The following is a 71,884-nucleotide window of genomic DNA, read 5'->3' as shown; positions in this document are numbered from 1 at the left end:
ATGACCGAGGCAATTGTGTACTGAATTCCCACATTGGTGAATGGAGAGAAGGACTAGACGTGCTCGTCAAGGCAGAAACAGAAAGACAGAGAAGGCTTGGGCTGAAGCTGCAGCAGGAGACAGCATGGCGGAGGACCGGACCTCTGGTTTGTCGACCCAGCAGTCTCTGGAGCAGCTGATGCAAGTTATTCAGGAAGGCTTTGCTAAGCGGAAAATGGACTGCTTGGACCCGATAAAAGAGTCAATTGAGCGGCTGGAGCTTAGATTGGACGCCCAAGATTGGGCGATCCAGAAGGTAGAGAAGGCACTGGCTGAACAGGAGGAACATCAAACTGCAGTGGAGTTGGAGGTGGGGATGCTGAGAGACCAGCAGAAGCAGCCCCTGGAGAAGGTGGAGGACCAAGAGAATAGGTCTCGCCGGCAGAAATTGAGAATTGTTGGGCTCCCGGAGGGGTCTGAAGGAGTGGTTGCTGGGGCATACATCACGGACGCTGGGGCATACATCGCGGACATGTTTGAGAAGCTGCTGGGGGATGGGACATTCCCCCGACCCTTGGAGGTTTAGCACACTGGGCTAAATCGCTGGCTTTTACAGCAGACCAAGGCAGGCCAGCAGCACGGTTCAATTCCCATACCAGCCTCCCCGAACAGGCACTGGAATGTGGCGACGAGTGGCTTTTCACAGTAACTTCATTTGAAGCCTACTTGTGGCAATAAGCAATTTTCATTTTCAGGTGGACAGGGCTCACAGAGCGCTCGCGAGGAAGTCATGAATGGGAGACCCCCAGAGGGCAATGGTGGTGAGATACCACAGGTGCTTGGATAAGGAGCGCATTCTACAGTGGGCCAAGCAGACACGGAGCTGTAAGTGGGACAACAGTATCCTGCGGATCTATCAGGACCTGAGTGTGGAGGTGGCCAGGAGAAGAGCAGGCTTCAACCAGATCAGCTCGATCCTTTTTAAGAAAAAGGTGAAATTCAAACTGTTGTATCCGGTCCGACTTCGGGTCACGCGTGAGGAGCAGCACTTTTATTTTGAGTGGCCCGAGGACGCGCTGGACTTCGCGAAAAGGAAAGGACTGGTGGTGGACTGAGAACTTTTGAACTTTGCTACAATGTTCATGTTTTTTTTTGGCTTTTCTGTTCTTCTTTTAAAAAAAAGTTTCTTGTTTCTCGTTTTATGGAAGCTGTTTGTAATGCATTTTGCATTGATTTGGGACCAGCGGTAGAGCTGAGTGAGTTAAGGTTTTCATTTGCACTGTTGGGGATGGAGGTATGCTTGTTTAGATTTTGGTGTTTTCTGTCGGGCAATTGTGTGGGGATTGTATGACATTGGAGTTTGTTTGTATGAGCAAGGGGAGGGTGGGGAGGGAACACTAGGTGGGAGACTATCCAGCGCCAGGGATGGGGCCACCAAGCGAGCTGGGTGGGTTTGCTCACGAAAGCGCAGTGGTGGGTGTGCATATGTTCGGTTTATTAAAGAATTTGGGTTACAGAGTGTGGTTACTTGGGGGAGGGAGGGGGTGAATGTTCTGCTGACGAAGGAGGGATTTGGGCTAAGGGACAGAGAGGAGGTTGGGGATGGAGGCTGTCTGGGGGCGGGCTGGTGGAGGCGTGGAGCATGGGCTGCAGATGGGCCCAAAAAAGGGGATGGCTGATCGGTGAAAGGGGGAGGCAATGAGCCCCCCAACTAGGCTGATCACCTGGACTGTTCGAGGGTTATGTGGGCAGGTCAAGAGGGCATGTGTGTCGCACATCTTAGGGGACTGAAGGTGGATGTGGTAATGTTGCGGGAGATGCACCTTAGAGTAACTGATCAGATTTGATTGAGGAAAGGCTGTGTCAACCAGGCCTTCCACTCGGGACTAGACTCAGAGACTGGAGGGGTTGCGATCCTGATCAATAAGCGGTTGGTGTTTGAGGCGGGTAGAATAGTCTCAGATGTGGGAGGTCGGTACATTATGGTCTGTGGGAAACTGGAGGGGGTGCAGGTGGTATTAGTAAATATGTACGTGCCAAATTGGGATGATGTGAAGTTTATAAAGAGGCCGCTGGGGAAGATACGGATGAGGGCAGCACGGTAGCATTGTGGATAGCACAATTGCTTCACAGCTCCAGGGTCCTAGGTTCGATTCCGTCCTGGGTCACTGTCTGTGCGGAGTCTGCACATCCTCCCCGTGTGTGCGTGGGTTTCCTCCGGGTGCTCCGGTTTCCTCCCACAGTCCAAAGATGTGCAGGTTAGGTGGATTGGCTATGATAAATTGCCCTTAGTGTCCAAAATTGTCCTTAGTGTTGGGTGGGGTTACTGGGTTATAGGGATAGGGTGGAGGTGTTGACCTTGGGTAGGGTGCTCTTTCCAAGAGCCGGTGCAGACTCGATGGGCTGAATGGCCTCCTTCTGCACTGTAAATTCTATGATAATCTATGATACCGGACCTGGACTCGCAAAGTTGGTCATGGGAGGGGATTTCAACATAGTTATTGACCCTGGCTTGGACCAGTCAAGCTCGAAAACGGGCAGGGTGCCAGCAATGGCAAAGGAACTAAAGGGTTCATGGAGCAGGTGGAGGGGGGGGGGGGGGATCCATGGAAATTTTGGGCAGCCGAGGGTGAAGGAGTTCTCCTTCTACTCACACGTGCACAGAGTGTACTCCCGGATTGACTTCTTTGTTTTTGAGTAGGTGAGTAGGTCCTTATTAACAGGGGTGGTGGACACAGGGTACTCGGTGATCACAATCTCAGACCATGCTCCACACTGGGTTGACCTGCAGGTTAGTAAAGACAGTAACCAGTGCCCACACTGGAGGTTAGATGTGGGACTTTTGGCCGACGAAGGGGTGTGTGAGCGGCTGAGGAAATGTATTCAGAATTACCTGCAGGTCAATGACATGGGGGAAATTTAAGCAGCAATGGTCTAGGATGCAATGAATGGTCAGAGGGGAGCTGATCTTGTTACGGGCCCAGAGGGAGAAGGTGGACAGAGCAGAGACGGGCCGACTGGTAAAGGAGATCAATATAGGAGGTATGCGGAGACCCCAGAGGCAGGGCTTTTAAGGGAATGGCGGAGGCTACATCGGAGTTCAGCTTGTTAACCACAGAGAGGGCGGTGGAGCAGCTGAGAAAGGCGAGGGGGGCGATCTATGAGTATGGAGAGAAGGCCAGCAGAATGCTTGCACAGCAGCTTAGAAAGAGGGAGGCAGCCAGGGAGATAGGGAAAGTAAATGACGGAGATGGGAACCTGTTTGGAGATTCAGCAGGGGTGAATAAGGCGTTCAGGGATTTCTACAGTAGGCTGTATAGATCGGAACCCCCAGCTGGGACGGAGGGGATGAGGCACTTCTTGGAGGGACTGCATTTCCCAAAGGTGCACGGGGAGCTGGTAGAAAGGCTGGGGGCCCCGATTGGGTTGGAAGAGATAGCGGAGGGTCTGAAGGCCATGCAGTCGGGTAAAGCCCTGGGGCCGGACGGGTACCCAGTGGAGGTTTATAAAAGATTCTCTGGGATATTGGGGCCGGTGTTGTTGAGGATGTTCAATGAGACAAAGGAAAGAGGGGTGCTGCCCCCGACGTTGTCACAGGCCACGATTTCGCTGATCCTTAAGCAGGACAAGAACCCGGAGCTGTGTGGATCCTACAGGCCGATCTCCCTGTTGAATGTGGATGCCAAATTGCTGGCCAAACTTTTGTCCTCCAGGATTGAGGATTGAGTTCCTGATGTTATTGGGGAGGACCAGACGAGGTTTGTTAAGGGTAGGCAGTTGGTGGCCAATGTAAGAAGGTTGTTAAACGTGATCATGATTCCCCCGGAAGGTAGTGAGTTGGAGGTAGTGATCGCAATGGATGCAGAAAAGGCCTTTGATCGTGTAGAATGGGATTATCTGTGGGAGGTACTGGGATGGTTCGGATTTGGGCAGGGTTTTATTGACTGGATCAGGTTGCTGTATAAGGCTCCTGTGGCAAGTGGACCGATGAATAGGACAACATCGGACTATTTTAGACTGCACAGAGGGACGAGACAGAGATGTCCCCTTTCCCCACTGTTGTTTGCGCTGGCGATTGCTCTGAGAGCCTCAAGGGGCTGGTCCGGGGGGGGGGGGGGGGGGGGGGTTGGAGCACAGAGTTGCGCTCCATGCAGATGCTCTGCTTCTGTATGTATCGGACCCAATAGAGGGGATGGAAGAAATTATGAGGATTCATGGGGAATTTGGCCAGTTTTCGGGGTATAAGCTAAATATGGGGAAAAGTGGGATGTTTGTGGCCCAGACGAGAGGTCAGGAGAGGCGATTGGGGGAGCCGCAGTTTAGATTGATAGGGGGAAGCTTTAGGTCCCTAACCATTCAAGTGGCGCAGGAATGGGACCGGATGCATAAATTAAATTTGGCCCGGCGAGTAGACCAAATGAAGGATGATTTCCGAAGGTGGGATGCACTTCCGTTGTCACTGGCTGGGAGGGTGCAGATGGTGAAGATGACAGTCCTCCCAAGATTCGTGTTCGTGTTTCAATGCCTCCCCATCTTTATTCCGCGGTACTTTTTTAAATGGCTCAACAAAGTGATCACTGGCTTTGTTTGGGCGGGCAAGAGCCCACGAGTAAGGAAGGTAATGCTTGAGCGGAGCCGGGGAGAGGGCAGGCTGGCGCTGTCAAATTTTAGTAACTATTACTGGGTGGCGAATATAGCCATGCTCAGGAAGTGGGTGGTGGGGAGGGATCGGCATGGGAGCGAATGGAGATGGCTTCATGCAAGGGCACCAGTCTGGGGGCATTGGTAACTCCGCCTCTGTCATTCCCGCCGGCACGATACTCCACTAGCCCCGTGGTGGTAGCGGCCCTGAGAGTCTGGTGGCAATAGAGGAGACATGTGGGAGCAGAGGGAGCATCGGTCTGGTCCCCAATCTGTAATAATCACCTGTTTGCCCCGGGATGTATGGATGGGGGGTTTCGGATATGGTGGAGAGCAGGGATTGAGAGGATGGGGGATATGTTTATAGAGTGGAGCTTTCCGAGTACGAGGGCACTGGAGGAGAAGTTTGGGTTGGCGAGGGGATACGAATTCAGGTATCTGCAGGTGCGGGACTTCCTACGTAAAGAGGTGTCAACCTTCCTGCTCCTACCGCTAAGGGGAATTCAGGACAGGGTAGTTTCCAGAGGATGGGTAGGTGAAGGGAGCGTCTCTGACATCTACAAGGAACTTATGGGGTCAGAGGAGATGCAGACCAAGGAGCTGAAGTGCAAGTGGGAGAAGGAGCTGGGAGGAAAGATAGAGGATGGTCTATGGGCAGACACGTTGAGTAGAATCAACGCGTCCACAACATGTGCCAGGCTCAGCCTGATACAATTCAAGTTCGTTCAGTCGGGCTCACATGACAGTGGCCCGGATGAGCAGATTTTTTGGGGTGGGAGACAGGTGTGCAAAATGTGCGGGAGGACCAGCGAACCATGTCCACATGTTCTGGACATGTCTGAAGCTTAGGGTATTTTGGCAGGGGTTTGCAGATGTCATATCCACGGTGTTTAAAACGAGGGTGGCATTGAGTCCAGAGGTGGCGATTTTCGGAATGTCAGAAGACCCAGGAATCCAGGAGGAGAAAGAGGCAGACGTTCTGGCCTTTGCTACCCTGGTTGCCCAGAGACGGATATTATTAGCTTGGAGGGACTCAAAGCCCCCGAAGTCAGAGACCTGGCGAGCGGACATGGCTAGCTTCCTCTGTTTGGAGAAAATCAAGTTCGCCCGGAGGTGGCAACCGTTCGTCGACTTCTTCGTGGAAAATTGATCATCAGCAGAAGGGTGACAGTTAGTTTAGCTTAAAGTAGGGGGTTATTAAAGGTGGGACCTGTAAGGGCGGGTGACATCTTTTGCACTATAGAACATACAGTGCAGAAGGAGGCCACCCGGCCCATCGAGTCTGCACCGACCCACATTAATCCCTCACTTCCACCCTATCCCCGCAACCCAACAACCCCCCCCAACCCTTATGGACACTACGGGTAATTTAGCATGGCCAATCCACCTAACCTGCACGTCTTTGGACTGTGGGAGGAAACCGGAGCACCCGGAGGAAACCCACGCGGACACGGGGAGAACGTGCAAACTCCGCACAGACAGTGACCCAGCGGGGAATCGAACCTGGGACCCTGGCGCTGTGAAGCCACAGTGCTAATCACTTGTGCTACCGTGCTGCCCCAAACTATATGTATATAGTTTCATGTACATTGTTTATTTTGTTGTTACAACACCAAGAAATACCTCAATAAAATGTTTAATTTTAAAAAACAGCGGGAAGGAGCTGTATTTGAGTCTCTCCGTGCGTGTTCTCAGCCTTCTGTATCTCCTGCCCGATGGAAGAAGTTGGAAGAGTGAGTAAGCCGGGTGGGAGGGGTCTTTGATTATGCTGCCCACTTTCCCAAGGCCATGAGAGGTGTAGATGGAATCAATAGATGGGAGGCAGGTTTGTGTGATGGACTGAGCTATGTTCACGACTCTCTGAAGTTTCTTGCGATCTTGGGCCGAGCAGTTGCCATACCAGGCTGTGATGCAGCCAGATAGGATGCTTTCTATGGTGCATCTGCAAAGGTTTGCAAGACTAAATGTGGACATGCTGAATTTCCTTAGTTTCCTGAGGAAGTTTAGGCGCTGTTGTGCTTTCTTGGTGGTAGCGTCAACATGGGTTGACCAGGACAGATTTTTTGAGATGTGCACCCATAGGAATTTGAAACTGCTAACCATCTCCACCTCGGCCCCGTTGATGCTGACAGGGGTGTGTACAGTACTTTGCTTCCTGCAGCCAATGACCAGCTCTTTAGTTTTGCTGGCATTGAGGGATAGACTGTTGGTTTTGGAGCTTTGATATGAGCTTGGCTGGGATTATGGTGTTGAAGGCGGATATGTAGTCAATAAATAGGAGACTGATGTCGGAGTCCTTGCTGTCGAGATGCTCGAGGGATGAGTGTAGGGCCAGAGAAATGGCATCTGCTGTGGACCGGTTGTGGCAGTATGCGAATTGCAGTGGATCAAGGCGTTCTGTGAGTATGGAGGTGATGCGCTTCATGACCAACCTATCGAAGTACTTCATTATGACTGAAGTCAGGGCCACCGGTTGGTAGTCATTGAGGCACGCTGCCTGGTTCTTCTTTGGCACCGGTGTATGATGGTGGTCTTCTTGAAGCCAATCTGGACAGACACAAGGACACTGGCACCATGGAGAAACCATGGAAATGTGGGGATTGTGGGAAGAGATTCAGATCCCTGTCTGTGCTGGAAACTCATCAATGGAGTCACACCGGGGGAGGCCATTCATCTGCTCAGCATGTGGTCAAGGATTCACTCAGCTATCCAACTTACATAAACACCAGAGAACTCACACCGGCGAGAAACTGTTCATCTGCTCTATTTGTGAGAAGGGATTGTCAACTAACTGACCTCACTTCAAACCGACTTCTTCACTCTGACTTGAGGCCGTTTAAATGCTCCAGCTGGGAAAAGAGCTTTAAAAGTAACAAGCTTTTGCTGACTCACCGGCGAATTCACAGTGGGGAGAGGCTATTCACCTGCTCCGTGTGCGGGAAGTGATTCACTCATTCAGCCTACTGAAACACCACCAAATTCACACCGGGGAGAGACCATTCACCTGCTCCGTGTCTGGGAAGGGATTCACTCAATCATTCAGCCTGCTGAAACACCAGATTACACCGGGAAGAGACCATTCACTGCTCTGTGTGTGGGGAGAGATTCACTCAGTCATCCATCCTGCTGAATCACCAGTGGGTTCACACTGGGGAGAGACCATTCATTTGCTTCATGTGTGAGAAGCGATTCACTCAGTTATCCCAGTTTCAGAGGCGGTGTATAGGGGAGATGGTGGCGTAGTGGTCTTGTCGCTGGACTAATGATCCAGATACCCAGGATAATGACCTGTGGACCTGGGTTCGAAGATGATTGGGCCTAGGACACTACCCTGAGGAACTCCTGCAGTGATGTCCTGTAGCTGAGATGATTGACCTCCAAACACCACAACCATTTTCCTTTGTGCCAGATATGACTCCAGTAAGTGGAGTGTTTCCCCCCTGATTCCCATTGACTCCAGTTTACCTAGGGCTCCTTGATGCCATACTCTATCAAATGCTGCCTTGATGTCAAGGGCAGTCATTCTCACCTCTCACATTCAGCTCTTGTGTCCATGTTTGAACCAAGGTTGTAATGAGGTTAGGAGCAGATTGACCCTGGCGGAACCCAAACTGAGCATCCAAGAGAAGGGTATTGCTGAGTAAGTGCCACTTGATCGCACTACTGATGACTCCTTCCATCACTTTGCTGATCATGGAGAGTAGATTGACAGTGTGATAATTGGCTGGATTGCATTTGTCATGTTGTATACAGGACACACCTGGGCAATTTTCGACAGTGTAGATGCTAGTGTTCTAGCTGTGCTGGGACAGCTTGGCTAGGGGTGCGGCAAGTTCAGGAGCACAAGTCATCAGTACTATTGTCCCTATATTGTCAGAGCCCATAGCCTTTTCAGTATCCAGTGCCTTCAGCCGTTTCTTCATATCACGTGGAGTGAATTTATCGGCTGAAGACTGACATCTGTGATGCTGGGGCCCTCCGAAGGAGACCGAGATGGATCATCCACTCGGTACTTCTGGCTGATGATTGTTGCAAATGCCTCAGCCTTGCCTTTTGCACATATGTGCTTGGCTCCTCCATCATTGAGGATGGGGGTATTTGTGGAGCCTCCTCCTCCAGTGAATTGTTTAATTGTCCACAACCATACGTGACTGGATGTGGCAGAACTGCAGAGTTTGGATCTGATGTGTTCGTTATGGAACCGTTTAGCTCTGTCTATTACTTGCTGCTTATGCTGTTTGGCACACAAGAAGTCCTGTGTTGTAGCTTCACCAGGTTGACACCTCATTTTTTGGTATGTCTAATGTTGTTCCTGGCATGTTCTCCTGCACTCTTCATAGAACCAGTGTTGATCCCCTGGCTTGGTGGTAATGGTAGAGTGGTGGCCATGAGGGTGGCAGGTTGTGGTTGAATACAATTCTGCTGCTGCTGATGGCCCACATAGCCTCATAGATGCCCAGTTTTGAGTTTCATGATCTCTTTGAAGTCTATCCCATTTAGCACAGTGGTAATGCCACACAACACGATGGAGATAATATCCTCAATGTGAAGACGGGACTTTGTCACCACAAGGACTGTGCGGTGGTCACTTCTACTGATACTGTCATGGACAGATGCATCTGCAGCAGGCAGATTGGTGAGGATGAGGTCAAGTATGCTCTTCCCTCTTGTTGGTCCCCTCACCACCTGCTGCAGTCCCAGTCTAGCGGCTATGTCCTTTAGGGCCCGGCCAGCTCGGTCTGTGGTGGTACTACCAGGACACTCTTAGTGATGGACATTGAAGTACCCCTCCCAGAGCATAATCTGCTCCCTTGCCACCCTCAGTGCTTCCTCCAAGTGGTGTTCAACAGGGAGGCGTACATCATTCATCAGCGGATGGTGGCCGGTACATTGTAATCAGCGGATGGTGGCCGGTACATTGCCCATATTTAACCTGCAGCCGTGGGACTTCATGTTATCTTCCTGTTCTCAACAGAGTCCATGTTGAGGACTCCCAGGGCATCTCCTTCCTGAATGTATACCACTGTGCCGCTGCCTCTGCTGGATCTGTCCTACCGGTGAGACAGGACATACCCAGGAATGGTAACAGTGCTGTCTGGGACATTGTCTGTAAGGTATGATTCTGTGAGTATGACTATGTCAGGTTGTTGCTTAACTAGTCTGTGAGGCAGCTCTGCCAAGTTAAATATAGTGTTAAACTCAAAGTCAAAACGTATCTTGGCAAATATATTCCCAGAGGTTTGGGAAAGTTTTCAGAATAAAAACAGTAGATGAGCAAAAACAGGGAGGACATATACCATGAGGATAAACTAGGAAGTAATATAGAAATGGACAGCAAGAGTTTCCTTAAATTCTTAAAAATGAAGAAAGGCACTGAAGTGGACGTCGGTTCCTGAGAGAATGAGACTGCGGAAAGAATAATGGGGAGTCAGGAAATGGCAGAGGAGTTAAATAAATACTGTGAGTCAGTCTTCACGGTAGGAGACAGTAATAGCATTCCACAAATACTAAATAATCAAAGGCAAAAGGGGAAGGCAATAAACACAATAACTATACCAGAGAAAAAGTATTCTGGAAACGAATGGAGCAAAAGTCTGCCATGTTCCTGGCCTGATGGGTTGCCTCCCAGGATAGTAAAGGAAGTAGCTGCAGAGATAGTGGATGCCCTGGTCAAATTCTTGACAAGTCCCGAAGGATTGGAAAACTGCGAATGCAACATCTTTATTTAATAAAGGAGGGAGACAAAAACCAATAACGATAGGCCAATAAACTTAACATGTCATCGGGAAAATGTTAAGAGTCCATTATAAAGGATGTAATAGCAGAACATTTTGAAAAGCATAATATAATCAAACAGAGTCAGCATGGCTTCATGAAGGGGAAATCATGTTTGAAACATTTTTAGAAATTTTTGAGGTGGTAACAAGCAGGATAGATGACGGGGAGCCAGTTGATCTAATACACTTGGATTTCCAAAAAGTGTTTGATAAGGTACCACACAACCGGCTACATAATAAGATAAGAGCTCATAGTGTTGGGGAACTGACCATGATAATGCACGTTCTCCCCGTGTCTCCGTGGGTTTCCTCCAGGTGCTCCGGTTTCCTCCCACAAGTCCCGAAGACGTGGTTGTTAGGTGAATTGGACATTCTGAATTCTCCCTCAGTGTATCCGAACAGGTATCGGTGTGTGGCGACTAGGGGGTTTTCACAGTAACTTCATTGCAATGTTAATGGAAGCCTACTTGTGACAATAATTATTACTATTATAAAAGACAGAAAATTGGGATAAGGGGGCATTTTCAGAATGGCAACATAACTAGCGGAGTGCCGCTGGGCTCCATACTGGGGCCACAGTTATTTACCATATATATTTATGACTTGGACAAGGGAAGCGAATGCACTTTTGCAAACTTTGTGGATGACACAAAAATAGGTGGGAAGTCTACACGCGGCTATAAACAGGTTAGTTGAGTGGGCAAAAACTTGAGAAATGGAATATAATGTAGGATAACGAAAATGTATGCACTTTGATGGGAAGAATAAAGGAGCTGAATACTACAGAAAACTGCAGCACAGAGGGACCTGGGGGTCCTCGGGCATAAATCACAAAAGCTAGCGTGCAGGTCATTGGGAAGGTAAATGGAAGCTTGGCCTTTATTTCAAAGGGGATGCAGCATAAAAATAGAGAAGTCCAGCTGAAATTATACAAGGCAATAGTTAGACCACACTTGGAATACTGTGAACAACATTAGTCCCCTTTCCTGAGGAAAGATATGCGGGCATTGGAGACAGTCCAGAGAAGGTTCACTAGGTTAGAACATAGAACATAGAAAAATACAGCACAGAACAGGCCCTTCTGCCCACGATATTGTGCCGAACCTTTGTCCTGGATTAATCATAGATTATCATAGAATTTACAGTGCAGAGGGAGGCCACTCGGCCCATCGTGTCTGCACCGGCTCTTGGAAAGAGCACCCTACCCAAGGTCAACACCTCCACCCTATCGCCATAACCCAGTAACCCACCCAACACTACGGGCAATTTTGGACACTAAGGGCAATTTATCATGGCCAATCCACCTAACCTGCACATCTTTGGACTGTGGGAGGAAACCAGAGCACCCGGAGGAAACCCACGCACACACGGGGAGGATGTGCAGACTCCGCACAGACAGTGACCCAAGCCGTAATCGAACCTGGGACCCTGGAGCTGTGAAGCAATTGTGCTATCCACGATGCTTCCGTGCTGCCCTTCAGAACAAATTAATCTACACTATATCATTTTACCATGATCCATGTACCTGTCCAATAGCCGCTTGAAGGTTCCTAATGTTTCCGACTCAACTACTTCCACAGGCAGTGCATTCCATGCCCCCACTACTCTCTGGGTAAAGAACCCAACTCTGACATCCCCCCTATGTCTTCCACCATTCACCTTAAATTTATGTCCCCTTGTAATGGTTTGTTCCACCCGGGGAAAAGGTCTCTGACTGACTACTCTATCTATTCCCCTGATCATTTATAAACCTCTATCAAGTCGCCCCTCATCCTTCTCCGTTCTAATGATTAAATGCCTAGCACCCTCAACCTTTCCTCGTAAGACATACTCTCCATTCCAGGCAACATCCTGGTAAATCTCCTTTGCACCTTTTCCAAAGCTTCCACATCCTTCCTAAAATGAGGTGACCAGAACTGTACACAGTACTCCAAATTTGGCCTCACCAAAGTTTTGTACAGCTGCATCATCACCGCACGGCTCTTAAATTCAATCCCTCTGTTAATGAATGCTAGCACACCATAGGCCTTCTTCACAGCTCTATCCACTTGAGTGGCAACTTTCAAAGATGTATGAACATAGATCCCAAGATTTCTGCTCCCCTACATTGCCAAGAACCCTACCGTTAACCCTGTATTCCGCATTCATATTTGTCCTTCCAAAATGGGCAACCTCACACTTTTCAGGGTTAAACTACATCTGCCATTTCTCAGCCCAGCTCTGCATCCTATCTATGTCTCTTTGCAGCCGACAACAGCCCTCCTCACTATCCACAACTCCACCAATTTTCGTATCGTCTGCAAATTTACTGACCCACCCTTCAACTCCCTCATCCAAGTCATTAATGAAAATCACAAACAGCAGAGGACCCAGAACTGATCCCTGCGGTACGCCACTGGCAACTGGGATGCAGGCTGAATATTTGCCATCCACCACCACTCTCTGACTTCCAGCGGTTAGCCAGTTCGTTATGCAACTGGCCAAATTTCCCGCTATCCCATGCCTCCTTACTTTCTGCATAAGCCGACCATGGGGAACCTTATCAAATGCCTTACTAAAATCCATGTACACTACATCCACTGCTTTACCTTCATCCACATGCTTGGTCACCTCCTCAAAGAATTCAATAAGACTTGTAAGGCAAGACCTACCCCTCACAAATCCGTGCTGACTATCCCTAATCAAGCAGTGTCTTTCCAGATGCTCAGAAATCCTATCCCTCAATACACTTTCCATTACTTTGCCTACCACCGAAGTAAGCCTAACTGGCCTGTAATTGCCAGGGTTATCCCTATTCCCTTTTTTGAACAGGGGCACGGCATTCACCACTCTCTAATCCCCTGGTACCACCCCTGTTGACAGTGAGGACGAAAAGATCATTGCCAACGGCTCTGCAATTTCATCTCTTGCTTCCCATAGAATCCTTGGATATATCCCGTCAGGCCCGGGGGACTTGTTTATCCTCAAGTTTTTCAAAATGCCCAACACATCTTCCTTCCTAACAAGTATTTCCTCGAGCTTACCAGTCTGTTTCACACTGTCCTCTCCAACAATATGGCCCCTCTCATTTGTAAATACTGAAAAAAAGTACTCGTTCAATATCATACATATCATATCAAGGACACGTAGTACCTGTTCCTTGAACAAGTTCCACATTTCACTTCTGTCCTTCCCTGACAGCCTATGTTCCCAACTTATGCACTTCAGTTCTTGTCTGACAACATCGTATTTACCCTTCCCCCAATTGTAAACCTTGCCCTGTTGCACGTACCTATCCCTCTCCATTACTACAGTGAAAGTCACAGAATTGTGGTCATTATTTCCAAAATGCTCCCCCACTAACAAATCTATCACTTGCCCTGGTTCATTACCAAGTACCAAATCCAATATGGCCTCCCCTCTGGTCGGACAATCTACGTACTGTGTTAGAAAAGCTTCCTGGACACACTGCACAAACACCACCCCATCCAAACTATTTGATCTAAAGAGTTTCCACTCAATGTTTGGGAAGTTGAAGTCACCCATGACTACTACCCTGTGACTTCTGCACCTTTCCAAAATCTGTTTCCCAATCTGTTCCTCCACATCTCTGTTACTATTGTGGGGCCTATAGAAAACTCCCAACAAGGTGACTGCTTCTTTCCTATTTCTGACTTCAACCCATACTGCCTCAGTAGGTAGATACTCCTCGAACTGCCTTTCTGCAGCTGTTATACTATCTCTAATTAACAATGCCACCCCCCCCACCTCTTTTACCACCCTCCCGAATGTTATTGAAACATCTATGACCAGGGACCTCCAACAACCATTTCTGCCCCTCTTCTATCCAAGTTTCCGTGATGGCCACCACATCGTAGTCCCAAGTACCGATCCATGCCTGAAGTTCACCCACCTTATTCCTGATGCTTCTTGCGTTGAAGTATACACACTTCAACCCATCTCCGTGCCTGCAAGTACTCTCCTTTGTCAGTGTTCCCTTCCCCACTGCCTCACTACACGCTTTGGCGTCCTGAATATCGGCTAACTTAGTTGCTGGACTACAAATCCGGTTCCCATTCCCCTGCCAAATTAGTTTAAACCCTCCCGAAGAGTACTAGAAAACCTCCCTCCCAGGATATTGGTGCCCCTCTGGTTCAGATGCAACCCGTCCTGCTTGTACAGGTCCCACCTTCCCCAGAATGCGCTCCAATTATCCAAATACCTGAAGCCCTCCCTCTTAGACCATTCCTGCAGCCACGTGTTCAACTGCACTCTCTCTCCCTATTCCTAGCCTCGCTATCACGTGGCACCGGCAACAAACCAGAGATGACAACTCTGTCTGTCCTGGCTTTTGACTTCCAGCCTAACACCCTAAACTTGTTTATTACCTCCTCACCCCTTTTCCTACCTACGTCGTTGGTACCAATGTGCACCACGACTTCTGGCTGCTCCCCCTCCCCCTTCAGGATCCTGAAGACACGATCCGAGACATCCCTGGCCCTGGCAACCAGGAGGCAACATATCTTCCGGGAGTCTCGCTCGCGACCACAGAATCTCCTATCTATTCCCCTAACCATTGAATCTCCTATTACTATTGCTTTTCCATTCTCCTCCCTTCCCTTCTGAGCCCCAGAGTCAGACTCAGTGCCAGAGACCTGGCCGCTAGGACCTTCCCCCAGTAGGTCATCCCCCCCCCCAACAGCATCCAAAACGGTATACTTGTTTTGAAGGGGAACGGCCACGAGGGATCCCTGCACTGTCTGCCTGTTTGTTTCCTTTCCCCTGACTGTAACCCAGCTACTCTTGTCCTGTACCTTGGTGTGGTTACCTCCCTGTAACTCTTCTCTATAACCCCCTCTGCCTCCCGGATGATCCGAAGTTCATCCAGCTCCAGCTCCAGTTCCCTAACACGGTCTCCAAGGAGCTGGAGTTGGGTGCACTTCCCGCAGGTATAGTCAGCGGGGACACTGGTGGTATCCCTCACCACCCACATCCTACAGGAGGAGCATGCAACTGGCCTAGCCTCCATCCCCTCTTACCTTACAGAATATAGCTGCCCTGTGGACCAACTGGACCCCCGCCCTCCGACTCTGCTCCCAGTCAGTTGCACTCACTGTAAACTCCTGGCTCCCTTCTCGCTCTTTGCGGAAATGTAGGAAACAAAATGAAAGGAACACCTTACTCCCTCCTCACCCAACTCCCTCAGTCACCAAACTCTCACTATAGCACTCAAATGCACCAAATTCAGCACTCAGTGCAAACAAAATCTGCACTGTCGGTGGATCACTTTTATACTGTGAATCTAGCCTCTGAAAACTGGCCTAATCCAATTAACGAAAGGTTAGTCCCGGATATGGAGAGATTTTCTGATTAGAAGAGGTTGAGTTGTTTGGGCCTGTACTCATTGGAGTTGAGACGAATGAGAGGTGACCTTTTTGAGACATAAGCATTCTCAGGGGGGTTGACAGGGTAGATGCTGAGAGGATGTTTCCTCTTGTGGGAGAGTCCAGGACCAGAGGGCATAATCTCAAAGTAAGAGGTCTCAGATTTAAGACAGACATGAAGCGACATTTCTTCTCTCAGAGCGCAGTGAATCTGTGGAATTCTTTAGCTGTGCAATCATTCTGTCTCTGGAGTTTAACCATAAAAAGGCAAAGGTGAAGGTGTGTTTACCCGGATGGGCCGCTTGGTGGCGCAGTGGCGCTTTCACTGAGGGGCCTTGAGTTCAGGCACATCCCAGACAGGACTGGTGAGAAAGGGGAGACAACTATAATCGGGGAAATGGAGCGGTGCCGATGGGCCTGAGAGAAAGGAGTTCAGACAAGTCTTATTTTCTTCATTTTTCATTCAATATTTATTAAAATTTCAGAGAAAATATTACACAAAAGTTTATTTTGAAGTTGACGAAAGGGAACATAATGATTGAGGGTCACAGTGAGAACAGAACACATGCCCTCTGAGCTGCCAAATGTATGTACAACTGTAACAGACATCAGAAAGAGAGAACAGGAGCTCAATGTAAAGGGAAGGCCAAAGTTATGAGTAAGGAACGAGATAAGTTACTTTATTTAGACATGATATTGAGGGAAATTATTAGCTACAATTACATTACAGCCAAAATTATCTCGTACATTTCAAACTGGGAAACAGAAATACTGTCCATGATTGTCTCAGTTACAGATGCAGAATAATAAACTGAGAGAATTTTACTGTTAGAGTCACCAAGAGGAGATATTGTATTTGTGTCACACACAGATCATAATAAACAGCTGAGGAAAATCTACAGCGTCCGAACGTCAACCGATCACTTGATCTGTAAAAGAGAGAGAAAATGATGAAGCAGATGTTTATAATCTGGGACATTGATGTTAGAGTTTTTAATCAATCAAACATTTAGAGATTTTTGAAACGGCTTCTGTCAGTTTGAAGTGTGAGTGGATTGAATCTTCTCACCTTCACCAGAGTGACTGCAGCGCTGTAGGAAATGCTCAGGAAGAACAGGGTGATGAATGTGGAAGCGGTTGTCCAGATGTTCCCGTTATCATCCTCATCGTCTTCAGTCCAGGTGTGGTCTGTGGTATCTACGAGGATAGAGCCAAATAAATATAATCAGATTGTTTATTAATCCAGGATTTATTTTTAATATTCTCGTTTCATTTTCTCCCGCTGCTAATTCATTCTTTAATATATTTCCATTGCATATCTACTGTTGCGTTCATGACACTCAGAAATTGATGTCTTTAACTTTTTTTTTCTAATTAAGGGGCAATTTAGCGTGGCCAATCCACCTACCCTGCACATCTTTGGGTTGTCGGGTTGAGACCCCCGGGTCATGGGGAGAATGTGAAAACTCCACTGGGACAGGGACCCAGGAGCGGAATCAACCCCAGGTCCATGGTGGCGTGAGGCAGCAGCGCTAACCACTATGCCACCGTGCCGCCATTGCCTGCCGTTTGTGTTTGTTCCTTAGCTTTTGTGTCTGTGTCGATGCGAAATTCCGTGTTTTGATTTACTCCTCTGTTGTGTGTCCAGATGTCTGTGTAGGTTCACTGTGTGTTAATTGTGTCAATGAGTATTGGTCTGTGTATTTATGTGTCAGCGCCTGTGTGTGAACTTTGTTTGTCTTCTGTCAATGTGTATATATGAGTGATATATTGTATGTGTATGTGTTGAAATCTATGTTTATATATTATTGCCTGTGTTAATATGTGTTTATACTTTCCTGTCTAGTAATATATGTGTTAATGTGTCTTTTTGCGTTCAACATGCATGCCAGTGTCTTAATGTCTGTGCCTGGATAAATGCGTTTGTGTGTGTGTGTGTGTGTGTCAATGCGTGTATTTCATCATAGAATCATCATCATATAATCCCTACAGTGGAGAACGAGGCCATTCGGCCTATTGAGTCTGCACCGACCCTCCGACAGAACACCCTACCGAGGTGCACGGTGCACGCCCTGCCCTATCCCCAGAACCTCGTAACACCACCTAACGTTTTGGGCGCGAAGGGGTGATATAGCGTGGCTAATCCACCTAACCTGCACATCTTTGGACTGTGGGAGGAAACTGGAGCACGCGGAGGAAACACGGACACGGGAGAACGTGGAAACTCAACACGGACAATCACCCGAGGCTGGAATTGAACCCGGGTTTCTGGTGCTGTGAGGCAGCAGTGCTATTTGTGCGTTGATGTTTGTTTATAACTATCTATTGCTGTGTATTGATGCCTCCATGTGTATTCATGTGTGTTTGTATGAGCGTGTGTACGAATCTGTTAATATTTGACTACGTGTGCCCATTAGTGTGTTAATGTGGATTATTGTCTCTGTTTTAATGGAAACATTTCTGTCATTGTGAAATTGTGCGATTGTGGGCGGCACGGTAGCACAGTGGTTAGCACTGTTGCTTCACAGCGCCAGAGTCCCAGGTTCGATTCCTGGCTTGGGTTACTGTCTGTGCGGAGTCTGCATGTTCTCCCTGTGTCCGTGTGGGTTTCGTCCCGGTGCTCCGGTTTCTTCCCACAGGTCCCGAAAGATGTGCTTGTGAGGTAATTTGGACATTCTGAATTCTCCCTCTGTGTACCCGAACAGGCGCCAAGAGTGTGGCGACTAGGGTTTTTTCACAGTAACTTCTTGCAGTGTTAATATAAGCCTACTTGCGACAATAAACATTATTTTTACTATTATGTATATGTAATTGCTTACAGTTGTGTTTCATATTCTTGTGTCAGTCTGCTTGTCTGGTTTTATATGTTTGTGTTTGCATATTTGTGTATCTGTGTGGACATGTGGATGTATGTGCATGTTTGTGCATGCCGGCTTGTGTGTGTGTGTACACAAGTGTCTCTGTGTACATAAACGTGTGCTTTTTTGTGTTTATGTGCATGTTTGTAAATTTTTGTTTGTTTATGTGTATATGTATGCATGTGTTTCTATGTGTACATCTATGTGTATGTTTGTGTCCATGTGTGCTCATGTATATGGTTGTGGGTGTGTGTGTACGTGTGCCTGTATGTTTAGTGTTTGTGTCTTTATCTGTCTGTGTATTTGTATCAGCTGCCTGTAGCTTTGCCAGTTGTGGGTATTATTTGTACCGATGTAGAATATGTTGAACTTTCTGCTTATAAATGTGTTTTGTGTGAGATGCAAGCTGACATAATTGAGCGAATGCAAAAATACAAGGAGGTGCCTCAGGAGAGAACACTGAAAACCCAGGGAGAATTCAATCACCATCTGGATTTGGATTTTGGGAAATCAGTTGTTGCATATGGATAAGAGGAACAAGGGTGCTAAAAAAATATATGTTGCGTGAATAGATAGTTTAAGAACATCTTTAGCATGATGGGCTTTTAAAATCTTCAACCAGTAAGCTACAAGCCGTCTTGTAATGTCAGTAACTGAGTCCTTAGTGTAGAGACACATCCACTCCCAAATTCCCTGCTTGGGGAGTAGGTGGATAGTGATTTAATAGTCTCTCCCTCTCTGGCCAGCTGAACAAATTCTCTTTGGGTTCCCCCTGCTGAAGAGGTGGAGATACAGTGAGTTCACTCATCACCTTCCTCCTCTTTTGGTCGGGAAAGTGGAGGTAAAATGGGTTTATATTGCCCATCCCTCTCTGTTGGGGAAGTGGGCGGACAGTGCATTTATTTAGGTCCTCCCCCTTTCTTTGTTGGAAGCGGCTGTACAGTGAATTAACTAATGCCCCAGCTCTTTGGTGGGAAAGTGGGGGTACAGGGTTAATTAATGCTCCTCCCCCACTATTTGTTGGGGCGTGGTGATACACTGGATTAACTACTGCCCCCCATGCTTTGGTGTGGAAGTGAGGGGTATAGTGGGTTCACTAAGTCCCTTCCTCTTTGTTCGGGAGTTGGGGTGCAGGGCATTAGCTAACGTCCATTCCCCACTCTCTGTTGGAGAAGTGGGGATGCAGTGGATTAACTATAACCCCCCCCCCTCTTTGTTTTGGGAAGTGTGGTTGCAGTGGATTAATTTATGCCCCTTCCTCTCTCTTTTGAGGAAGTGGCAGTAGAGTGCATTAACTAATGCCCCTCCTCCTGTCTCTGTGGGGGAGGTGGGGGGACAGTGGATTACCTAGGGGCTCCTACTGATTTTGTAGGAGAGGTGGAGATATAATGGATTAAACATTTCCCTTTCCCCTCTCCGTGATGGGTGATTGTTGGTCCTTGTTTCTGTTTGATTCTCAATTTAGTTCCCAGTGGGTGTGATGCAGCAATTTTAAGCTGACATCAATTTTAAAGGGATGGGCAATGGGAGCAGCAGGAACACCGTGATCTAAATGTGATGTGTTTGTCTGTCTGAAATGGGAAAGTGTCCGATTTCTCCTCAGCGGGAAGAAAGTCAATGAATATATTTTGTGAATCCTGCAATTAATGAATTTTACTCTGTCTCCAACCCAGGGTGTATCTGAGCTGGGAGCTCTGGTTGTATGAGACCTGGGGCTGAGACCTGTAGAAATCCGGGTCTCATTGAACAGATCTAATATCAGCAAAGTGGAAGCTCCATTAATTAAGCGGCTGTACATTTAAATCACAATTGGAGGAAAAAAACCTTTTTAATTTTTTTATTTAGTTCGAAATGCAACTGATAGATTCTCATTGACATGAATTAACGGTGTCCATCAGAGCGAGGGAAATGTTCACAAAACTGGGTTTACCGCTGGATTTATCAACCGTTCTGTTGATGATCTTCAAGGGGATGGCTTCATGTCCCACCACACAGGAGTAAGAAGCGCCGCTGGCCCACTCCTCCGCTGCAATGGATAACAGGCTGTACATGAAGAAGGAGCTATTGCCGTTCTCCGCCATCACCTCGGTGTTCTTGTAGTTCCCGGGATTCACCGGCTTGTCATTGACGGTCCACTTGACGAAGATCTCTCGGGGGGAGAAACCTCTCACTAAGCAGCTGAGGGAGACGAATCTCTGAGCGGAGACGTCTTCAGCCGAGGGCAGGAGGACAGAGACGGACGGTTCCCGCGGATTGGGATCTGCGGAAAATGTACAATAAATGTCAATAAAATGGGGAATTCTGGAGACAATGGAACCGCGGGTTAGATGTGAGAGAAATGTGTTTTGTGTTGGATTTTAAAGGTTTCCATTTCCCACTTTGGGATCTGTCCGGTTTCCCAGCTCGGAGCTGAGGTGGACACAAGCCTTTACCCTGAGAATTTATGGATGTTGGATTCGAAAGTTTCAGAAAGTGTACAGCAGGGAAACAGGCCATTCGGCCCGCCTGTTCTGTGCTGGTGTATAAACTCCACACCAGGCTCCGCCCACCTTACCCCAAGAGGATTGGAAAACTGCCAATGTAACACCCTTATTCAAAAGGGGAGGGTGTCAAAAACAGGTAACGATAGGCCAGTGACCTTAACATCTGTCAGTGGGAAACGGTTCGAGTCCATTATAACGGATCCAATCGCTGAGCATTTAGAAATACTCAATATAATCAACAGTCAGCGCGGCCTCTTGAAGGGTAAATCATGCCTGACAAATTTATTGCCCTTATTTGAGGTGATAACGAGAAGGCGAGAGGGGAGCCAGTAGATGTAATATACATGAATTTCAAAACTGTGTTTAATAAATGAATGTTCTATTCCCACGTTTGCAGATGACAAAAAATAGGTAGAAAGGCAAGTGGTGAGGATCACAGAAAATACACAGAGGGACAGAGAATGTGAGGTTAGACACTTTGGTAGGAGGAAGTACATAACGGAATATTATTCAGATGGAGTAAGCTGAAGTAACGGGGGAATTGGGGGTCCTCGTGCAAAAACCACACAAAGCAAGTTCTGCAGGTCATATGGAGACAAATTGAATGTTGACATTTATTTCAAAGGGAATAGAATATAATAGAATTAGGGGCAGCACGGTAGCATGGTGGTTAGCACAATTGCTTCACAGCTCCAGGGTCCCAGGTTCGATTCCGGCTTGGGTCACTGTCTGTGCGGAGTCTGCACATCCTCCCCGTGTGTGCGTGGGTTTCCTCCGGGTGCTCCGGTTTCCTCCCACAGTCCAAAGATGTGCAGGTTAGGTGGATTGGCCATGATAAATTGCCCTTAGTGTCCAAAATTGCCCTTAGTGTTGGGTGGGGTTACTGGGTTATGGGGATAGGGTGGAGGTGTTGACCTTGGGTAGGGTGCTCTTTCCAAGAGCCGGTGTGGACTCGATGGGCCGAATGGCCTCCTTCTGCACTGTAAATTCTATGAAACTATAAACATGGGGAAGTCTGGCTAAAACTATACAAGGCATTAGTTAGACTGCACCTGGTATACTTTGAACAGTCTCGGCGCCCTTATCTAAGGAAGACAGATTGGTTTTGAAGGCAGTCCAGAGAAGGTTCACGAGGTTGATCCCGAGTATGGAGGGATTTTCTGATGAGCTGAGGTTAAGTAGGCTGGGCTGTACTTATTGGAGTTTAGAGGAATGAAGGCCACCTAATTGAGACATGAAAGATTCTCAGGGAGCTCCTTAGGATAGATGCTGAGGGGTTGTTTTCCCGTGTGGGAGCGTCTAGGACCAGCGTGCATGATCACAAAGTGAGGGTTCGCCCATTTCAGACAGAGATGAGGTGGAATTTCCTCTCTCAGAGAGTAGGGAAGCTGTGGAATTATTTAACCCGGGGGGCTGTAGATTCTGGGTTGTTCAGTATGTTCAAGGTTGAGGGAGACATACTTTAAATCTGTGAATGCGTCAAGAGATATGGGGATAAGTCGGCAAAGAGGAGTTTAAGATTATCACATCAGATCAGTCATGGCCTCACTGCAGGCTGGACCGGTGTTGATGGGCCCAATGGCCAACGTCTGTTCCTAAGTCTTGTGGTCTATGGTCTCGCTCCATCTAAACCCAATATCACTGTTGGGTTTCATTGTTCATTCATCTGCATATCAATTTCCCCCTTAAACTCTAAACGCCCAGAGTATTTAGTTAGTGGAATTACCAATCAGAATGGACCATAAATACCCTGAATGCTAAATACTGACCGCTGCACTGACACTAGAAATAGACACAATGACTCACTTACTGCTTCAGTCTCACCGCTCACCTATTTTTTTGTGGATTGAAATTCTTAAAGGAGTTGGCAGGTCCTGATGGCTCGCCACACAGTCAAACACAGCCCCACTCAGCCAGGCTTGTGTCGAGATGTTTAATTTGCTGACCACGCTCTCAGTATCTGCCCCAGGCTGCTCGGCAATCTCTGATTTCAGCGGCTTCTTCGCTTCACTCCAGGACACGTTGACTCCATAAGGAGCATTCGAAATGACGCAGGTTAAGGTTACAGTCGCCTCCAGTAAGACCTGTTCTATTTGTGGCGGCAGTATTGTTACTGAGGCATCAGTGCAAAGGGAAGGATCTGCGAATGAAAAAAGTGGAAATCAACCCAAGTTTGATCTTCAGAATCAGGACAGCAGGATTCAGCCTGAACTCTAAATGGGAATGAATCAACTTCGAAACATCAACCTCTAAATAATCAACTTCGAAACATCAACCTCTAAAGACCGCCTTTAATCTTCTATACGCAATGGAAAATCAGTTTGGTTTGTGAAAACTATTCTCATTGTGAAATACAGTCAGCCCCGATATCGTTCTAACGAATCAGTATTTCAGCATTCCCAATATAAGTATTCCATTCCTGATCTCAGGAACGAAGCACTGGAGGCTGATCCATAAATAGATTGGATGAACTTTCCAACGCTTTCCCCCGGAGCTGTTATCAGTTAAGTGTTTGAGACACCCACTGACTCTCAAATATAATCAGCCGTCTCAGGATAAAGCTGGTATCAAGTCCACCAGGGGCTGGTTTAGCGCGGGGCTAAATCGCTGGCTTTTAAAGCAGATCAAGGCAGGCCACCAGCGCGGGTCCAATTCCCATACCAGCCTCCCTGAACAGGCGCCGGAATGTGGCGACCAAGGGCTTTTCACAGTAACTTCATTTGAAGCCTACTTGTGACAATAAGCGATTTTCATTTCATTCATCCACCTCACTCACTAAATTACTTCAAATTATAGGGATACATTTATTTCTATATTCATAAAATCGTGAATGATAAGCAACCCTCATGCAGCTCTTACATCAGAATGAAACACAAACTACATGGCAGTAAATTAGAAGTTATTCTGTGCTTTACACTAACTTCAGTAAATTCCTGATTTGGATTAACATCAGAGTGCAGGATGATTTATTGTTTCCTCTGTTTGTGTCTCTTACCAGACGCAGTGATATTTTGACTTTGTGTGACCTCTTGATGAGTGACCTGGCAGGTATAGACCGCTTTGCTGAACCATTCCCCAGCGGAGACTGTCAGCCGACTGCTCGCCGAGAAGTTCCCGTTCACTTCACAGGGGGGCGAGGTGACAAATCCTGAACCCATGGCTTGTCCATTCTTCAGCCACTTCACCGTCATTGACTTTGGATGGAAATCGTTGATTGAACAGACCATGGTTGCAAATTTCTTGCTTGAGATTTCTTCATTGGAACTCACGGTGAGGAGAACATTTGGAGTGTTGACTCCGCCTTCAAGAAACACAAGTTAGACATTTCTTGAAGAAGATGTAATCAATAAAATTACTAATTGTATTTTAACAGTTTCTCTGTGGTCACTATTTCTCGCAGGAATCAGAACTATGCAGAGAACCATAAATGTGTTATGACCAAAGATGTATATAAAGTAATCAAAGCGTCTGTTTCTCACAGATTCCACAACACTTACATTCCATTCCAATGCTCTTGTCTGAGCCGCTGTGTCGAACCTCACAGCTGATTTCGCTGCATCCCCCCTCTGACTCGGTGATGGTTAGCTGACTGCTCAGGGTGTAGGTTCCCTTCTTGTTTCTCACTGACGGGTATTTCTTAACTCCAGTGGTGATCAGCTGCCCATCTTTCTTCCAGGTAAGGCTGGTGATTTCTGGGGAGTAGTCCATCGCCAAACAGCCGAAGGTCATGGAGCCGTCGCTGTTGTGTGGCTGACAGGAGACCAGGCTGTAGAGAATGGGCGGAGACGGTGTCGCTGGGGGAGAATGTTCCATTCAACAAGTTAGACTCTGTTATTTGTGATTTATAAGTTAACAAGCACTTCAAAATGTGACCATGCATTTATCCGAATATTTTCTCATTAAACGTTACATCCACATTTCAGCGTCTATCATTTGGGGATCACCATCTCTATGGCCCCTCATTAGAAACTCACATCTCTCTCTCCATCTCTATCACATGACAAAAAATAGCATTTTGATGCCACCTGAATGATGTAACTTTCATTGAATTGAATGAGAGGAGCAGAGGGTTTTCCCCATTATTTCAGCCATCATGTAAAATAAAATGTAAATGTCGCCATAATCACAGAGACTGCTCTCCTTTTCAGAGCTGACTTGTGGTGATTTGACCTGAGGGTCAGCACATCTCAGATGAGGGGCAAGTTTGAGAATGGTGGTCTTCATGAGGACCTCAGCCGATACAGCAATTGAACCCGCGCTGTTGGGGTCGCTTTCCATCACGAACCAGCCGCCCAGCTAACTGAGCTGTGTACGTCACAATCCAGCTAACTGAGCCGTGTACGTCACAATCCAGCTAGCTGAGCTGTGTACGTCACAATCCAGCTAACTGAGCTGTGTACCTCACAATTCAGCGAACTGAGCTGTGTACGTCACAATCCAGCTCACTGAGCTGTGTACGTCACAATCCAGCTAACTGAGCTGTGTACGTCACAATCCAGCTAACTGGGCTGTGTATGTCACAATCCAGCTAACTGAGCTGTGTACCTCACAATTCAGCGAACTGAGCTGTGTACGTCACAATCCAGCTAACTGAGCTGTGTACGTCACAATCCAGCTAACTGGGCTGTGGACATCACAATCCAGCTAACTGAGCTGTGTACCTCACAATTCAGCAAACTGAGCTGTGTACCTCACAATTCAGCGAACTGAGCTGTGTACGTCACAATCCAGCTAACTGAGCTGTGTACGTCACAATGCAGCTCACTGAGCTGTGTACGTCACAATCCAGCTAACTGAGCTGTGTACGTCACAATCCAGCTAACTGGGCTGTGTATGTCACAATCCAGCTAACTGAGCTGTGTACCTCACAATTCAGCGAACTGAGCTGTGTACGTCACAATCCAGCTAACTGAGCTGTGTACGTCACAATCCAGGGAACTGAGCTGTGTACGTCACAATCCAACTAACTGAGCTGTGTACGTCACAATCCAGCTAACTGAGCAGTGTACGTCACAATCCAGCTAACTGGGCTGTGGACATCAGAATCCAGCTAACTGAGCTGTGTACCTCACAATTCAGCAAACTGAGCTGTGTACGTCACAATGCAGCTCACCGAGCTGTGGACATCACAATCCAGCTAGCTGAGCTGTGTACGTCACACTCCAGCTAACTGAGCTGTGTACGTCACAATCCAGCTAACTGAGCTGTGGACATCACAATCCAGCTAGCTGAGCTGTGTACGTCACAATCCAGCTAACTGAGCTGTGGACATCACAATCCAGCTAATTGAGCTGTGTACGTCACAATTCAGCTAACTGAGCTGTGTACGTCACAATCCAGCTAACTGAGCTGTGTACGTCACAATCCAGCTAACTGAGCTGTGTTCGTCACAATCTAGCTCACTGAGCTGTGTACATCACAATCCAGCTCACTGAGCTGTGTACATCACAATCCAGCTCACTGAGCTGTGTACGTCACAATCCAGCTAACTGAGCTGTGTTCGTCACAATCTAGCTCACTGAGCTGTGTACATCACAATCCAGCTCACTGAGCTGTGTACGTCACAATTCAGCTAACTGAGCTGTGTACGTCACAATCCAGCTAACTGAGCTGTGTACGTCACAATCCAGCCAACTGAGCTGTGTACGTCACAATCTAGCTAACTGAACTGTGTACGTCACAGTCCAGCTCACTGAGTTGTGTACGTCACAATCCAGCTATCTGAGCTGAGTACATCACAATCCAGCTAACTGAGCTGTGTACGTCTCAATCCAGCGAACTGAGATGTGTACGTCACAATCCAGCTAACTGAGCTGTGTACGTCACAATCCAGCTAACTGAGCTGTGTACGTCACAATCCAGTGAGAGGGTGTGTGAGTGAGGGTCAGTGAATGAGCTGTGTGAGTGAGGGTGTGTGAGTGAGGGTGTGTTTGTGAGGGTGTGTGAGTGAGGGTGTGTGAGTGAGCTGTGTGAGTGAGGGTGTGTGAGTGAGGGTGTGTGAGTGAGGGTGTGTGAGTGAGGGTGTGTGAGTGAGCTGTGTGAGTGAGGGTGTGTGAGTGAGGGTGTGTTTGTGAGGGTGTGTGAGTGAGGGTGTGTGAGTGAGCTGTGTGAGTGAGGGTGTGTGAGTGAGGGTGTGTTTGTGAGGGTGTGTGAGTGAGGGTGTGTGAGTGAGCTGTGTGAGTGAGGGTGTGTGAGTGAGGGTGTGTGAGTGAGGGTGTGTGAGTGAGGGTGTGTGAGTGAGGGTGTGTGAGTGAGGGTGTGTGAGTGAGGGTGTGTGAGTGAGGGTGTGTGAGTGAGGGTATGTGTGAGAGGGTGTGTGAGTGAGTGTGTGTGAGTGAGGGTGTGTGAGTGAGGGCATGTGTGAGAGGGTGTGTGACTGAGGGTATGTGTGAGAGGGTGTGTGAGTGAGGGTGTGTGAGTGAGAGTGTGTGAGTGAGTGAGGGTGTGTGAGTGAGTGTGTGAGCGAGGGTGTGTGAGTGAGGGTGTGTGAGTGAGAGTGTGCGAGTGAGAGTGTGTGAGTGAGGGTGTGTGTGTGAGTGTGTGTGTGTGAGTGTGTGTGAGTGAGGGTGTGTGAGTGGAGGTGTGTGAGTGAGGGTGTGTGAGTGATGGTGTGTGAGTGAGGGTGTGTGAGTGAGGGTGTGTGAGTGAGGGTGTGTGAGTGAGGGTGTGTGAGTGAGGGTGTGTGAATGAGGGTGTGTGAATGAGGGTGTGTGAATGAGGGTGTGTGAGTGAGGGTGTGTGAGTGAGGGTGTGTGAGTGAGGGTGTGTGAGTGAGGGTGTGTGAGTGAGGGTGTGTGAGTGAGGGTGTGTGAGTGATGGTGTGTGAGTGAGGGTGTGTGAGTGATGGTGTGTGAGTGATGGTGTGTGAGTGAGGGTGTGTGAGTGAGGGTGTGTGTGTGAGGGTGTGTGAGTGAGTGAGTGTGAGTGATGGTGTGTGAGTGAGGGTGTGTGACTGAGGGGGCGTGTGAGTGAGGGCGTGTGAGTGAGGGTGTGTGAGTGAGGGTGTGTGAGTGAGGGTGTGTGAGTGAGGTTGTGTGAGTGAGGGTGTGCGTGTGAGGGTGTGTGAGTGAGGGTGTGTGAGTGAGGGTGTGTCAGTGAGGGTGTGTGAGTGAGGGTGTGTGAGTGAGGTTGTGTGAGTGAGGGTGTGTGAGTGAGGGTGTGTGAGTGAGGGTGTGTGAGTGAGGGTGTGTGAGTGAGGGTGTGTGAGTGAGGGTGTGTGAGTGAGGGTGTGTGAGTGAGGGTGTGTGAGTGAGGATGTGTGAGGGAGGGTGTGTGAGCGAGGGTGTGTGAGTGAGGGTGTGAGAGTGAGGGTGTGTGAGTGAGAGTGTGAGTGAGGGTGTGTGTGAGAGGGTGTGTGAGTGAGGGTGTGTGTGAGTGAGGCTGTGTGAGTGAGGGTGTGTGAGTGAGGCTGTGTGAGTGAGGCTGTGTGAGTGAGGGTGTGTGAGTGAGGGTGTGTGAGTGAGGGTGTGTGAGTGAGGGTGTGTGAGTGAGGGTGTGTGAGTGAGGGTGTGTGAGTGAGGGTGAGTGAGTGAGGGTGAGGGAGTGATGATGTGTAAGTGAGTGTGTGTGAGTGAGGGTGTGTGAGTGAGGGTGTGTGAGTGAGGGTGTGTGAGTGAGGGTGTGTGAGTGAGGGTGTGTGAGTGAGGGTGAGTGAGTGAGGGTGTGTGAGTGAGGGTGTGTGAGTGAGGGTGTGTGAGTGAGGGTGTGTGAGTGAGGGTGTGTGAGTGAGGGTGTGTGAGTGAGGGTGTCAGAGTGAGGGTGTGAGAGTGAGGGTGTGAGAGTGAGGGTGAGTGAGTGAGGGTGTGTGAGTGAGGGTGTGTGAGTGAGGGTGTGTGAGTGAGGGTGTGTGAGTGAGGGTGTGTGAGTGAGGGTATGTGAGTGAGGGTATGTGAGTGAGGGTGTGTGAGTGAGGGTGTGTGAGTGAGTTGTGTGAGTGAGGGAGTGTGAGTGAGGGTGTGTGAGTGAGCTGTGTGAGTGAGGGTGTGTGAGTGAGGGTGTGTGAGTGAGGGTGTGTGAGTGAGGGTGTGTGAGTGAGGGTGTGTGAGTGAGGGTATGTGTGAGAGGGTGTGTGAGTGAGTGTGTGTGAGTGAGGGTGTGTGAGTGAGGGTATGTGTGAGAGGGTGTTTGAGTGAGGGTATGTGTGAGAGGGTGTGTGAGTGAGGGTGTGTGAGTGAGGGTATGTGTGAGTAATGGTGTGTGAGTGAGCGTGTGTGAGTGAGGGTGTGTGAGTGAGAGTGTGTGAGTGAGTGAGGGTGTGTGAGTGAGTGTGTGAGTGAGGCTGTGTGAATGAGGGAGTGCGTGTGAGTGTGTGTGAGTGAGGGTATGTGAGTGAGGGTGTGTGAGTGAGGGTGGGTTAGTGAGGGTGTGTGAGTGAGGGTGTGTGTGTGAGGGTGTGTGAGTGAGGGTGTATGAGTGAGGGTGTGTGAGTGAGGGTGTGTGAGTGAGGGTGTGTGAGTGAGGGTGTGTGAGTGAGGGTGTGTGAGTGAGCTGTGTGAGTGAGGGTGTGTGAGTGAGGGTGTGTGAGTGAGGGTGTGTGAGTGAGGGTGTGTGAGTGAGCTGTGTGAGTGAGGGTGTGTGAGTGAGGGTGTGTTTGTGAGGGTGTGTGAGTGAGGGTGTGTGAGTGAGCTGTGTGAGTGAGGGTGTGTGAGTGAGGGTGTGTTTGTGAGGGTGTGTGAGTGAGGGTGTGTGAGTGAGCTGTGTGAGTGAGGGTGTGTGAGTGAGGGTGTGTGAGTGAGGGTGTGTGAGTGAGGGTGTGTGAGTGAGGGTGTGTGAGTGAGGGTGTGTGAGTGAGGGTATGTGTAAGAGGGTGTGTGAGTGAGTGTGTGTGAGTGAGGGTGTGTGAGTGAGGGCATGTGTGAGAGGGTGTGTGAGTGAGGGTATGTGTGAGAGGGTGTGTGAGTGAGGGTGTGTGAGTGAGAGTGTGTGAGTGAGTGAGGGTGTGTGAGTGAGTGTGTGAGCGAGGGTGTGTGAGTGAGGGTGTGTGAGTGAGAGTGTGCGAGTGAGAGTGTGTGAGTGAGGGTGTGTGTGTGAGTGTGTGTGAGTGAGGGTGTGTGAGTGGAGGTGTGTGAGTGATGGTGTGTGAGTGAGGGTGTGTGAGTGAGGGTGTGTGAGTGAGGGTGTGTGAGTGAGGGTGTGTGAGTGAGGGTGTGTGAATGAGGGTGTGTGAGTGAGGGTGTGTGAGTGAGGGCGTGTGAGTGAGGGCGTGTGAGTGAGGGTGTGTGAGTGAGGGTGTGTGAGTGAGGGTGTGTGAGTGAGGGTGTGTGAGTGAGGGTGTGTGAGTGAGGGTGTGTGAGTGATGGTGTGTGAGTGATGGTGTGTGAGTGAGGGTGTGTGAGTGAGGGTGTGTGTGTGAGGGTGTGTGTGTGAGGGTGTGTGAGTGAGTGAGTGTGAGTGATGGTGTGTGAGTGAGGGTGTGTGAGTGAGGGGGCGTGTGAGTGAGGGCGTGTGAGTGAGGGTGTGTGAGTGAGGGTGTGTGAGTGAGGTTGTGTGAGTGAGGGTGTGCGTGTGAGGGTGTGCGAGTGAGGGTGTGTGAGTGAGGGTGTGTCAGTGAGGGTGTGTGAGTGAGGGTGTGTGAGTGAGGTTGTGTGAGTGAGGGTGTGTGAGTGAGGGTGTGTGAGTGAGGGTGTGTGAGTGAGGGTGTGTGAGTGAGGGTGTGTGAGTGAGGGTGTGTGAGTGAGGGTGTGTGAGGGTGTGTGAGTGAGGATGTGTGAGGGAGGGTGTGTGAGCGAGGGTGTGTGAGTGAGGGTGTGAGAGTGAGGGTGTGTGAGTGAGAGTGTGAGTGAGGGTGTGTGTGAGAGGGTGTGTGAGTGAGGGTGTGTGTGAGTGAGGCTGTGTGAGTGAGGCTGTGTGAGTGAGGCTGTGTGAGTGAGGGTGTGTGAGTGAGGGTGTGTGAGTGAGGGTGTGTGAGTGAGGGTGTGTGAGTGAGGGTGTGTGAGTGAGGGTGTGTGAGTGAGGGTGTGTGAGTGAGGGTGTGTGAGTGAGGGTGAGGGAGTGATGATGTGTAAGTGAGTGTGTGTGAGTGAGGGTGTGTGAGTGAGGGTGTGTGAGTGAGGGTGTGTGAGTGAGGGTGTGTGAGTGAGGGTGTGTGAGTGAGGGTGAGTGAGTGAGGGTGTGTGAGTGAGGGTGTGTGAGTGAGGGTGTGTGAGTGAGGGTGTGTGAGTGAGGGTGTGTGAGTGAGGGTGTGTGAGTGAGGGTGTCAGAGTGAGGGTGTGAGAGTGAGGGTGAGTGAGTGAGGGTGTGTGAGTGAGGGTGTGTGAGTGAGGGTGTGTGAGTGAGGGTGTGTGAGTGAGGGTATGTGAGTGAGGGTATGTGAGTGAGGGTGTGTGAGTGAGGGTGTGTGAGTGAGTTGTGTGAGTGAGGGAGTGTGAGTGAGGGTGTGTGAGTGACTGTGTGTGAGTGAGGGTGTGTGAGCGAGGGTGTGTGAGTGAGCTGTGTGAGTGAGGGTGTGTGAGTGAGGGTGTGTGAGTGAGGGTGTGTGAGTGAGGGTGTGTGAGTGAGGGTATGTGTGAGAGGGTGTGTGAGTGAGTGTGTGTGAGTGAGGGTGTGTGAGTGAGGGTATGTGTGAGAGGGTGTTTGAGTGAGGGTATGTGTGAGAGGGTGTGTGAGTGAGGGTGTGTGAGTGAGGGTATGTGTGAGTGATGGTGTGTGAGTGAGCGTGTGTGAGTGAGGGTGTGTGAGTGAGAGTGTGTGAGTGAGTGAGGGTGTGTGAGTGAGTGTGTGAGTGAGGCTGTGTGAATGAGGGAGTGCGTGTGAGTGTGTGTGAGTGAGGGTATGTGAGTGAGGGTGTGTGAGTGAGGGTGGGTTAGTGAGGGTGTGTGAGTGAGGGTGTGTGAGTGAGGGTGTGTGAGTGAGGGTGTGTGAGTGAGAGTGTGTGAGTGAGGGTGTGAGAGTGAGGGTGTGTGAGAGAGGGTGTGTGAGTGAGGGTGTGTGTGAGTGAGGGTGTGTGAGTGAGGGTGTGTGAGTGAGGGTGTGTGAGTGAGGGTGTGTGAGTGAGAGTGTGTGAGTGAGGGTGTGTGTGAGTGAGGGTGTGTGAGTGAGGGTGTGTGAGTGAGGGTGTGTGTGAGTGAGGGTGTGTGAGTGAGGGTGTGTGAGTGAGGGTGAGTGAGTGAGGGTGTGTGAGTGAGGGTGTGTGAGTGAGGGTGTGTGAGTGAGGGTGTGTGAGTGAGGGTGTGTGAGTGAGGGTGTGTGTGAGTGAGGGTGTGTGTGAGTGAGGGTGTGTGAGTGAGGGTGTGTGAGTGAGGGTGTGTGAGTGAGGGTGTGTGAGTGAGGGTGTGTGAGCGAGGGTGTGTGAGCGAGGGTGTGTGAGGGTGTGTGAGTGAGGGTGTGTGAGTGAGGGTGAGTGAGTGAGGGTGTGTGAGTGAGGGTGTGTGAGTGAGAGTGTGTGAGTGAGGGTGTGTTAGTGAGGATGTGTGAGTGAGGGTGTGTGAGTGAGGGTGTGTGAGTGAGGGTGTGTGAGTGAGGGTGTGTGAGTGAGGGTGTGTGTGAGTGAGGGTGTGTGTGAGTGAGGGTGTCTGAGTGAGGGTGTGTGAGTGAGGGTGTGTGAGTGAGGGTGTGTGAGTGTGGGTGTGTAAATGAGGGTGTGTGAGTGAGGTTATTTGAGTGAGGGTGTGTGAGTGAGGGTGTGTGAGTGAGGGTGTGTGAGTGAGGGTGTGTGAGTGAGGGTGTGTGAGTGAGAGTGTGTGTGAGTGAGGGTGAGTGAGTGAGGGTGAGTGAGTGAGGGTGTGTGAGTGAGGCTGTGTGAGTGAGGGTGTGTGAGTGAGGGTGTGAGTGAGGGTGTGAGTGAGGGTGTGTGAGTGAGGGTGCGTGAGAGTGAATGAGGCTGTGTGTGAGTGAGTGAGGGTGTGTGAGTGAGTGAGGATGTGTGAGTGAGTGAGGATGTATCTGTGTGTGAATGAGGGTATGTGTCAGTGAGGGTGTGTCTGATTGAGGGTGTGTGAGTGAGTGAGGGTGTGTGAGAGTGAGGGTGTGTGAGTGAGTGAGGCTGTGTGAGTGAGTGAGGGTGTGTGAGTGAGTGAGGGTGTGTGAGAGTGAATGAGGGTGTGTGTGTGAGGGTGTGTGAGTGAGGGTGTGTGAGTGAGGCTGTGTGAGTTAGCGTGTGTGTGTGAGGGTGTGTGAGTGAGGGTGAGTGAGTGAGGGTGTGTGAGTGAGGGTGTGTGAGTGAGGGTGTGTGAGTGAGGGTGTGTGAGTGAGGGTGTGTGAGTGAGGGTGTGTGAGTGAGGGTGTGTGAGTGAGGGTGTGTGAGTGAGGGTGTGTGAGTGAGGGTGTGTGAGTGAGGTTGTGTGAGTGAGGGTGTGTGTGAGTGAGGGTGTGTGTGAGTGAGGGTGTGTGAGTGAGGGTGTGTGAGTGAGTTGTGTGAGTGAGGGAGTGTGAGTGAGGGTGTGTGAGTGACTGTGTGTGAGTGAGGGTGTGTGAGCGAGGGTGTGTGAGTGAGGGTGTGTGAGTGAGGGTGTGTGAGTGAGGGTGTGTGAGTGAGGGTGTGTGAGTGAGGGTGTGTGAGTGAGGGTATGTGTGAGAGGGTGTGTGAGTGAGTGTGTGTGAGTGAGGGTGTGTGAGTGAGGGTATGTGTGAGAGGGTGTTTGAGTGAGGGTATGTGTGAGAGGGTGTGTGAGTGAGGGTGTGTGAGTGAGGGTATGTGTGAGTGATGGTGTGTGAGTGAGCGTGTGTGAGTGAGGGTGTGTGAGTGAGAGTGTGTGAGTGAGTGAGGGTGTGTGAGTGAGTGTGTGAGTGAGGCTGTGTGAATGAGGGAGTGCGTGTGAGTGTGTGTGAGTGAGGGTATGTGAGTGAGGGTGTGTGAGTGAGGGTGGGTTAGTGAGGGTGTGTGAGTGAGGGTGTGTGAGTGAGGGTGTGTGTGTGAGGGTGTGTGAGTGAGGGTGTGTGAGTGAGAGTGTGTGAGTGAGGGTGTGTGAGTGAGGGTGTGTGAGAGAGGGTGTGTGAGTGAGGGTGTGTGTGAGTGAGGGTGTGTGAGTGAGGGTGTGTGAGTGAGGGTGTGTGAGTGAGGGTGTGTGAGTGAGGGTGTGTGAGTGAGAGTGTGTGAGTGAGGGTGTGTGTGAGTGAGGGTGTGTGAGTGAGGGTGTGTGAGTGAGGGTGTGTGTGAGTGAGGGTGTGTGAGTGAGGGTGTGTGAGTGAGGGTGAGTGAGTGAGGGTGTGTGAGTGAGGGTGTGTGAGTGAGGGTGTGTGAGTGAGGGTGTGTGAGTGAGGGTGTGTGAGTGAGGGTGTGTGAGTGAGGGTGTGTGTGAGTGAGGGTGTGTGAGTGAGATTGTGTGAGTGAGGGTGTGTGAGTGAGGGTGTGTGAGTGAGGGTGTGTGAGCGAGGGTGTGTGAGCGAGGGTGTGTGAGGGAGGGTGTGTGAGTGAGGGTGTGTGAGTGTGGGTGTGTAAATGAGGGTGTATGAGTGAGGTTATTTGAGTGAGGGTGTGTGAGTGAGGGTGTGTGAGTGAGGGTGTGTGAGTGAGGGTGTGTGAGTGAGGGTGTGTGAGTGAGAGTGTGTGTGAGTGAGGGTGAGTGAGTGAGGGTGAGTGAGTGAGGGTGTGTGAGTGAGGCTGTGTGAGTGAGGGTGTGTGAGTGAGGGTGTGAGTGAGGGTGTGAGTGAGGGTGTGTGAGTGAGGGTGCGTGAGAGTGAATGAGGCTGTGTGTGAGTGAGTGAGGGTGTGTGAGTGAGTGAGGATGTGTGAGTGAGTGAGGATGTATCTGTGTGTGAATGAGGGTATGTGTCAGTGAGGGTGTGTCTGATTGAGGGTGTGTGAGTGAGTGAGGGTGTGTGAGAGTGAGGGTGTGTGAGTGAGTGAGGCTGTGTGAGTGAGTGAGGGTGTGTGAGTGAGTGAGGGTGTGTGAGAGTGAATGAGGCTGTGTGTGAGTGAGTGAGGGTGTGTGTGTGAGGGTGTGTGAGTGAGGGTGTGTGAGTGAGGCTGTGTGAGTTAGGGTGTGTGTGTGAGGGTGTGTGAGTGAGGGTGAGTGAGTGAGGGTGTGTGAGGGAGGGTGTATGAGTCAGGGTGTGTGAGTGAGGGTGTGTGAGTGAGGGTGTGTGAGTGAGGGTGTGTGAGTGAGGGTGTGTGAGTGAGGGTGTGTGAGTGAGGGTGTGTGAGTGAGGTTGTGTGAGTGAGGGTGTGTGTGAGTGAGGGTGTGTGTGAGTGAGGGTGTGTGAGTGAGGGTGTGTGAGTGAGTGAGTGTGAGTGAGTGAGTGTGTGAGTAAGGGTGTGTGAGTGAGGGTGTGTGAGTGAGGGTGTGTGAGTGAGTGTGTGTGAGTGAGGGTGTGTGAGCGAGAGTGTGTGGGTGAGGGTGAGTGAGTGAGTGTGTGTGAGTGAGGGTGTGTGAGTGAGGGTGAGTGAGTGAGGGTGTGTGAGTGAGGGTGTGTGAGTGAGAGTGTGTGGCTGAGGGTGAGTGAGTGAGTGGTGTGTGAGTGAGTGGTGTGTGAGTGAGTGTGTGTGAGTGAGGGTGTGTGAATGAGGGTGTGTGAGTGAGTGTGTGTGAGTGAGGGTGTGTGAGTGAGGGTGTGAGTGTGAGGGTGTGTGAGTGAGGGTGTGTGAGTGAGGGTGTGTGAGTGAGGGTGTGTGAGTGAGGATGTGTGAGTGAGGGTGTGTGAGTGAGGGTGTGTGTGAGTGAGGGTGTGTGTGAGTGAGGGTGTGTGTGAGTGAGGGTGTGTGTGAGTGAGGGTGTGTGTGAGTGAGGGTGTGTGTGAGTGAGGGTGTGTGAGTGAGGGTGTGTGAGTGAGGGTGTGTGAGTGAGGGTGTGTGAGTGAGGGTGTGAGAGTGAGGGTGTGTGAATGAGAGTGTGAGTGAGGGGGTGTGAGTGAGGGGTGTGAGTGAGGGTGTGTGAGTGAGGGTGTGTGAGTGAGGGTGTGTGAGTGAGGGTGTGTGAGTGAGGGTGTGTGAGTGAGGGTGTGTGAGTGAGAGTGTGTGTGAGTGAGGGTGAGTGAGTAAGGGTGAGTGAGTGAGGGTGTGTGAGTGAGGCTGTGTGAGTGAGGGTGTGTGAGTGAGGGTGTGTGAGTGAGGGTGCGTGAGAGTGAATGAGGCTGTGTGTGAGTGAGTGAGGGTGTGTGAGTGAGTGAGGATGTGTGAGTGAGTGAGGATGTATCTGTGTGTGAATGAGGGTATGTGTCAGTGAGGGTGTGTCTGATTGAGGGTGTGTGAGTGAGTGAGGGTGTGTGAGAGTGAGGGTGTGTGAGTGAGTGAGGCTGTGTGAGTGAGTGAGGGTGTGTGAGTGAGGGTGTGTGAGAGTGAATGAGGCTGTGTGTGAGTGAGTGAGGGAGTGTGTGTGAGGGTGTGTGAGTGAGGGTGTGTGAGTGAGGCTGTGTGAGTTAGGGTGTGTGTGTGAGGGTGTGTGAGTGAGGGTGAGTGAGTGAGGGTGTGTGAGGGAGGGTGTGTGAGTCAGGGTGTGTGAGTGAGGGTGTGTGAGTGAGGGTGTGTGAGTGAGGGTGTGTGAGTGAGGGTGTGTGAGTGAGGGTGTGTGAGTGAGGTTGTGTGAGTGAGGGTGTGTGTGAGTGAGGGTGTGTGTGAGTGAGGGTGTGTGAGTGAGGGTGTGTGAGTGAGTGAGTGTGAGTGAGTGAGTGTGTGTAAGGGTGTGTGAGTGAGGGTGTGTGATGAGGGTGTGTGATGAGGGTGTGTGAGTGAGGGTGTGTGAGTGAGTGTGTGTGAGTGAGGGTGTGTGAGCGAGAGTGTGTGGGTGAGGGTGAGTGAGTGAGTGTGTGTGAGTGAGGGTGTGTGAGTGAGGGTGAGTGAGTGAGGGAGTGTGAGTGAGGGTGTGTGAGTGAGAGTGTGTGAGTGAGGGTGAGTGAGTGGTGTGAGTGAGTGGTGTGTGAGTGAGTGTGTGTGAGTGAGGGTGTGTGAGTGAGTGTGTGTGAGTGAGTGTGTGTGAGTGAGGGTGTGTGAGTGAGGGTGTGTGAGTGAGGGTGTGTGAGTGAGGGTGTGAGTGTGAGGGTGTGTGAGTGAGGGTGTGTGAGTGAGGGTGTGTGAGTAAGGGTGTGTGAGTGAGGGTGTGTGAGTGAGGATGTGTGAGTGAGGGTGTGTGAGTGAGGGTGTGTGTGAGTGAGGGTGTGTGTGAGTGAGGGTGTGTGTGAGTGAGGGTGTGTGTGAGTGAGGGTGTGTGTGAGTGAGGGTGTGTGTGAGTGAGGGTGTGTGTGAGTGAGGGTGTGTGAGTGAGGGTGTGTGTGAGTGAGGGTGTGTGTGTGAGGGTGTGTGAGTGAGGGTGTGAGAGTGAGGGTGTGTGAATGAGAGTGTGAGTGAGGGGGTGTGAGTGAGGGGTGTGAGTGAGGGTGTGTGAGTGAGGGTGTGTGAGTGAGGGTGTGTGAGTGAGGGTGTGAGTGTGAGGGTGTGTGAGTGAGGGTGTGTGAGTGAGGGTGTGTGAGTGAGGGTGTGTGAGTGAGGGTGTGTGTGAGTGAGGGTGTGTGAGTGAGGGTGTGTGAGTGAGGGTGTGTGAGTGAGGGTGTGTGAGTGAGGGTGTGTGAGTGAGGGTGTGTGAGTGAGGGTGTGTGAGTGAGGGTGTGTGAGGGTGTGTGTGAGTGAGGGTGTGTGAGTGAGGTGTGTGAGTGAGGGTGTGTGAGTGAGGGTGTGTGAGTGAGGGTGTGTGAGGGTGTGTGTGAGTGAGGGTGTGTGAGTGAGGGTGTGTGAGTGAGGGTGTGTGAGTGAGGGTGTGTGAGTGAGGGTGTGTGAGTGAGGGTGTGTGTGAGTGAGGGTGTGTGAGTGAGGGTGTGAGTGTGAGGGTGTGTGAGTGAGGGTGTGTAATTGAGGGTGTGTGAGTGAGGGTGTGTGAGTGAGGGTGTGTGAGTGAGGATGTGTGAGTGAGGGTGTGTGAGTGAGGGTGTGTGAGTGAGGGTGTGTGTGAGTGAGGGTGTGTGTGAGTGAGGGTGTGTGAGTGAGGGTGTGTGTGAGTGAGGGTGTGTGAGTGAGGGTGTGTGAGTGAGGGTGTGTGAGTGAGAGTGTGTGAGTGAGGGTGTGTGTGTGAGGGTGTGTGAGTGAGGGTGTGAGAGTGAGGGTGTGTGAATGAGAGTGTGAGTGAGGGGGTGTGAGTGAGGGGTGTGAGTGAGGGTGTGTGAGTGAGGGTGTGTGAGTGAGGGTGTGTGAGTGAGGGTGTGAGTGTGAGGGTGTGTGAGTGAGGGTGTGTGAGTGAGGGTGTGTGAGTGAGGGTGTGTGTGAGTGAGGGTGTGTGTGAGTGAGGGTGTGTGAGTGAGGGTGTGTGAGTGAGGGTGTGTGAGTGAGGGTGTGTGAGTGAGGGTGTGTGAGTGAGGGTGTGTGAGTGAGGGTGTGTGAGTGAGGGTGTGTGTGAGTGAGGGTGTGTGAGTGAGGGTGTGTGAGTGAGGGTGTGTGAGGGTGTGTGTGAGTGAGGGTGTGTGAGTGAGGGTGTGTGAGTGAGGGTGTGTGAGTGAGGGTGTGTGAGTGAGGGTGTGTGAGGGTGTGTGTGAGTGAGGGTGTGTGTGAGTGAGGGTGTGTGTGAGTGAGGGTGTGTGAGTGAGGGTGTGTGAGTGAGGGTGTGTGTGTGAGGGTGTGTGTGTGAGGGTGTGTGAGTGAGGGTGTGTGAGTGAGGGTGTATGAGTGAGGGTGTGTGTGTGAGGGTGAGTGAGTGAGGGTGTGTGAGTCAGAGTGTGTGAGTGAGCTGTGTGAGTGAGTGAGGGTGTGTGAGTGAGTGAGGGTGTATGACTGAGGGTATGTGAGTGACGGTGTGTGCGTGAGGTTGTGTGAGTGAGGGTGTATGAGTGAGGGTGTGTGAGTGAGGGTGTGTGAGTGAGGGTGTGTGAGTGAGGGTGTGTGAGTGAGGGTCTATGAGGGTGTGTGAGTGAGGGTGTGTGAGTGAGGGTGTGTGAGTGAGGGTGTGTGAGTGAGGGTGTGTGAGTGAGGGTGTATGAGGTTGTGTGAGTGTGTGTGTGTGAGTGAGGGTGTGTGAGTGAGGGTGTGTGAGTGAGGGTGTGTGAGTGAGGGTGTGGGAGTGAGGGTGTGTGAGTGAGGGTGTGTGAGTGAGGGTGTATGAGGGTGTGTGAGTGAGGGTGTGTGAGTGAGGGTGTGTGAGTGAGGGTGTATGAGGGTGTGTGAGTGAGGGTGTGTGAGTGAGGGTGAGTGAGTGAGGGTGTGTGAGTGAGGGTGTGTGAGTGAGAGTGTGTGAGTGAGGGTGTGTGAGTGAGGGTGTGTGAGTGAGGGTGTGTGAGTGAGGGTGTGTGAGTGAGGGTTTGTGAGTGAGGGGGTGTGAGTGAGTGGGTGTGAGTGTGGGTGTGTAAATGAGGGTGTGTGAGTGAGGTTGTGTGAGTGAGGGTGTATGAGGGTGTGTGAGTGTGGGTGTGTGAGTGTGGGTGTGTGAGTGAGGGTGTGTGAGTGAGGGTGTGTGAGTGAGTGTGTGTGAGTGGGGGTGTGTGAGTGGGGGTGTGGGAGTGAGGGGGTGTGAGTGAGGGTGTATGAGGGTGTGTGAGTGAGGGTGTGTGAGTGAGGGTGTGTGAGTGAGGGTGTATGAGGGTGTGTGAGTGAGGGTGTGTGAGTGAGGGTGAGTGAGTGAGGGTGTGTGAGTGAGGGTGTGTAAGTGAGAGTGTGTGAGTGAGGGTGTGTGAGTGAGGGTGTGTGAGTGAGGTTGTGTGAGTGAGGGTGTGTGAGTGAGGGTGTGTGAGTGAGGGTGTGTGAGTGAGAGGGTGTGAGTGTCGGTGTGTAAATGAGGGTGTGAGAGTGAGGTTGTGTGAGTGAGGGTGTGTGAGTGAGGCTGTGTGTGTGACGGTGTGTGAGTGAGGGTGTGAGTGAGGGTGTGTGAGTGAGGGTGCGTGAGAGTGAATGAGGCTGTGTGTGAGTGAGTGAGGGTGTGTGAGTGAGTGAGGATGTGTGAGTGAGTGAGGATGTATCTGTGTGTGAATGAGTGTATGTGTCAGTGAGGGTGTGTCTGATTGAGGGTGTGTGAGTGAGTGAGGGTGTGTGAGAGTGAGGGTGTGTGTGTGAGTGAGGCTGTGTGAGTGAGTGAGGGTGTGTGAGTGAGGGTGTGTGAGAGTGAATGAGTGTGTGTGAGTGAGTGAGGGTGTGTGAGTGAGTGAGGGTGTGTGAGTGAGGGTGTGTGAGTGTGAGGATGTATCTGTGTGTGAATGAGGGTGTGTGTCAGTGAGGATGTGTCTGATTGAGGGTGTGAGTGAGGGTGTGTGAGAGTGAGGGTGTGTGAGAGTGAGGGTGTGTGTGTGTGTGAGGGTGATAGATAGAGTGTGCCTGAATGAGAGTGTGTTTAAGGGAACAGATGTGTGATAGCGAATGTGTGAGAGAGATTATGTGTGAGAGCGTGTGAGAGAGATACTGTTTATGTGTGTGTGAGTCCCTTTGTTTGAGAGAACGTGTGTGTGAGAGTGTGCGCAAGAGCATACGAGAGAGTAAGTGTGTGAGAGAGTCCCTTTGTGTGTGAGTGTGTGTGAGAGTGTGTGTGGAAAGAGTGAAAGGAAATGTGAGAGAGAAAGTGTGTGTACCAGAGTGTATGTACGAGAGACAGGATGTGCGCGTGAAAAATGTTTGGGAGAGTGAGTGCGTGAAAGAGAGAGAAATTGTGCGCGTTTATCTATGAGTGTGTATGTGGGAGAGGCAGCATGTGAGAGAGTGTGTGTGAGAACAGAGTGAGTCTGCCTGACAGTGAATTTGTGAGAGAGGGGTATTGTGTGTGTGAGAAAGAGTGTGTGAGAGAAACAAATATTTGTGCGAATATGTGTATTTGTGAGTGTGTGCGAGTGTGTCTGTTTGAGAGTGTGTGAGTTTAAGACAGTGTGTGAGTGTAAGAGAATGTGTGAGTTTGAGCGTGTGAGAGTGTTTTGCTTGTGAGAGTGTGTGCGAGAACAAGAGAATGTGTTTGTGCTTTGAGAGTGTGTGAGAGAGAGGGAACCAGAGAGTGTGTAATAAATTGTTTGTGTGTGAGAGGAGTAGTGTGTGAAAGCGCGAGTGCGTCAGCTTGTGTGAGAGACGGGAAGTGTGTGAGAGAGAAAGAATATAAGTGCAACCGTGTGTGTGTTTGCGTGTGAGCGAGTGTAATGTGTGTTTGTGACTGTCTGGCTCACTCCCAGTCCCCACATTCTCATTCGCCCTCACACTCCACACGCACTCCCATCCACTCTCACAGTGAGTGTGGGTGACTCAGTGAGCGCAATCCGGCTCGAGGACCACTGGTTGGACAATCATTTCAATCTTTCACAGAAATGTCATCCACTAAGTTGGTGCTTTCTATCGTGACTGAGTCGGGCAATTGGCTGTCACCCCAGTTTACCTAGACTGTGATTTTTAAAACTAGAATTAAACAAAGTAATATTTTCAGACATTAGTTTATTCTGATGGTTATTTGCAGCGGGTATCTCGTCATTGTCCATTTCATTTGTCAAAATAACTTGCAGCCTCTTGCAGCCTCCTGTCAGATCAGAACAGACGCTGCCCTCTGGAGCGTTACTCTCACTTCCTGATACTGTTTATTCTGAAATGGTCCTCAAATTCAGGTCACTCACATTCAATGATTTTCTGATACTCAAAATGCTTTAATATAATTAATTATTTCAAATTAATGCATTTTTCAGAAATATTGTTAAAATCAATTAACGTGCGTCGTTTCACGAGCATTAGAACAATTTATTTCCATATATCTGACTCGATAACTCAGCTCGTCAGTCGATGTTTATTCATCTACTTGACCTCTATGGGGGAAAGACCCTCAGGCCAGGCACAGGCCAAGTTAAGATATAGAGTAAAATCCTCACTCCTCCCCACAACATATCATATCTCCCGCTGCAAGGATAGGGGTACAATACTGGTTTGATATAAAATAAAACATATTCTACATTGTTCCATCAAGTGTGCACACGGAAGGGATCAATCCAGTGTTGATATAAATGTTGTAGCTACAAGAGCCCGTCAGAGGCTGGGAATCCTGTGTGTATCGTCCAAAGACATTTCACCATCTACAAGTCAGGTCTGTCATTGAATAATTTCCATTTATCTAAATGATGGAAACACGAAAAATCTCAAGGAATTTTGCACTGTCCAGCGGCCTGCCAATATAGCCCCATTCGCCGCCTTAAACATTCACTCCCTCCATCACCGACAAACAGTGGCAGCAGTGTGTATGATGTACAAGATGCACTGCAGCAACTCTCCAAGACTCCATCGAAAGCACCATCCAACCCTGCAACCTCTACCACATAGAAGGACAAGGGCAGAAGGTGCATGGGAACACCACGACCTGCATGTTTCCTTCCAAGCCACACACCATCCTGACTTGAAACTATACTGCCGTTCCTTCACTGTCGCTTAGTCAAAAAAGCTGTTTGTTAAAGCGGGACTCCTGAGTTTATAAACGATATATATAAATAAATAATTAGCCTGGCAGTTTGTGATCAATCAAAGTGCTTTCTAGATTTAACAACTCAGACAATCCCTGCAATAAATATTTTAAAACTATTGCTAATGAAAGGAGATCAAAATTAATCATTGCAAATACAGTTAAAACTATTCATTCTGCTGCTTTAATAAACTGAGGCATAATGAACAAATGAAGTAGAGATTTTGTTGTCCAATTTAATATTTAATAGAAATAAGCATGGGGCTCAGATATAATCTATGCTTCTGTTCTGTACTTTGTTTCCCTGTAATTCTCTCCTGTGGACAGCACAGCTATTCGAGACATGATGTTATTATTTATTGCAAAGTTAATATTCGCTTTTTGTAATTAAATTAATCTCTGAATTTTAAGCTTTTACCATGCAGTCGGAACATTCCTGCAATTCAAATAAAATCATATGAACAATTCCTTCACTGCCAGCGACTTCCAGGTCGCAGAAAACTGTTTATGATTAGATTAGTGATAATTTTCTCACTATCCACCTACAAATGACATTTATGTAATCATATTGTTGATGTTGCACGGAAAGAATATAATAACCGGATACACAAATTGTCCAACTACAATGTTAAACTCCGAATTAAGTAACTGCAAACATAATCAGGGATTTAAAAAATAATTCAAAATCTCTTGCGTTAACTGAACACTGCTGTGGAATCAGTATGTTATTACTAAAACAGTTTCAGCCAAAATCACAAAATATTTCCAGCCTAGAAACTTTTCCAGTCATTCTAATTTTGAAAGGCGGTTGATGATTAATGTGAAAACATATTTGGTTAATAAAGAATTATACTACCGTTTATAATTCTTTAATTATACTAACTTTAATCTCTAATTCTAGAATGTTTTGATTAAGCAGTGTGAGGTTACAATAACGAATTGTGTCCTGAATGAAGGGATAGTTTAGTTTAATCTGGAATCATCAGTTAAGATTTTTCAAAAGCCTGAATATATCTTTAATTTATTTCTTCATTTCTGAAATCTGCCTGTTTTTCGTGTTTCAAGCAGATTTAAATTACGCAGACTTAGACTGTTCACATTTAACCACAAAACCTGTAACCGCTCAATGTTACCGAGTTCAAATAGTGCAGAAACAACGCAGAAAGCCAAACCGCTTCACAAATTGTACTTAACCAAAGTCACCCAGACACACAAGCCTCTCAGCACATCAAACCTCATCACTGAGGGACTGAAACACGTTTCACGGAGAAGCAGCTCAATTCTACGTGCAACAGAATCAAGCTTAATATTTCAAAAGTACCTCAGTATCGAATCCAGCAAACCAGCTCGCCACCAATTGAATTAATAGATATATGGAATAACAGTAATATGAGGCGGTCGGATAGGTCCAAAAATAATATTGAAACTACCATATTTTATTCATTTTGGGCCGTATTTCAAACATATTTTGAAACGTAGTTTGCAGTAGTTGGTAAAAGCTGCAACCATCAATCAGATGCCACCGAGTTTAAACATTGCAGAAAAGCCAAGCTGCGATTACAGTAACAAATTATGTTCAAAAAGAGCGTCTGAAACCGTGTCTTCGTTTAATCTGCCATTATCATTTTTTAAAATGCTCTAAAATCCAGCCAGTTTGCTCTAAACTCCTGCCTACAATCATGCGTCAAGCAGATTCAAACGCGTGAATTGTTTTATTCAATCATAAAATATCACCGACCTTAAACAATGCAGAAATCCCCAACCATTTCACAGATTTCACTTGTTCAAAGTGATCCAAACACAGTGTCCTCAGCCACCAAACCTGCACCACGTCACATCACTGAGGGGCTGAATCTCATTTCATGGAGAAGAAGCTCAGTTACACAAACACTTTCAACAGAATCAAACAACACTTCAGGAAAATCTCTGTCTAGAAACCATCAAATCCGCCTGTCATCAAGTGAATGAAGAATAATATCATCAGTATTGCGAGTAAGAGGAACATTTTAAATCAATTCATACAGAAACTTCAGCATATTTTGCTAATATTGGGTAAGATTTCTAACACATGTGCAGTCAATGATAAAACTTCCAGCCACCAGATGTCACCGAGATAAAACATTGTAGATTCGCCAAAACGTTTAACAGACGGTAGGTATTTAAAGTAACCCGGCCACACAATATCCTCAGCAAATTAACATCAAATCACAACAACCAGCGACTGAATCCCTCAGCAGAACCCTTTGTCAAGATCCCCTTTTCAGCAGAATCACATAAAACATTACAACAAAATCTCAATACAGAATCCAGCAAACCAACAATTCAGTGAACGAATGCATAGTTGAAAATGAAAAAATAAATAAAACAAAGACTCAATTAAAACAGTTGCTAAATAATTGCACGGTTCTTACCTGCAGTCACCGTCACCATGGTGCCTTGTCCCCAGTAGTCGAAGTAGTCACAATGTTACACCACCCGGGTAGCTCCGTACAATAACCGAATCTGCACAAAATAGACAGAAATCCACCATTATTTTAAATATTCACAAACCAGCGGCAAAGTAAAGTCACAGTGAATTATCATTAAATTAGAATTGTACTTGTGGATAGCGATTGCCCATCAGAAATGTTCCGAATGTTTTATATTTCCCAGAGTAACACATAACCATGTTATTGAAATCACCAACTGATGAGTGAATAATTATTAGATTTTGGATATGAATTCTTATTATTTGGGCAGTGCTGGACATAAATAATACTTCACTGTGAATAAAATTGGATTGTAAAAGCGAGCACTGAGCCAGCCTCAGTTAATTAGTGCGGAGGGGCTTTTTGTATTGACAGTAACTGCTGTGCCAGGTATCACAGTGAGACACAGCGTGTCAAATACTGCGGCAGACTGTTAACTGTAAAATACAGAGATTTAATTTCACTGCTCTCTCAAAAATCTAATTCTGTCTCTTATTTCGGTGAGTTATTTCACCTTGTCCTGGTTACATTTATAAAGAGGATCAGAATAGCTTAAAACCTTCTGCGCAGATCCAACTTGTCAGTCAACAGTGATACATTGGGAGCTTTTATAAGTTTTTACAAACTAATATTACTTCCATCCCTTTGTTTTATTTATGCCTCATTTACATTGACGATCCTGCTGCGATCCTGCTGCGGTCCGGATCACAAATTTGAACAAACTCTTTCACTGAGGTTTTTGTACAAGAAGGTCGCTGTGCACAGCACTGTGCCCCCACTGCTGTAGTCACAGTGACAGGCACCCGCACAAAAACTGCACTCACTCTTTATTCAGTCCTGCCGCTTCGTATTCACTTCAAATACACGGTTACTTCTAATCTAGTTTAGAATTTATGCAACAGTTTGCAAAATACAATGTGGAACATTTCCTCAAAGTATCAGACATAATACAACAAGTTTCATGTCCAGGACTGCAATTGCTGAGAATGCAAACATTAAATATACACACAGTCAGAAGCTCATTATTACATCGGTAGGTTTGTTAGGTTTTACGGTTAAATGTTATCTGTGTTAATTTTACCAACAGCGCTCCTGGTCTCGTTCTGATCACTGATATTAATACTACATTTAAAACAAGTACTGACCTTCCAATTGTGATGAAAATTGATGAATTCCCTCTCGAGCTGTTCTTGTGCGGGTCCAGCCCTGGTTCCTCTCGCTGTGCCCACTTTGCACAGTAATAGATGGCGGTGTCTTCGGTCTTCAGGGTCGACATGGCCAAAGAGAAGATGTTGTTTGACGTGTCTTTGGAAGGAGTAAATCGGCCCTGAATCCCTGGCGCGTAGTGTATGGTGTTGGATGAATCATAGTAGAGAACGAGCCACTCCAGCCCTTGTCCGGGAACCTGGCGGATCCAACCCATCCAGACGCTGCCAAGACTGAACCCGCTGGTTTTACAGGTCAGTCTCAGGGAGCCTCCGGGACGCCCGGTCTCTGCCTCTGGCTGAGTCAACACAACATCCGACTGGACATCTGTAAAAATATATCAAAAAGCCCGAGGATTAATGCTGGTGAAATGATTGGTGATTCTGGAACATTCCAGAGAGAGACTAACACTGAGACAGTAACAGTGAGAGACTTGGACAATAAAAACTACTCACGGGATAAGAAAGTCAGCAACAAACTGAGAGAAACGGCCCACCTCATCCTTCTGGTCATTTGGCGGAAATGGTTGTGTCAGGAACTCAGTGAAGAAACCAGCTCCCGGACTGTTGGATTCGGGTCCCAGTGAGCGGCATTTAAATACCCGGCAGAAGGGGGCGGGTTTCCAGGCGCCGCCTGTTGATTCCCTGGTGGAGGCGGCGACTGGATCCACGTCCCACCTTCCACACCCCCAACGGAATGGACCCGGAGATTTACTATAGGTTATTATTAAAAGGAGATATTAATCTATAACGGGATATTTGTTTGTCTGAATTGATTCATTGTAATGTCTCTCCTCATCCTAATCTAAATTATATTTTCGCATCTGTTAATAAAAGTTAATTCCATTATAAATTCAGTCCCTTTATTTCTACTCTTCAACGTAAGGGGATGAACATAAACAGGTTAAATTATATTAACGGTGAATAATACGTCTGTCTGTCTGATTTGCAACAACTCCGGGTCTTTATCCTATTGCAATAATAACTTATAATTAATCAGCCGAATTGTTCTCGATTTCTGTAACTAAATACGTGGAGTGAACAAAGTGATTCTATTTAAATGGTGCAAGGCTCTCATCAAACAATGTAGGTCTGAGGACAGGAAGAAACTGTTTCTCCTGGTATTTCTCGAACTGCCCCTGAGCCTCAGACAGTCCCGTGAACATTAGCGGTTAAAGAAGCCGCTTGCCTGATAATTGAGCAGTGAGTTGACAGAGAAACAGAAAATTCACATCAGGTTTTGACAGAGAAGTTAATGAATCAGAACGGACGCGGCGATCAGCAAAATTATCCTTCAGCATCCAAATCATTGCAGCTAATTTTACTGACCACCGGCTGCCTAACATTCACTGGTGTTGGGAACACAGGATATCAGGACTTTGCGGCATATTACACAATACCACAGGAATAAATGTTTTAACTTCCACTGAAGCTGGTCATGAACTGGTCAATTCCCCACTCATTGTCAGCACTGAGAGGGACTGTAAAATAATGGAAACAGCAAAACGTAAACTGTACAGAATACGGTGCTGATCAGGTAGAAGTTTAAATGAGGTCAACAACTCGGAGAATATTCCTGGAATCCCCGCGAGTTTAATGCAGTTCTATTACTTTTAATTCATTTTAATTTATGTTTTTGCAATTCTACTCATCTTATCGGGTTGTGGATTGGGACCATCAACACCACTCACTCTCACTTCATTAGGGTCTTAACACACAGGCTTTAATATCTAGAGTGACCTTTACTCGGAACTAATATAAATCAAATAGCATTTAGTCAGTTCACTATTTTCCGATCATATTGAATCTCAGAGTGAACAGAACATTCACTGAATATACTTATTTACATGGAGCACCATTTAAAATGTATACTATATGTGCGGTTTAAACATTTATTGTTTGAATGGATGAATCCCATTTTGTCCATTCATATTCAGGCTAATCTGCCCCACACAGTATTTGGCAGCAATCCAGCCGCCTGCAGTCAGGGAGGCTCGAATGTTCAATGTTGTTTACAGGAAGCATCTGGATTTTTTTTCAGAGATCTGTTTTCTCAGTACTGACCGCTTGGCTGCAAGCCAACTTCAAACTCTTAACATTGTCAATGAGGACTATTTATAAACAAATCTACCCAGCAACAGTACTGGAGATAATTTTATGTTTTAAATTGTGGACCTATGTGAACTATTCCCATCTGTCAAGAAAGGAGAGTTATCCAGCTTTGCTAACCTCCCTCAGCAGCAATATACCGCTGGAGGATCTTTCCCACACCTTGTAACATTGTGATGACGGATGGAAATACAATCAGACCATCAGCCAGGGGTCCATTTATAACAGATCAACATGTATATTCTTGTCGTTTTTCCCATATTCTTCCATGGAATATGGGACTCACTGACAAGACCACCATGTGATCCCTGTTCCTAATTGCTCTTGAACTGAGTGGTTTGCTGGGGCAGCTCAGAAGGAACTGAAGAGTCAGACTTGTTATGTCCGACTGGAACCACATGTAGGTGAGACCAGTGAGAGATGTCACATTTCCTTCATTGCTAAACAATGTCCATCTCCACTAAAATAGAATCTAACCATTTCTCCTTGACATTCACTGATATTGCCATCGCTGAATCCTCCATTATAGAACATAGAACATTCCAGCGCAGTACAGGTCCTTCAGCTCATGATGTTGCGCCGACCTGTGAAACCACTCTAAAGCCCATCTACACTATTCCCTTATCGTCCATATGTCTATCCAATGACCGTTTGAATGCCCATAGTATTGGCGAGCCCACTACTGTTGAAGGCAGGGCATTCCACGCCCTTACTACTCTCTGAGTAAAGAACCTACCTCTGACATCTGTCTTATATCTATCTCCCCTCAATTTAGAGCTATGTCCCCTCGTGCTAGAGATCACCATCCGAGGAAAAAGGCTCTCACAGTCCACCCTATCCAATCCTCTGATCATCTTGTATGCCTCAATTAAGTCACCTCTTAACATTCTTCTCTCTAACGAAAACAGCCTCAAGTCCCTCAGCCTTTCCTCATAAGATCTTCCCTCCATACCAGGCAACATGCTGGTAAATCTCCTCTGCATCCTTTCCAATGCTTCCACATCCTTCCTATAATGCGGTGACCAGAATTACACGCAATGCTCCAAATGCGGCCGCACCAGAGTTTTGTACTGCTGCAACATGACCTCATGGCTCCGAAACTCAATCCCTCGACCAATAAAAGCTAACACACCATGCACCTTCTTCACAACCCTCTCAACCTGGGTGGCAACTTTCAGGGATATATGTACATGGACACCGAGATCTCTCTGCTCATCCACACTGCCAAGAATCTTACCATTAGCCCAGTACTCTGTCTTCCTGTTATTCCTTCCAAAATGAATCACCTTACACTTTTCTGCATTAAACTCCATTTTCCACCTCTCAGCCCAGCGCTGCAGTTTATCTATGTCCCTCTGTAACTTGTGACATCCTTCCGCACTGTCCACAACTCCACCGACTTTAGTGTCATTTGCAAATTTACTCACTCATCCTTCTACGCCCTCCTTCAGGTCATCTATAAAAATGACAAACAGCAGTGGCCCCAAAACAGATCCTTGTGGTACACCACTAGTAACTGGAATCCAGTATGAACATTTCCCATCAATCACCAACCTTTGTCTTCTTCCAGCTAGCCAATTTCTGATCCAAACTGTTAAATCACCCTGAATCCCATGCCTCCGTATTTTCTGTAGTAGCTTACCGTGGGAAACCTTATCCAACGCTTTACTGAAATCCATATACACCACATCAACTGCTTTACCCTCATCCACCTGTTTGGTCACCTTCTCAAAGAACTCAATAAGGTTTGTGAGGCACGACCTACCCTTTACAAAACCGTGTTGACTATCTCTAATCAAATTATTACTTTCCAGATGATTATACATCCTATCTCTTGTAACCATTTCCAAGATTTTGCCCACAACAGAAGTAAGGCTCACTTGTCTATAGTTACCCTGGTTGTCTCTACTCCCCTTCTTGAACAAGGGGACAACATTTGCTATCCTCCAGTCTTCTGGCACTATTCCTGTAGACAAAGATGACTTAAAGATCAAAGCCAAAGGCTCAGCAATCTCCTCCGTAGCTTCCCAGAGAATCCTAGGATAAATCCCATCCGGCCCAGGGGACATATCGATTTTCACACCTTCCAGAATTGCTAACACCTCCTCCTTATGAACCTCAAGCCCATCTAGTCTAGTACACTGAATCTCAGTATTCTCCTCGACAACATTGTCTTTTTCCTGTGTGAACACAGGATATTATGAATATCCTGGGGTTACCATTAACCAGGAACTGGACTGGACTGGCCATATACATGCTGAGTCTACACGATCGGGTAGGGTCTGGGAAACCTGCGGGGAGTAACTCACCTCCTGACTCCCAAATCCTGTTCACCGTCTACAAGGCACAAATCAGGAGTTTAATTGAATACTCTCCCGTTGCCTGGCTGGATGCAGCTCCAGCAATATTCAAGAAGCTCGACAGCATGCAGTCCAAAGCAGTCCACTTGATTGTCACCCTACGTGCAAACACTCATTGCATCCACCACCGACGAACAATGACAATAATGTACCATCCACAAGATGCGCTGCAGGAACGCAGCAAGTCTCCTTTGAAACACCTTTTATACCCAGCACCATAACCTTCTAAAAGGAAGAGGCAGATGAAAGATGGGACGATCACCACCTGGAAATTCCCCTCCAAATCACTCACTATCCTGACTTGGAAATATATCGCCGAATCTTCGCTGTCGCTGGTTCAAAAGCCTGGAACTCCCCAGTGTGTGCAACGTCGGTGTACCGACACCAGAGTAACTGCAGGGGTTCAAACAGATAGCTCACCACCACTTTGTGAAGGGTAATTAGCGATGGACAATAAATCATGGCGAGCCAGCGACACCCACACCGTATAACTCAATTTAAAACTCTACTAATCTTGTGGAACGATGGCAATTGGTGAGTATGATTATTTATATTCATAAATGAATGAAAATTGGCGAATATAATTGCTATGTTTCTGAACATTTATGGCCTTCGCCATCCCTGCTGGAAGATACACGCCATCCCACGGGAGATTCTTGATGCAAAATCATAACCAATATCTGAAAGAAAAGTGGACAGAGGAAACTGCAGCAACTATTGACATCTCTCACTCATAGCAGCACTGGGAAGGCCTCTGCTAGTTTCACACTTTAAACACTTCATCTGCTTGCAGGCCGAAAGTAGCTGGAAGCAAGGTGCTGTGTTTGTGTCGCAAGATTTACTCTGGACTTGATCTGCTCCCTCTGCCGCATGTATACCTCATCACCTTCCTTTCATCAATCTCAATAAACATTTTACACCGTCAGCAGAGCGCGGGCACCATAAGACTTGGGGAAAATTGGTCGTCTGCTAAAGCTTCCCTGTCTCATTCACTCCTTCCATGGCAAAATGCACTGCGTTGTACAGATTGATGATTCCACTTCTGACAGATTCTAAGTGGATAATTGAGTAAAAGAGGACCGTGTCCTGGACCCAACTCTATTCGGCAGCTTCTTCTTCATACTACAGTTCTTCGCCTTCCCTGAAGATATGGATGAATCCACTAGCACACTCTATCAGGCTGCAAACCTGTACAACCTTTCAGTCATCAAAACTGAGGCATAATCACAATACATACTCATCAGAGAATTACTTTATGCTGAAAATTCGATCATCCAAACAAAAACTCATCTACAGAGACTCATGGACTGTGTCCCCTGTGCCTGTAACTTGTTCTTCCTTATAAGCATGAGGAAAACCGTGGCAGTGGGACAAGGTGTTGCACTTTCGCTAATGGTCACACTAAATAAGAGCCGGTCAGCAAATTCTGCTCCCGAGTTACCACGGTGAGAGACTGCCGTGATGTAGAATGTGATGCTGACATGGGGACAGCAGATACCACCTTTGTTTGACTCATTACTCTCACCAGTGTGAACTCGCTGGTGTCTCAGAAAGTTGGATGAATGGGCGAATCCCTTCCCACATTCGAAGCAGGTGAACGGTCACTCCCCAGTGTGTGCACGTTGGCATGTCAGCATTTCACGTCTGCTTTTAAAGCTCTTCTCACAGTCAGAATATTTAAAAGGTCTATTGTTAGTATGAACACGTTGGTGCGCAGTGAGGAGTGATGACCGAGTGAACTTCTTACCACAGATGGAACAGGTGAATGGCCTCTCCCCAGTGTGAGCTTGCTTGTGTGTTCGAAGATCGGATGACTTTGTGAAACCTTTCCCACAAATAGAGCAGGTGTGAAGTCGCTTGTGTATCAGCAGGTGGGATGAGCGAGCATATTCCTTCCCACACTCGGAGCAGATAAATGGTGTCTCCCCCGTGTGAACCCGCTGGTGTGTCAGAAAGTCAGAGGAATTAACAAATCCCTTCCCACACACAGATCAGGTGAAGAGTCTTTCTCCAGTGTGATTGCATTGATGAATTTGCAGTGTGGATGGATAACGGAATCACTTCCCACAGTCCCTACATTTCCACGGTTTATCCATGCTGCAGTTGTCTCTCCAGGTTGGATGATCACTTTGAGTCTTGTTTACACACAGATCACGTGTATGGTTTACACCCACTGTGAATGGTGTGGTGTTTTTTCAAGCTGTAACTGGTTAAAGATCTTTCCACAGTCAGCTCACTGGAACACTCTCTCTCAGTGTGTGTGTATCTCGGTGCTTTTCCAGTCACATCGATCTTTCAGATCCTTTCCCACAGACAGAACTAACATTACTTCCACATTCAAAGGCTGATGATATTCAAGTCCTGGGGTAGCACGGTAGCACAGTGGTTAGTACAGTGGCTTTACAGCTCCAGGGTCCCTGGTTCGATTCCCGGCTTGGGTCACTGTCTGTGTGGAGTCTGCATGTTCTCCCCGTGTCTGTGTAGGTTTCCTTCGGGTGCTCCGGTTTCCTCCCACAGTATAAAGATGTGCAGGTTAGGTGGATTGCCTTTGCTAAATAGCCCTTGGTGTCCAAAAAAGGTTAGGTGGGGTTACTGGGTAACGGGGATAGGTTCGATGTGTGGGCTTAAGTGGGGTGCTCTTTCCAAGGGCCGGTGCCGACTCGATGGGCCGAATGGCCTCCTTTTGCACTGTAAATTCTATGATTCTATGATATGTCTATGGAATAACATATAGCTGACCCTTTGGAACAAGCTGATGGTTTATAAGGCCTGAACTCTCAGAACCTTGTTGTATGTCTGTGAAACAAGGAACACGTACAGCAGTCAAGAAAAATAGCCCAGCCAATGTCATCTTTGCTGTCCGCAATGCATTTTGGATATTTACTAGCAGGCCAAAATCAGAAATGCGGCAGGTTTCTCAAGGAAAGAGCTTCCAAGTCTCTTCAAAGCAATGAAAAATAGATGGTGTCCACAATTCTAGTACGGTCCCTAAATGGAAGATGGTCACATGCCCCAGGAATTTCCACATGAACGAAATTCGCTCATTGTCACAAGTAGGCTTCAAATGAAGTTACTGTGAAAATCCCCTAGTCGCCTCATTCCAGCACCTGTTCGGGGAGGCTGGTACAGGAATTGAACCGTGTTTCTGGTTTGCTTTGGTCTGCTTTCAAAGCCAACGATTTAGCCCTGTGCTAAACAGCCCATAGTGGAAACATCCCAGTGGGAAGCCCGATATTCTGCTTCAAGGATTCGTCTAAGTGTGACCTGAAGGTCCTAACCATAAACGTTGATCATTGCAATTGGGGGTCACCAGCTGCAAACTCAAAAAACGGCGATACTTCCGGTGAGCTGGTGTGAACCACCAGGACCAATGGATTTAGCAGCTTTGAAATAGACACAAACCGATAAAATGACAACCCAGAACGACAATTGAGAGCTTCATGTGCAACACTTGTGTCAAACCCAGTGGATGTATTTGCTGTGTATCTATTGGAAATAGAAGGATGCCTGTGATCTTTGTGAAATTCAGTTGTACACAACATGATGTGTTTCACACAAACACATGCACAAATTCGCTTTCACATACACACACAACGAAATACACACATGTAGATAGACGAACACACCCAGTCTTTCACACAAGCATTCTCTCTGTCTTACACGCACGCCCACATGTTCCCTTTCAACTTAAGATCCCATCTGAACTTCCTTGGATGATTTGGAGACAACGACCCGAACCATCTTTCAGGTGGTATAATGAACCAATAAACTCTCCCCAACAACATGTTTGTTAAGGTTAATATTAAATTTCCCATGGAATCCATACAGGTAAACGTTCCTCCATTTAACAAAGGTGAACAAAAATGCGTGAGCAGGAATTGAATCGTTTTGCTCTGGTGCCGATCTCAATGTGGGAGAATCAGGCAGGGCCACCTGCAATTAGTTACACCTTAAATTTTGGAACCTCCCACAGAAGGCGATGTGATATTACATTTGTGGAAATGGATTATTGATACAGCAATATCATGGATCAAACCTGACAGTAACACTTTCACGGTAACTGCAACTGCAAAGTTTGGCCAGCAGATGGAATTTAAATCGAGATGCCTCACATTACATGAAGCAGACATTAACTCAATAATTACTGCAATGATCCCCGTCTCTGTTAATTTTAAAATAATAACCTTAATTACTGTCAATAATCTTTATTATTGTCACAAGTAGCCTTACATTAACACTGCAATGAAGTTTCTGTGAAAACCCCCTATTTGCCACACTCGGGCGCCTGTTCGGGTACACAGAGGGAGAATTCAGAATGTCCAATTCAGCTAACAAGCACGTGTTTCGGGGCACCATCTGTATTTTTGTTAGACTAGACTCTGTTTTTGTTTACATTACGCGACACTCTGTTTCAGTTAATACTGCACCAGTACATGTCAATGTTTATATCACAAAGTCACTGTGATCCCATTTTCAATTGGTAGGATCTAGCTTTGCAGTTCTGCCACGTCCAGTCCTGAATAGTGCACTTGTACTCGGACAAGTAGCCGGAGCAGCAACCTCAATAAAATTCCCCTCCTCAATGATGGGGAAGACCAACACGTCAGTGTAAAAAAAAAGACTGAAACTTTGGTGCCACCTTCCGCCAGACGTGCCAAGAGCATGGTCCACCTCGGCCTCCTCTGGTGGTCTTCATCATCAGAGATGTCAATCTTCAGGCAATTTGATTCAGTCCACACAACATCAAGAAACGTCTGCAGGCGCAGAAAATGTTATTATCCTGGCAACATTCTCGCAACATACTAAAGATTTGTGCTCTAAAACTGGCTGCGCCTCAGGCAAGTTGCTCCAGTACAAGTATAGCACTAGCATGTACCCAATAATGTGTAACGTTGCCAAACATGCCTCGTCCACAAAAGGCATTATCAATCCAATCCGGCTAATTATTGACTGATCAGTCCGCACGCGATCATCAGTAACTTGATGGAAAGTGTCACCCTGTCACGTACAATGTCTTAGTCCCAAACTTCACCATTCACTGTAAGGTCAGAAATGAGGATTTTGCTGATGTAGACCCAATGTTCTGCACCATATTCGACTCCTCTAATACTGAAGCAGTCTGTCTTCATGTGCAGCAAGACTTGTACAACATTCAGGCTTGGGCTGACAAGTGTCAGAAAATGACCATCTCAAAAAGTAAGATTCTAACCATCTCCCCTTGATTTTAAATGGCACTACCGTGATTGAATCCCCCACTATCAACATCCTCGGGATTATCATTGATGACAGACTGAACTGGAAGCACCATTTAAATAATGTGACTACATGAGCAGGTCAGTGGCTGTAAATTCTGCGGTGAGTAACTCACCTCCTGACTTCCCAAACCCTATCCATCATCTAGAGGGCAGAAGTCAGTAGTGTGACTGAATATTCCACATTTGTCTCACGTGTGCCCCTCAAGCAACACTTGAGAATCTCGACGCTATCCAGGACAAAGCAGTCGGCTCGAGGAACACCCCATTCACCAGGTGAAACATTCACTCCCTGAATCACGGGTGTACAATTCGAGCAGCGTGAATGATATACAAGGATCTACTGCAGCCGACTTCTGTAACACCTTCCACATCCATGAACACTGCTACTAAAAGGAGAAAGGCAGCAGGTGCATTGTATACGCAGGACCTGCAAATTCCCCGCCAAGCCACATACCATCCCGATGGGAACTATATTTCTGTTCCTTCACTGACACTGGTCAAAATCCTGGAACTCCCTTCCTATCAGCTCTGTGGGTGGACTTGCTCAGGATGAGATGCAATGGTTCAATAAGAGGGCTCAACATTACATTCTCAAGGGCAATTAGGAATTCACATCAAATGCTGACGTTACTGGGGACGCCAAGATCCCACTAAATAATTTTAAACATTTCATACTGGAGAGGGACTGGGAGGATCCAGTTGTTGTGGTCCATGTCGGTACCAACAACATAGGCAAGTCTAGAAAAGAGGACCTGTTTAGAGATTATAAAGAGCTAGGACTCAAATTAAAAAACAGGTCCTCAAGGGTCATAATCTCCGGATTACTGACCGAGCCACGTGCAAATTGGCATAGGGAGGCAAGAATAAGGGAAGTTAACACGTGGCTGAAAGAGTGGTGTGGGAAAGAGGGGTTCCTTTTCATGGGACACTGGCATCAGTTTTGGGACAGTGGGGACTTTTACCGTTGGGATGGTCTCCACCTGAACCGAGCTGGGACCAGTGTTCTGGCGAAAAGAGTAAATAGGGTGGTCAATAGGACTTTAAACTAGAGATTGGGGGGGGGGGGGGGGGGGAAGTCAGGGAACCAAGAGGTTAAGTAATCAGTGGGAAGCGTAGCTTCTTAGGAATACAAAAAAGCACGAAAAGACAAAACTCAGGAGAGGTTACGATCGTCCCAATCCCACAAAATATGACACAGCGTATGGAAAGGCTCAGTAAACCAAGGTCCACCACACAAAGAAAACAAAAGGGACGGTCAACAGAGAATTAAAGGTGCCATATTTAAATGCGTGCAGTGTACGGAACGAGGTAGATGAGCTTGTGGCCCAGATTGTGACTGGCAGGTATGATGTGGTAGGCATCACAGAGACGTGGTTGCAGGGGGTTCAGGACTGGCATTTAAACATCCAGGGATTCACAACCTATCGAAAAGACAGAGAGGTGGGCAGAGGGGGCGGGGTTGCCTTGTTAATTACGAATGAAATTAAATCAATAGCACTAAACGACATAGGGTCAGATGATCTGGAGTCTGTGTGGGTAGAGTTGAGGAACCACAAAGGCAAAACAACCATAATGAGAGTTATGTACAGGCCTACGGGCCTCCTAACAGCGGTCAGGACCGGGGGCACAAAATGCACCACGAAATAGAAAGTGCATGTCAGAAAGGCAAGGTCACAGTGATCATGGGGGACTTCAATATGCAGGTGGACTGGGTAAATAATGCTGCCAGTGGACCCAAGGAAAGGGAATTCATTGAATGTTTACAGGAGGGCTTTTTGGAACAGCTTGTGATGGAGCCCACGAGGGAACAGGCCATTCTGGACTTAGTGTTATGTAATGAGCCAGACTTGATTAAAGATCTTAAAGTAAGGGAACACTTAGGAGGCAGTGATCATAATATGGTAGAATTCAATCTCCAATTTGAAAGAAAGAAGGTAGAATCAGACGTAAAGGTGTTACAGTTAAATAAAGGTAACTACAGGGGCATGAGGGAGGAACTGACGAAAATCGACTGGGAGCAGAGCCTAGTGGGAAAGACAGTAGAACAGCAATGGCAGGAGTTTCTGGGAGTTATTGAGGACACAGTACAGAGGTTCATCCCAAAGAAAAGAAAGGTTATCAGAGGGGGGATTAGGCAGCCATGGCTGACAAAGGAAGTTAGGGAATGCATCAAAGCAAAAGAGAAAGCCTATAATGTGGCAAAGAGTAGTGGGAAGTCAGAAGATTGGGAAGTCTACAAAAACAAACAGAGGATAACAAAGAGAGAAATAAGGAAAGAGAGGATCAAATATGAAGGTAGGCTAGCCAGTAACATTAGGAATGATAGTAAAAGTTTCTTTAAATACATTAAAAACAAACGGGAGGCAAAAGTAGACATTGGGCCGCTCCAAAATGACGCTGGTAATCTAGTGATGGGAGACAAGGAAATAGCTGAGGAACTAAATAAGTACTTTGCGTCAGTCTTCACAGTAGAAGACATGAGTAATATCCCAACAATTCAGGAGAGTCAGGGGGCAGAGTTGAATATGGTAGCCATCACAACGGAGAAAGTGCTAGAGAAACTAAGAGGTCTAAAAATTGATAAATCTCCAGGCCCAGCTGGTCTACATCCTAGAGTTCTAAAGGAGATAGCTGAAGAAATAGTGGAGGCGTTAGTTATGATCTTTCAAAAGTCACTGGAGTCAGGGAAAGTCCCAGAGGATTGGAAAATCGCTGTTGTAACCCCCCTGTTCAAGAAGGGAACAAGGAAAAAGATGGAAAATTATAGGCCAGTTAGCCTAACCTCGGTTGTTGGCAATATTCTAGAATCCATTGTTAAGGATGAGATTTCTAAATTCTTGGAAGTGCAGGGTCGTATTAGGACAAGTCAGCATGGATTTAGTAAGGGGAGGTCGTGCCTGACAAACCTGCTAGAGTTATTTGAAGAGATAACAAATAGGTTAGACCAAGGAGAGCCAATGGATGTTATCTATCTTGACTTCCAAAAGGCCTTTGATAAGGTGCCTCACGGGAGACTGCTGAGTAAAATAAGGGCCCATGGCATTCGAGGCAAGGTACTAACATGGATTGACGATTGGCTGTCAGGCAGAAGGCAGAGAGTTGGGATAAAACATTATTTTTCGGAATGGCAACCGGTGACGAGTGGTGTCCCGCAGGGTTCAGTGTTGGGGCCACAGCTGTTCTCTTTATATATTAACGATCTAGATGACGGGACTGGGGGCATTCTGGCAAATCTTGCCGATGATACAAAGATAGGTGGAGGGGTAGGTAGTATTGAGGAGGTGGGGAGGCTGCAGAAAGATTTAGACAGTTTAGGAGAGTGGTCCAAGAAATGGCTGATGAAACTCAACGTGGGGAAGTGCGAGGTCTTGCACTTTGGAAAAAAAAATAGAGGCATGAACTATTTTCTAAACGGTGACAAAATTCATAATGCTGAAGTGCAAAGGGACTTGGGAGTCCTAGTCCAGGATTCTCTATAGGTAAACTTGCAGGTTGAGTCCGTAATTAAGAAAGCAAATGCAATGTTGTCATTTATCTCAAGAGGTTTGGAATATAAAAGCAGGGATGTACTTCTGAAGCTTTATAAAGCATTAGTTAGGCCCCATTTAGAATACTGTGAGCAATTTTGGGCCCCACACCTCAGGAAGGACATACTGGCACTGGAGTGGGTCCAGCGGAGATTCACACGGATGATCCCAGGAATGGTAGGCCTAACATACGATGAACGTCTGAGGATCCTGGGATTATATTCATTGGAGTTTAAGAGGTTGAGGGGAGATCTAATAGAAACTTACAAGATAATGAATGGCTTAGATAGGGTGGACGTAGTGAAGTTGTTTCCATTAGCAGGGGAGACTAGGACCCGGGGGCACAGCCTTAGAATAAAAGGGCGTCACTTTAGAACAGAGATGAGGAGAAATTTCTTCAGCCAGAGAGTGGTGGGTCCGTGGAATTCATTGCCACAGAGGCGGTGGAGGCCGGGACGTTGAGTGTCTTTAAGACAGAAGTTGATAAATTCTTGATTTCTCGAGGAATTAAGGGCTATGGAGAGAGAGCGGGTAAATGGAGTTGAAATCAGCCATGATTGAATGGTGGAGTGGACTCGATGGGCCGAATGGCCTTACTTCCGCCCCTATGTCTTATGGTCTTATGTCTATGTTTATATACACCTCGTCCCCGCCTGTGCCCATATGACACTCGGCCGTGTCTCCATCACATTGCAGCAGGTCCTCTCTCAGTTTTCCTGCACTCGGCTGAATATCAGTTGTTAATATACAATCCTGTTTATATTATAAATCCTCAGTTATGACGGCACTGAACCATGTCTCGGTTAGTCTGGCAAGAAACACGTCACAATGGTTACTGCATCAGAACGTTTATCTGTGAAATGTAAACTGGAACAACATTCTGTTTGCATCACATGTGGTTCTGTCTCAGTTATTACTCTACTAGATCATTAGATTCTAATAAAGTCAATCCTTAATTAATGCTGTACCTGTCCATGCCCCTGTTTTATAACACTCGGCCCTGCCTGAGTTATTCTTGTACTGTATTATTGCTTACTGCTTATTGCTTATTGCTGCACGGTTCATGTCGCAATTTGTATCATTCGACACTCCCCTCAATCAGAACTCAGAATATATTGCACTCGACCCAGACTCTGCTTATGCGATCGGCGGCACGGTGGCACAGTGGTTAGCACAGCTGCCTCCTCGCTCCGGGGTTCAATACTTGACTGTCTGTCTGGAGTTTGTACTTTCTCCCTGTGTCTGCGTGGCATTCCTCCGGGTGCTCCGGTTTCCTCCCATAGTTCAAAGATGTGCAGATTAGGTGGATTGGGCATTTTAAATTGCCCCTTAGTGTCCAGAGATGCACAGGTCATGGCGCAACGGCGGGGAATTGGGGAGGGTGATCTTTCAGTGGTCGGGCAGATGCTGTGGTCCGAGTGGCCTTCTGCCCTATAGGGATTCTATCGTTGATCCTGAATCTGCCTATATTTTCTAAGACCTGATCACTTTTATTAATACACTAGACGATGCCTCTGTTTGAATTGTGGGCGCATTATTCCACATGTCTTTGAGATGGAAAGGTAATATAATAAATACATGTTTTGGACAAAAATCGACACCTGGCAACAGCCTGAAACGGGTGTATAGTGTATACAGTGTATGCTGTGCAGCACTTGATATCCATTTTCAGTGCACTCAGAAGAATTAGATTTCAGTTATCACTTCTTCTGTGCCATTGCTAAAGACCAACATCGACTCCATAGAGCTGTAGGTCTAGGTGGATGCAGAGTATTAAGACCATAAGGCATAGGAGCCGAATTAGGCCACTCGGCCCATCGAGTCTGCCCCGCCATTCAATCATGGCTGACATGTTTCTCATCCCCATTCTCCTGCCTTCTCACCATAACCCTTGGTCCCCTTAGTAATCAAGAACCTATCCATCTCTGACTTAAAGACAATCAGGGATTTGTCCTCCACAGCCTTCTGCGGCAAAGAGTTCCACAGGTTCACCATCCTCTGGCTGAAGAAATTCCTCCTCATCTTTGTTTTAAAGGACTGTCCCTTTAGTCTGAGATTGTGGCCTCGGAAATCTCCGGTCTGGAAGATGCTCTTGAAGAAGTCTTGGCGAGTTGCTGCAGTGCATCCCGTCGATGTGACACAATGCAGTTACGGTGTGCCCGTTGTGCACGGAATGAATGTTGCTGTAACATTACGTTCTGTCTCAGTTATTTATCTAATGCTCCTCTGTTTATATTACACAATTCCAACTATTCCATTCCCTTGGTCTATTGCACTAGGCCCAGGCAATAGAAGTTCAGTTGTACAATTTGAAATGGCTGCAAGAAGATCAGGGAGATCTGCGGTTGTATGTACACACAGCTCGGGTGCTGACAGGACAGATTCTGACGTTTATCTGGGCATAGATCAGCTTTGCTCGCTGAAGAATTTTACATTATCGCTGTTCCTTCAGGTTTTTTTACCTTCACAATTTGCACCCCAACCACTTTCCATATTATTATGCATGGTCTACCGCAGCAATTACTGAGGCCGGTCCAATGTAATATGAACAGAGATATGGCCAAGTGCAGAACAGACGCAGTATCTAATGTAATACAAACAGAGGCATGTCTAAATTAATATCAAAAGAGTCAGGTTCTAGGTTAATGTAAACAGAGACAAACAGGGTCCATCAGACCATCAGAAAAGGAGCAGAATTAGACCATTCGGCCCATCTTGACTGCTCCGCCGTTCAATTATGGTGATATTTTCCTAATCCCCATTCTCCTGCCTTCTCCCAATAACCCCTGATCCCCTTATTGATCAAGATATATCCTCCAGCTGGTGGCCTTCATTAATATGAACAGAGATTGGGACGAGTGTAATATAAACAGCAACAGATCCTTATTTAATATAAAACAACACAGGTACGAGGTAGTGTGACATAAACAGAGACCGGGTCATGGCCTGGTGCAACACAGAGGCAGGACCTACTGTCCCTTCAAACACTCGCAGGACAGGTGCACCACGGGTTGGAGACAAAGAGAAACTTCCTCTACACTGTCCGCATCAAACATTCCCAGAGCAGCTGCAGATTGTTTGGATACAGAATGGAATTCCTTCCACATATCTCGCTCAATCACATTAAAGGCCTGGAAACAAGGGCTCTATACCAGATAAAACCTCTTCTGCACTCACCCTTCAGAGATTCCGAAGACAGATTGACTGTGATGTTAGTTACAGGGTAAGGTAAGGCTCAGCACTGTCCCATCTGACTCACCCAGGTCAGGTACAGCACAGTTCAGATAGGGAGTAAATCTCCCTATGCACAGTCATATCAAACACTCGCAGGGCAGGTTCAGTGCAGGTTAGATCAAGTAAAGCTTTCTCTACACTGTCCAATCAAGCGCTCCAAGAGCACGGCAGCTTGGTTAGATACAAGGAAAAATCGGCCCGGCCACATCAAATGCTCGCCACCATATGCAGCCCAGATCAGCTGGAGAGTAAAATTGTCTTTGCAGTTCTCATTAAACACTCCAAGGTCATTGAATGCTCCAACCACATTTTAGAGTAAAACACCCTTTACGTATTCCAATTAATTGGATTCAATCTATGTACTTGGAAGTCAACGTCGTGAGATCGGGCTGGCAGTATATATTGGACACATGTTGACTTCATGTTGTCGAATAAAGACAATGACCCATCGTGGAGAGACATGGGACAGAACCAGTTAGGGGAAAGACAGAAAGGGAGATGGGGTACAGGCAAACTCTACGGGCACATTTGGCCTGTCATTATATTTTGAGATTAGAGGGAATCCTTCCTAATTCAGAACATGGATATCATGATGAAATTTTTCTCAGATAACTGATGAATAAAAAATGTCCAAAAACAAACACTACCTGAATCCGTTGTTCTATTTGCATCTTTGTCTCTATTTCTGTGCTGTGTTGGTGGGGAAATAGTTGTTGTGTTTATGTCAGTCCACAATCTAATCTGGGACTTCTATTTCTGTGTTTATTTACATAAACACCTCACTGGTCACAATGAAGTGTTCGTGTCAGCAAAACGAGATAAACACAGTCACATTGATTAGTTTCAACTCAAAATAGCGGTTTAATTTAAGAATATTATCAGTTGGTTAAAATGAATAGAAACTTTCATGAGAACAGATGTTACTTAATTGAAATAAAGAATACAGTTGAATTAAGTATTCATTCTGAAAGTTCTGATGCCTCAATTAGTAAATCATCTTTAACCATGCTGTTATTCCACTGAATGTTAATTTGATTGAAATATTAACCGTTTTAAACTAGATAAATTAAAACATCAGACAGACGAGTGACCGACAGTCACATTAATCTCAGATCTTTCAACTTGCATTTAAAAATGGTAGCATTTGGAAAGAGCTTGCTTTTGTAAAACGCTTTACTCGACCTCAGGCCATCCCAACGACCTGAAAACTCACTCATATATTTTAGCTGAATTTAGTCACTGCTGTAATGTTGGAAACAGACCAGAAAATTTGTGCACAGCAAGCTCCCACAAACTGAGATGTGATAAATGACCAACTAATCTGTGATTTCAGTTGAACAACGGACATTGGTGTAGCATACTGGGAAATACAGCTCTACTCTTTAGAATTATGTCAATGAGGTGGTCCACCTGAAATGTGATTCTGTTTCTCTCTCTGCTGATGCTCACTGACCTGCTGAGCAGCCTTTTTTGTTTTTCGTTTTAGATTTCCAGAATCTGTAGCACTTTGCACAGTTTTTAACATTCATTCTGGCCTATGACCCTCACTGGCAAAGTCAGCATTAACTGTCCATCCTGAGAAGCCGGATGTGAACCACCTTTTAGATAAGGTTCACTTCGGGCGGCTTTATTCACATCACTGTTGAACTAGTCAGATATAGGCCAGAAAGGGTAAGGAGGGAAGATTTCTTCTTCTGAAGGATGTTAGTGAACCTGCTGAGCTTTGCGCAATTTTGATAGCTTCATGAGTATTATGAATGACACGACGATTTTTATTTCTGATTTATTAATTAATTCAATTGAATGTCCCCCAACTGCCATAAGATGTCGGAGCAGACGTTGGCCATTCGGCCCATGGAATCTGATCTGCCGTTCAATGAGATCGTGGCTGATCTGATAAGATCCTCAACTCCACTTTTCCGCCTCATCCGCATAACCCATGACTCCCTTACTGATGAAAAATCTGTCTGTCTGAGTCTTGAACATATTTATTGACCAAGCCTCTCTCACTCTCTTCGGCAACGAATTCCATAGAATCGTTACCCTCTGAGAGAATAAATCACTCCTCATCCTCGTCTGAAATAAGCGACACCTCACTCTGAGATTGTACCCCATGGTCCTAGACTCTCCCACAAGCAGAAACAACCTCTGACATCTACACTGTCAAGCACCCTGAGAATACTATATAGCTCAGTAAGTTCGCCTCTCATTCTTCTCAACTCCAATGCATGTAAGCCTAACCTACTTCACCTCTCCTCGTGTCAGTTTCTGTGGTGTGGGTGGTCAGCGTGTTTGGCTGTTAACCGAAATGTCTGTGATTTTTGGCCGGATTCTTCTTTATTTGCTGACAGGCAGAGTAACGATGGGCGGAAAGATCACTTTCTGTGCTGTGAAATTCGACCTACCTTTGAAAATCCCTCCATGCCCGGGATTAACCTAAAGAACCTCCTCTGGACTGCCTTCAAAATATCTATCCTTACATAAGGAGACTAAAATTATTCACAGCATTGCAATATGCCCTGGTGGTGTTTGCACACCTGTCTCTGCAGTAATAGCTCAGGCCTCCAGATATCCAGTCTAGTAATAACATTGCGCAACTACCCCGAAGACTGAAATCATCACATCTAAAAGGTGGAACAACTGAGCATAAAACACTTCTTCTCCATTGTATCACAGGTCTGGACCACGGGCTCAGGTATCTGTTGTGGGAGGTGATATGGATTCCACTGAGACAAACTGTTAACCTATCCTGGTTTGCATTTTGACATTCTGAAATATTTTTCAGTGTACTTAAAGTTCAAACACTGGGTCCAGTCTTACATGGGTCAATTTAATTTTCAGAGACTGGTCTTTTATTAGTCTTGGTCTTATTCTGACACAAAGGTAATGGTGAATGGGAATTCCACTGGCTCCATATAAAATATCAATAATTCCAAAAATAGCATCTGAACACAAGCAAGGGAGAAACATATGTACAACTTGATCTTCCCACTGCATGACCTGCACAGTCAGAGCGATTGGAAGCTGGGATTGTTTTCCTTAGAACCGAGCAGGTTACGGGCAGGCGTGGTAAAAATGGTCAAAATTATGAATGGTTTTGTTTGATTAATTAGGAAGAAACTTGATTCACTGGCAGGAGGGTCAGAAAACAGAGGACACTGATTGATTAGATATTACTTCTCCCCTCTAATTATAAACCTATCAAATTGCAACAGGATGTGACAGGGCATATGCAGAAAGGATGTGCCCAATGGCGGGGGAAGATAGAACCAGGGGTCACAATCTTAGAATACGGGGGAAACCATTTAGGACTGAGATGAGGAACAATGTCTTCACCCTGAGATTTGTGAATCTGTGGAATTCTATACCACAGAACGAAGTTGAGTCCAAAGTATCCTATGTTTTCAAGAAGGAGCTTGAGAAAGCTCTTAGGGATCAAAGCTCTAAAGGGACCAAATGATACGGGGGAAAGTGGGAACAGCTTACTGAGGTGGATGATCAGCCATGATCATAATGAATAGCGGAGCAGGCTCGAAGGGCAGAATGGTGTCCTCCTCCTCTATTTTCTATGTGACTGTATTACGTCAAATCTATTTCTTCTCAGGTTGAATGAGACCCTGTATTTATATTAAAGTCGACCCTGTCCCTGTCTATACTACACGGTTCTGTTTGTGCCACACTCAATTAATATTACACTCGACCATGCATATGATTATATTACATTAAGTCCGCCTCTTCTATATTCCACAGGAATGTGACTCTTTACAGCACACCAGGGCCTGTCTCTGTTAATATTATACCGGACCTTGTTCCTGTTGTCTGACTCGATATTATAAATTGTTGTATATATTTGCTTGTTTGTGACTAGTGGTGTTCCTCAGGGATCAGTGCTGGGACCTTTGCTGTTCGTAGTATATATAAATGATTTGGAAGAAAATGTAACTGGTCTGATTAGTAACTTTACAGATGACACAAAGGTTGGTGGGACGGAAGAGATAATGCTGGAAAAATCTCAGCAGGTCTGGCAGCATCTGTAGGGAGAGAAAAATCTTAACGTTTCAAGTCCAATGACTCTCTCTCACAAAGGTTGGTGGAATTGCGAATAGCGATGAGGACTGTCAGAGGATACAGCAGCATTTAGATCATTTGGAGGCATGGGTGGATAGATGGCAGATGGAGTTTAATCCGGACAAATGTGAGGTAATGCATTTTGGAAGGTCTAATACTGGTAGGGAATATACAGTGAATGGTAGAACCCTCAAGAGTATTGACAGTCAGAGAGACCCAGGTGTACAGGTCCACAGGTCACTGAAAAGGGCAATACAGGTGGAGAAGGTAGTCTAGAAGGCATACGGCATGCTTGCCTTCGTTGGCCGGTGCATTGAGTATAAGAATTGGCAAGTCATGTTGCAGCTGTATAGAACATTAGTTAGGCCACACTTGGAGCATAGTGTTCAATTCTGGTCGCCACACTACCAGAAGGATGTGGAGGCTTTAGAGAGGGTGCAGAAGAGATTTACTAAAATGTTGCCTGGTATGGAGGGCATTAGCTATGAGGAGGTGTTGAATAAACTTGGTTTGTTCTCACTGGAACGACGGAAGTTGAGGGGCGACCTGATAGATGTCTACAAAATTATGAGGGGCATAGACAGAGTGGATAGTCAGAACCTGTGCACTGGCAGTGTTAGACAGAACCGTGTCTCACAGTATCACCAGATTGGCACCCACAGGATAAATGTCCACCCAATCATAGAACTCTCATCTGGTTAAGGAGAGCAATTGAAATCTCTGCAAAAACGTATTGACCGTTCGTGTAAGTGTATATATAGTGTTCTAAATGTTTGCAATATAATCCATCAAGACGTAATGCTACCTTCAGAATTAATTGTTTCACTTTGCGATGTTTTCATGCGTCTCGGCCCTAAGCTCTGGTATGCATTCCATACTCCTCTTTTCCTCAATTCCCTTAATAAAATCATCCCATACAACCTGCCTCGTCAACCAAGTTTTTAATCATCTGACCTAATAAGTCTTTACACATATATTAATCCAGACCCTGCAGCAGGAATGACTGTAATAGACCCTACCTCAGTTTATAATATTCCAGACCCTGAATCAACAATCACTGCTCTATATCCTATATCATTTAAGGTTAATCAAACTTTGTATGAGCAATCGCTGCACTAGAACCTGTCTCGCCTTATTTTAATGTAGACCCTGTATTAGTAATCACTGCGCTAGATCCAATCTCAGTAGCACTATTGCTTCACAGCACCATGGTCCCAGGTTTGATTCCCGACTTGTGTCAATGTTTGTGCAGAGTCTACACGTTCTCCCTGTGTTCTGTGCGGACTGTCTTCTGGTAGTGTGGCGACCAGAATTGAACACTGTACTCCAAGTGTGGCCAAACTAAGGTTCTATGCAGCTGCAACATTACTTGCCAATTTTTGAACTCAATTCTCCGACCAATTAAGGGACGTATGCCGTATACCTACTTGGCTGTCTTCTCCACCTATATTGCCCCTTTTCGTGACCTGTGGACCTGTACACGTATGTCTCTCTGACTGTCAATGCTCTTGAGGGTTCTACCATTCACTGTATATTCCCTACCTGCTTTTGACCTTCCAAAATGCATTACCTCACATTTGTCCGGATCAAACTCCATCTCTCCACCCAAGTCTCCAAATGATCTAAATCCTGCTTTATCCTCTGACAGTCCTCCGGCTGCTCCGGTTTCCTCCCACATGCCCCGAAAAGACGTGCTGTTAGGTAATTTGGACTCTCTGAATTCTCCTTCTGTGTACCCGAACATGCACCTGAATGTTGCGACTAGTAGCTTTTGACAGTAACTTCATTGCAGTGTTAATGGAAGCCTACTTGTGGCAAAAAAGATTATTGGATTAGTTTAGGTTAATCTCCACCCTATGTGAGTGATAATCGTTTTAGACCTTGTCAGAGAGTCATGGAGAGTTAGAGGTTTACAATACTGAAAGACGCACTTCCACCCATCGTATCTGCGATGGCAATCAGGTACCTGTCTATTCTAAGATCGTCCACAGATGGTCTTCGTACCATAAAACCATAAGACACAGGAGCAGAGCTAGACCATTAGGCCAATCGAGTGTGCCCCTCATTCAATCATTTTTAAAAATAAATTTAGAGTCAGCAATTCAGTTTTTCCAATTAAGGGGCAATTTAGCGTGGCCAATCCACCTATCTTGCACACCTTATAGGTTGTGGGGGCGAAACCCGCGCAAACACAGGGAGAATGTGCAAACTCCACATGGACAGTGACCCAAGGCCGGGATTGACCTCGGTGCCGTGAGGAAGCTGTGCTAACTACTGCGCCACCGTGCTGCCCCTCCTCATTCAATCATGAATGTTATGTTTCTAATAGCCTATCATCCTGCCTTCTCCCCATAACCCCTGATCCCCTTATTAATCAAGAAACTATCTATCTCTGTCAGCCTGGTTAGATATAGGGAAAGATCCTTCGGCACTGTCACATCAAATCCTCAACAGTCGGCGCAGCTCAGGTGAGATACAGAGTAAATCTTTCTCTACAGTTCTCATTAAATACTACAAGATAATTGAATACTCCAACCACATTTTAGAGTAAACCCCCCTCTACGTATTCCAATTCATTGGATTAGATCCATTTAGTTGGATGCCAACGGGGTGAGATCGGGCTGAGAGACTATACTGGACACATGTTGACTTCATGTTATCGATTAAAGACAATGACCCATTGTGGAGAGACATAAGACAGAACCAATTGGGAGAAAGGCACAGAAATCGGATACAGAAAATCTCAACGAACACATTCCGCATGTCATTATATTTCGAGATTAAAAGGAAAACTTTCCTCATTCTGAACATGGATCTCATGATGACATTCTTCTCATGTAACTGATGAAGAAACAAATGTCCAAAAACAATCACTACTGGAATCCGTTGATCTATTTACATCTTTATCTCTATTTCTGTGCTGTGTCGGTGGGGAAATAGTTGTTATGTTGTTGTCAGTCTATCATCTAATCTGGGACTTCTATTTCTGTGTTTATTTACATAAACACCTCACTGGTCACAATGAAATGTTCATGACAGCAAATCGAGATAAACACAGTCACATTGATTAGTTTCAACTCAAAATAGCGGTGTATTTTAAGAATATTGACTGTTGGTTAAAATGTATAGAAACCTCCATTAGAACAGATGTTACTTAATTGAAATAAAGAATACAGTTGAATTAAGTATTCATTCTGAAAGTTCTGATGCCTCAATTAATAAATCATCTTTAACCAGGCTGTTATTCCACTGAATGTCAATTTGGTTGAAATTTTAACCGATTTAAACTAGATAAATTAAAACACCAGGCAGAGGAGTGACCTGTAGTCACATTAATCTCAGATCTTTCGACATATTACAACATGCATTTTAAAATGTTAACATTTGAAAAGAGCTTGCCTTTGTAAAATGCTTTACCCGACCTCAGGACATCCCAACGCCCTTAAATCTCACTTATAACTTTTTGCTGAATTCAGTCACTGCTGATATGTTGGAAACAGAGCAGGGAATGTGTCCACAGCAAGCTCCCACAAACTGAGATGTGATAAGTGACCAGCTAATCTGTGATTTTAGTTGAACAATGGACATTGGTCTAGCATACTGGGAAAAGCAGCTCTGCTCGTTAGAATTTTGTCAATGAGGTAATCCACCTGAAATGTGAATCTGTTTCTCTCTCTGCCGATGCTCACTGACCTGCTGAGCAGCCTTTTATGTTGGTTTTGTTTTAGATTTCCGGAATCTGCAACACTTTGCACAGTTTTTAACATTCATTCTTGGCCTATGACCCTCACTGGCAAAGTCAGAATTAACTGTCCATCCTGAGGAGCCGGATGTGAACCACCTTTTTGATAAGGTGCACTTCAGACGATTTAATTCACATTTGACTTTCTGTAGCAGCTTCTGTTGAACTAACCTGCTTGCTCAGCAATATCAGAGGTAGTTAAGAGTCAACCACATCACTGTTGAACGAGAGTCACATATAGGCCAGACAGGGTAAGGAGGGAAGATTTCTTCTCCTGAAGGATGTTGGTGAACCTGCTGAGCTTTGGGAAATTTCGATAACTTGAGGAGTATTATGAATGACACGACAAATTTTATTTCTGATTTATTAATTCATTCAATTGAAAGTCCCCACAGCTGCCATAAAACCATAAGATGTCGGAGCAGACGTTGGCCATTTGGCCCATGTAATATGATCTGCCATTCAATGAGATCGTGGCTGATCTGATAAAATCCTCAACTCCACTTTTCCGCCTTATCCCCATAACCCTTGATTGCCTCACTGATGAAAATTCTGTCTGTCTCAGCCTTGAACATATTTATTGACCCGGTCTCTCCAATTCTCAGCAGCAAGGAATTCCATAGAATCACTCCCCTCTGGGAGAAGACATTCCTCTTCATCCTCGTCTGAAATGAGCCACACCTCATTCTGAGATTGTGCCCTATGGTCCGAGACTCTCCCACAAGCAGAAACAACCTCTAGCATCCACACTGTCAAGCTTCCTTGAAAATACTACATATCTCAGTAGGTTTGCCTCTCATTCTTCAAAATTCCAATGCGTGTAGGCCTAACCTACTTAACCTCTCCTCCTGTCAGTCTCTGGTGCAATTGGTCAACGTGTTTGGCTGTAAACCGAAAAGTCTGTGGTTCAAGACGATCTAGGGCCGGATTCTTCTCTGTTTGATGACAGGCGCAGTAACGATGGGCCGAAGGATTTCTTTCTATGCTGTGAAATTCCAGCTACCTATGAAAATCCATACAAACCCGAGATTAGCCCAATGAACCTTCACTGGACTGCCTCCAATATATCTATCTTTCGGTAAGGAGTTCAAAACTGCTCACATCATTTCAATACGACCTGCTGGAATTTGTACTCCTGCCTCTGGAGTAATAGTTCAGGTCTCCGGGTTACCAGTCTAGTAATAATGTTGCAAAACACCACTAAGATTGTGATATCATCACATCCAACAGATGGAGCAACTGAACATAAAACACTCCTTCTGCATTGGATCACAGGTCTGGATCATGGGCTCAGGTATCTGTTGTGGAAGGTGATATTGATTCTACCAAAGCAACATTGTTAACCTATAATGGTTTGCATTTTGACATTACATTCTGAAATATTGCTCCGTGTATCTAAAGTTCAAACTCTTTAATTTAGTTTTCAGAGGCTGGTCTTTAATTAGTCTTGTTCTGACACGATGGTAATGGTGAATGGGGATTCCACTGGCTCCATATAAAATGTCAGTAATTCCAAAAATAGCATCTGAACACAAGCAAGGCAGAAGCATATGTACAACTG

General features: G+C 46.9%; 1 gene segment (V, D, J or C); it reads right to left on the bottom strand.

Moving 5' to 3' along the window:
- Positions 1-20,441: 20,441 nt before the first annotated feature.
- Positions 20,442-44,837, bottom strand: LOC140419469 (Ig heavy chain C region-like). The segment is given in 5 exon segments: positions 20,442-20,878; positions 22,933-23,241; positions 24,097-24,402; positions 24,599-24,895; positions 44,767-44,837. Coding segments are annotated over 5 exon segments (1,323 nt in total).
- Positions 44,838-71,884: the final 27,047 nt, after the last annotated feature.

The sequence above is a fragment of the Scyliorhinus torazame genome, chromosome 5 (genome assembly GCF_047496885.1).
Source record: "Scyliorhinus torazame isolate Kashiwa2021f chromosome 5, sScyTor2.1, whole genome shotgun sequence".
In the NCBI taxonomy this organism is placed as follows: domain Eukaryota; kingdom Metazoa; phylum Chordata; class Chondrichthyes; order Carcharhiniformes; family Scyliorhinidae; genus Scyliorhinus; species Scyliorhinus torazame.
The sequence above is the reverse complement of the archived record's forward strand: the minus strand, read 5'-3'. Positions and strand labels throughout refer to the sequence as shown.